Source organism: Perognathus longimembris, chromosome 8 (genome assembly GCF_023159225.1).
Source record: "Perognathus longimembris pacificus isolate PPM17 chromosome 8, ASM2315922v1, whole genome shotgun sequence".
NCBI lineage: Eukaryota > Metazoa > Chordata > Mammalia > Rodentia > Heteromyidae > Perognathus > Perognathus longimembris.
Genome location: NC_063168.1, coordinates 78,008,119 through 78,080,207, shown reverse-complemented (window position 1 = coordinate 78,080,207; position 72,089 = coordinate 78,008,119). Strand labels below are relative to the sequence as shown.

General features: G+C 45.0%; 1 protein-coding gene and 1 long non-coding RNA gene across 2 annotated transcripts; both read right to left on the bottom strand.

The window, feature by feature from the left end:
• Nucleotides 1–16,939: 16,939 nt before the first annotated feature.
• On the bottom strand, nucleotides 16,940–18,766 carry LOC125356023 (humanin-like protein). Its single transcript, XM_048352244.1, has 2 exons — nucleotides 18,751–18,766; nucleotides 16,940–17,040 (listed from the first exon to the last, which is right to left on the bottom strand). The coding sequence occupies exons 1-2, from the start codon at nucleotides 18,764–18,766 to the stop codon at nucleotides 16,940–16,942; spliced, it is 117 nt and encodes a 38-aa protein (XP_048208201.1).
• A 20,638-nt stretch (nucleotides 18,767–39,404) lies between these two features.
• Nucleotides 39,405–62,382, bottom strand: LOC125356770. Its single transcript, XR_007211962.1, has 4 exons — nucleotides 62,210–62,382; nucleotides 59,758–59,761; nucleotides 48,168–48,191; nucleotides 39,405–39,553 (listed from the first exon to the last, which is right to left on the bottom strand). It is a non-coding gene; the product is annotated as an uncharacterized LOC125356770 (long non-coding RNA).
• Nucleotides 62,383–72,089: the final 9,707 nt, after the last annotated feature.

The following is a 72,089-nucleotide window of genomic DNA, read 5'->3' as shown; positions in this document are numbered from 1 at the left end:
GCAGGAGCACACCATCAGAAATAGTAAGTCAAAGATTCTGATCAACAACCCCCCCCAACTCCACAAATGCTGATGGCCATCGGATTGGCCTGACACACATTATGAACCACACGGACTTGGAATCATGAATGCAAACATATACCACAAGCATAAAACGTCTGGAGAAAAGACAGAAGAGAAGGAGCAGAGGGAAGGAAGAGGATAAGGGGTGAGAGGCGGGGAGGAGAAAATACAGTTTCCAAATGAAAAGGGGAATGAAATCACATTCTATTTTATTCTATAGAATAAACATAGAATGTCCGGAGAAAGTAGAAGAGAGGAGGAGGAGACGGAAGCAGGGGCCGTAGAGGCGGGGGCGGGGAGGAGAGGAGAAGGAGAAGAGGGGAGAATACCTTTCAAATGAAAAGGGAAATGAAATCACATTTTCTTGTATTCTACAGCTAAGTCTCTAACTACTAAAACAGAACTTAAAAAGCGCCTTTTCAAGAACTTTTGAATCACAAATTGAGCAAGGTAGGGTGGCAAATTCAGGTAAGCTCCACAGTTGGTAGGCAGGAAGATTGAGAGTACAGAACCCACCTGGGTCTAATGTAGAAATACAATGTCTAGAGGAAAAAGAAAAGAAAGAGAAAAGAGAAAGCTGAGACAATAGGAGGAAGAGGAGGAATGAAGGAGGAAGAGGAGAATTGAGGAGGGAGAGGAGATGGGGAGAAGAAGGGAGGGGAATTGGAGAGCAGGGGAGGGGAGGAGGGAGCAGAGAGGACAGAGGCAGCTTTCAAGTGACAAGGGGAATGATGTGATGTATTGTGATTGATGTAATGATGTGACCTGTGGGATGGTGTGATATTATGTGACAAGATATGATGATGTGATGTGACGATGTGACGTGATATATTGAGACGTGATGAATTGTGACATGATTTGAGGATGTAATAGTATGATGTGAAGATGTGACTTTATATGAAGATGTGATGTGATGTCATATGATGTGAGCGAGTCCTGTTGCTTGTTGACATGATGTGATGGTTTGATGTGTTGTGATGGGACGTGATACGATGATGTGTGGGGATGATGTGGAATGATATGATGTAATGTGAGGGTGTGACATGTGATATGAAAAACAATTATGAGAAATGATGTGTTGAAATGATGGAGGATATAAAATGATGTGATGATTTGACATGATATGAGGATATAATCTAATATTCTGCAGCATGAATAAAAATTGTAATTCACACCCTGAGTATCCTAAACATCACCCAACCTTAACCCTATCCTTAATATCGACAATCCTACACCTGAACCCTAATCTCAATCATACTAAACCTGGAAACAGTAGTCCTAAGAACACACCACACACCTAACAACAAAATTCCTTACACTAAAGCCCAATCCACTCCAATGCTTATTAGTGTTCTGCATCCTGGAGGGAGGTGGCCTTGTTTTGTCAAACATGCTTAAGGGGTGTCCAAGTTTACACACAGACACACAGCACTTGATCCCCCACCCATACCCTCAGATGTGTGTGCAGAGCAGGAGCATGAACACAGTGAAAACAAAGATGACTATTTATTCAAGTCTCCATTATCACCCAAACTTAGGCGCAGCGGGAACACACCATCAGATATTGTAGATCAAGGACTCTGATCAAACAACCTCACAACAGCTGAAGGCCATCGGAGTGGCTTGACACACACTCTAAACCATGAATGGTAACATATAACGCAAACATAAAATGTCTGCAGAAAACAAGACAGAGAAGGAGGGGAGGGGAGGAAGTGGAGGAGGTGGGGGTGAAGGGGGCGGGGGCAGATGAGGGGGTAACGGCAGCAGAGAGGAGAGGAGAGAATAAAGTTTTCAAATGAAATGGGGAATGAAATCCCATTCTATTTCCATCTTCTAGTTAAGGCTTGGTACTAAAACAGGACTAAAAAAGCGCATTTTCAGTACCTTTTAGAGAATAAAATTGAGCCAGGCAAGGTGGCAAATTCAGGTAAGCCCCAGAGTTGGTAGGCTGGGACAAGAACATTGAGGGGCCTAGTCTAATGTAGAAATACAATGTCTAGAGAAAAGAGAAAAGACAGAAAGGAGAAGGATGGGAAGGGAGGGGGAGAAGGAGGAGAAACGGAGGAGAGGGAGGAGAGGGGTAGAGGAAGGGAGGGGAATGGGAGAGCAGGGGAGGTAGGGAAGGAGCTCATAGGAAAGACGGAGTTTTCAAGTGAAAAGGGGAATGTGATGTGTTATGGTGTCACGTGATGTAAGGATGTGTTGTGAAGATGTGACTTGATATGACGTGATGTGATGTCATGATGATGTGATGGAGTCCTGTGACTTGGTGACAAGACTTGATGGTGTGACCTGATCTGGTTATGTGAAGTGATGGTGTGATGTGATAATGTGGTGTGATTATGTGACATGTGTAATTATATGATGTTATAATGTGTTGTGAGGCGATGCGTGTGTGGTGATGTGATGATGTGATGTGAAAATTTAATCTAATTTTCTAAAGCATAGCCAAAAACTGTAATTCCACCGAGTATCCTTAATAACACCCAACCTAAACCCTATCCTTAACATCGACAACCCCATACCTGAACCCTAATCTCAATGATAACAACCCAGAAAACCCCAACCCACTCCATGACTTACTACACAGTGTTCTGTATCCCTGGAGGTAGGTGACCTTCTTCTCTCAAGCATGCTTAAGGAGTGTCCAAGTTTACACACACAGATACAAAGCACTTGATTCCCCCACCCATACCCTAACATGTGTGGGCATAGCAGGTACATGAACACAGTGAAAGCACAGCTAACCATTTACTGAAATCTCCATTGTCAGCCAAAGTTAGGTACAGCGGGAGCACACCATCAAACATGGTAAGTCAAGCACTCTAATCAAACAACCCCACAACAGCTGAAGGCCATTGAAGTGGCCTGACAAACAATGTGAAACATTCTGTTTGTAATCATGAATACTAACATATACCTCAAACATAAAATGTCTGGACAAAACAGAGTAGGAGACGAGAGGGGGAGGGGAGGATAGGAGAAAAGGACAGGAGAAGAGAAGGAAAAGGAGAGAGAATAAAGTTTTCAAATGAAAAGGGGCATGAAATCCCATACTATTTTATTCTATAGGTCTCTTGCAACTAAGAAAGAACTAAAGAACTGCCTTTTCAAGAACTAAATTTTAGATCATAAAATTGAACCAAGTAGGGTAGTACATTTAGGTAAGGTTAACGTGATGTGATGATGTGGCATGATCTGAGGATGTGATGTGATATGAAAATGTTATGTGGTCAGGTGACGGGATGATGTGATCTTTCTGAAGCATAACCAAAAACTTTATTGTAATTCAAACCTCCGTATCCTTAACACCAAACCTTAACCCTATCCTTAATATCAACAACCCTACAACTGATCCCTAATCTCAATCATACCAACCCTGAAAACAGTATGCCTAAGAACTCCAAAACGCTTAAGAGGTTTCCAAGTTTACACACCGATACATAGCACTCAATCCCCCACCCAACCTAAACCCTATCCTTAACATCGACAACCCCATACCTGAACCCTAATCTCAATGATAACAACCCAGAAAACCCCAACCCACTCCATGACTTACTAGACAGTGTTCTGTATCCCTGGAGGTAGGTGACCTTCTTCTCTCAAGCATGCTTAAGGAGTGTCCAAGTTTACACACACAGATACAAACCACTTGATTCCCCCACCCCAACATGTGTGGGCATAGCAGGTACATGAACACAGTGAAAGCACAGCTGACCATTTTTTCAAGTCTACATTGTCACCCAAAGTTAGGCACAGCAGGAGCACACCATCAGGGATGGTACGTCAAAGACTCTGACCAACAACACCCACAAGTCCACAACTGCTGATGGCCATTGGATTGGCCTGACACACATTATGAACCACACGGACTTGGAATCACGAATGCAAACATGTACCACAGCATAAAACATCTGAAGAAAAGAGAGAAGAGAACGAGCAGAGAGGAGGAAGGTGAAAAGGAGTAGAAGGTGGAGAGAATACAGTTTCCAAATGAAACGGGGAATGAAATCACATTCTATTTTATTCTATAAGTTTCTTGCTACTGAAACATAACTAAAAAACTGGCTTTTCAAGAACTTTTAAATCAAAATTTGAGCCAGGTAGGGTGGCAAATTCAGGTAAGCTCCACAGTTGGTAGGCAGAGGCAGGAAGATTAATAATTCAGACCCCACCCCCGGTCTAATGTAGAAATGCATCGCATGGAGGAAAAAGAAAATAAAGAGAGAGGATAGAAAAGGATGGGAGAGGAGGAAGAGGAGGAATGGAGAAGGGGGGAGAGGGGAGGAGGGGGGAAGAGGAGAGAGAGGAGACGGGGAGAGGAAGGGAGTGGAATGGGAGAGCAGGGGAGGGGAGGAGGGAGCAGAGAGCACAGAGGCAGTTTGTTTTGTTTTGTTTTGTTTTGTTTTGTGGTTTTTTTTTGCCAGTCCTGGGCCTTGGACTCAGGGCCTGAGCACCGTCCCTGGCCTCTTCCCCAGCCACACAGAGGCAGTTTTCAAGTGACAAGGGGAATGATGTGATGTATTATGATGATGGAGGATATGATGTGACCTGAAGTGATGGTGTGATGTGAGGTGACAAGATATGATAGTGTGGGCTGGGGATATAGCCTAGTGGCAAGAGTGCCTGCCTCGGATACACGAGGCCCTAGGTTCAGTTCCCCAGCACCACATATACAGAAAACGGCCAGAAGCGGCGCTGTGGCTCAAGTGGCGGAGTGCTCGCCTTGAGCAAAAAGAAGCCAGGGACATTGCTCAGGCCCTGAGTCCAAGGCCCAGGACTGGCCAAAAATATATATATATATATGATAGTATATTATGAAGATGTGACGTATTATACTGTTATGTGATGTGTTGTGACATGATTTGAGGATGTGATGTGATAGTGTGATGTTGAGATGTGACATATGACGATGTTATGTGATGTCATATGATGTGAGGGAGTACTGTGGCTTGGGGATGTGATGTGATGATGTGACTTGATCTATTGAAATGAAGTGATGGTGTGACACGATGTGATCTGAGGTGAAATGATGTGATGAGAGGACATGATATATGATGTAATGTGAGGATGTGACGTGCTGTGATATGAGAAGGTATGATGAGAAGTGATGTGTTGTTGTGATGAGTGGAAGTTGTGAAATGATGTGATGGTGTGACGTGACATATGTAATCTAATTTACAGCAACATGAATAAAAATTGTAATTCACGAGTATCCTTAACAACACGCAACCTTAACACTATCCTTAACATCAACAGCCCTACACCTGAACCCTAATCTCAATCATACCAATCCTGAAAAGAGTAACCCTAAGACCTGAAACCCCTACCTCTAACCCCAGACACCTAACAACCCAATTCCTTACAGAAAACCCCAACCCCAATACACTCCGTGACTTAACAGTGTTCTACATCCTTGTAGGTAGGTGGCCTTCTTTTGTCAAGCATGCTTAAGGTGTGTCAAAATTTACAAATAGAGATAAACAGCACTCGATCCCCCACCCATACCCTCTCGTTTGTAGGCATAGCAGGTGCGTGAACACAGTAAAAGCACAGCTGACAATTTACTCAGGTCTCCATTGTCACCCAAAGTTGTGTACAGCGGGAGCGCAACATCAAACATACTAGGTCAGGCACTCTGATCAAGCAACCCCATAACTGCTGAAGGCCATCGGAGTGGCCTGACACATTCTAAAACATATGGGTTTGGAATCATTCAAACTAACAAGTACCTCAGACATATAATGTATGGAGAAAACAGAAGAGAGAAAACAGAGAAGAGAAGGAAAGGAGAGACGGAGGGGAGGGGAGAGGACAAAAGGAAAGGAGAAGAGAAGGAGAAGAAGAGAGAATACAGTTTTCAAATGAAAAGGGGAATTAAATCCAATTCTGTTTTATTATACAGGTAAGTATGTAGCTACTAAAACAGAACTAAAAAGTGCATTTTCAAGAGCTTTTAGATCATAACACTGAGCCAGGTAGGGTGGCACATTCAGATAAGGCTGCGGTGATGTGATGTGATGTGATAATGTGACATGATGTGATGACTTGATGGGGTGATGTGATATATCTTTTGGCAGCATAACTAAAAACTTAATTGTAATTCACACCCTGAGTATCCTAAACAACACACAACTTAACGCTATCCTTAACATCAACAAACATACACCAAAACCCTAATCTCAATCATAACCCTGAAAACAGTAGCTCTAAGAACTCTTAACCCAAGACACCTAAAAAACAAATACCTTAAGAACACAAAGTTTTCATATGAAAAGGGTACTGAAATCCCATTCGATTTTATTCTTCAGGTGTCTCTAGATACTAAAACAGAACAAAAAAAGTGCTATTTCAAGAACTTTTAGGTCAAAAAATTGAGCCAGGTAGGGTAGCACATTCAGGTAAGGTTGGCCTGATGTGATGTGATGATGTGGCGTGATCTGAGGATGTGATGTGCTCTAAGGATGTGCCATGATGTGGTGATGGGATGGGATGATGTGATCTGTTTTTCTGCAGCATAACCCCTACCTCTAACCACAGACACCTAACAACCCAATTCCTAAAAATAAAGCCCAACCCAACCCACTCCGTGACTTACCAGACAGTGCTCTGCATCCTTGGAGGTAGGTGGCCATCTTTTGTCACGCATGCTTTAGGTGTGTCCAAAGTTACACACAAAGATACACAGGACTCCATCCCCTACCCATATCCTCACATGTGTGGGCATAGCAAGTGCATGAACACAGTGAAAGAACAGCTGACCACTTTTTCAAGTCGCCATTGGCACCCAAAGTTAGACACAGCCAGAGCACACCATCAAGCACGGCAGGGCAAAGACTATGATCAAACAACCACACAACTGAAGACCATCAGAGTGGCCTGGCACACATTCTAAACCACATGCATTTGGAATCATGAATGCTAACATATACCGCAAACATAAAAAAACCTGCAAAAAAGAGAGAAGACAAGGAGCGGAGATGAGGAACTGGAGGAGGCCGGGGTGAAGGAGGCCAGAGTGGAGGAGGTGATGAGGAGAGAGCAAAGTTTTCAAATGAAAAGGGGAATGAAATCAAATTCTATTTTACTCTACAAGTAAATCTCTTGCTACTAAAACAGAACTAAAAAAGCACCTTTTCAGAACCTTTTAGATCATAAAATGGATACAGGTAGGGTGGCAAATTCATGTAAGCCCCACCGTTGATAGGCTGAGGATGGAAGATTGAGGGTTCAAAACTGGCCTGGTCTTATATAGAAATACAATGTCTGGAGGGAAAAAAAAGAAAGAGAAAAAATATAAAAGAAGGATGTGAGGGGAGGAGGAGGAATGGAGGCGGAGGAGGGGGAGGAGAGGGAGAGGAAAGGAAGGAGCGGAGAGGAGAGAGGCAGTTTTCAAGTGAAAAGGGGAATGAGATGATGTGGCATGATGATGTGAAGTGATCTGGTGATGTGGTGTGATCTGGTGATATGATGGGATCTGGTGATGTGAAGTGATGGTATGATGAAGTGATGATGTGATGACGTGAGGTGATTATGTGACGTGTAATTATGTGACATAATTTCGGGATGGAATCCACTTTTCTGCAGCATAACTAAAAATTATAATTCAAACCAAGTATCCTTGACATCGCCTTAACCCTATCCTGAACATCGACAACCCTATACCTGAACCCTACTCTCAATCATACCAATCCTGAAAACAGCCATAAGCCCTGAAACCCCCACCTCTAACCCCAGACACCTAACAACCCAATTCCTTAAAGTAAAGCCCTACCCCAACCCATTCTGTGACTTACCAGACAATGTCCTGCAACCCTGGAGGTAGGTGGCCTTCTATCATCAAGCATGCTAAAGGGGTGTCCAAGTTTACACACAGAGACACACAGCACAGGATCTTCCACCCATACCCTCACATGTGTAGGCAGAGCAGGTACATGCCCAGAGTGAAAGCACAGCTGACCATTTATTCAAGTCTCCATTATCACACAAACTTAGTCACAACAGGAACACACAATCAAGCATGGTAGAGCAAGGACTCTGATCAAACAACCCCACAACTGATGAATGCCATTGGAGTGGCCTGGCACACATTTTAAACACATGGGTTTGGAAACATCAATAGTAACATGTACTGCAAACATGTCTGGAAAAAAGAGAAAAAAAAGAAAAGAGAAGGAGGGGAGGGGGTGGAGGAGGCAGGGACATAAGAGGAGAGGAGGAAAGGAGAGAATAAAGTATTCAAATGAAAAGGGGAATGAAATCCCATTCTATTTTGTCCTACAGGTAAGTCTCTTGTTAGTTAAAATTGAGCCAGGTAAGGTGGCAAATTAATGTAAGCCCAACACATGGTAGGCTGAGGCAGGAAGATTGAGAGTTCAAAACAGGCCTGCTCTAGTGTGGAAATACAATCTGGAGGAAAGAGAAAACATACAAAATAGAAGGATGGGAGGACGTACAAGAGGAGGAGAAGGATGAATGGAGGAGGAGGAGGACGGGGAGGAGAGGGGAGAGGAAGGGAGGAAGAAGAGGGGAAGAGGGGAAAGAGTAGAGGAGGAGAGAGAGGTGGAGAGGCAGAAGGAGAGGGGGAGAGGAAGGGGGAAGTGAGAAAGCAGGAGAGGGGAAGATGGAGCGGAGAGCACAGAGGCAGTTTTCAAGTGACAATGGAATGATGTGATGGGTTGTGATGATATGAAATGACCGAATGTGGTTGTGTGATGTGATGTGATGTAATGTGACAAGTTATGATGGTGTAATGTGATGATATGACGTGATTTGAGGATGTGATGTGATATGATACTGTTATGTGAAGATGTGACTAGATATGTGATGTCATATGATGTGATGGAGTCCTGTGAATTGGTGACATGACGTGATGATGTGACGTGATCTGGTGATATGAAGTGATGGTATGACGTGAAGTGATGGTATGACGTGATATGATGACATGATGTGATGTGATAAGTGACAGTGTGACATGTTGTCATACAACAGGATAAAACATGATGTGTTGATGTGAGGTGATTTGAAGATGAGGTGTGATGTGATGATGTGATGTTATGTGATGTGATGTGATGATGTAATGTAATTTTCTGAAGCGTAACTAAAAATTGTAGTTCACACCCTGAGTATCCTTAAAAACACCCAGCCTTAACCATAACCTTAACATCGACAACCCTATACCTGAACCCTAATCTCAATCATACCAACCCTGAAAACAGTAGCTCTAAGAACTGAAAACACCTACCACTAACCATAGACACCTAACAACCCAATTCCTTAAACTAAAGCTCAACCCCAACACACTCCGTGACTTACCAGACAGTGTTCTGCATCCTTGGACGTAGGTGGCCTTCTTTTGTCATGCATGCTTAAGGGGTGTCCAAGTTTAAACAGAGATACACAGCACTCGGTCCCTGCCCAAACACTCACATGTGTGTGCAGAGGGAGAACATCAGCCATGATGAGGCAAGCACTGATCAAAGAATGCCCACAACAGCTGAAGGCTGTCAGAGACACATTGTAAACCACACAGAGAAGAGAGAAAACAGAGAAGAGGAGAGGAGAGAGAAGACCCAAAAAAAAGGAGAAGGTAAAGAGAGAATGAAGTTTTCAAATAAAAATTACAATGAAATCCCATTGTGTTTTATTCTACACCTAAGTCAATTGCTACTAAAACAGAACTAAAAAAGTGCCACTTCAAGAACTTTTAGGTCATAAAATTGAGCCAGGTAGGGTTGCAAATTCAGTTAAGCCCCACAGTTAGTAGGCTGAGGCAAGAAGATTGAGAGATCAAAACTGGCTGGGTTTAATGTAGAAATACAAATACAATGACTGGAGAAAAAATAAAGTAATGAGAAGACACAGAAAACGAGAATGGCAGGAAGGAGCACAGAGGAGGGGGAAGGAGGAAGAGGAGGAGGAGAAGGGGAGGCAGAAGGTAGGGGGAGGAGGAAAAGGAGAAATGGAGGAGGGGGCGGGGCGGAGGTGGAGAGGAGTAGAGGAGAAGGAAAGTTTTCAAATGAAAAGGGGAATGAGGGACTAGGGATATGGCCTAGTGGCAAGAGTGCTTGCCTTGTATACATGAGGCCCTGGGTTCGATTCCCCAGTACCACATATACAGAAAACGGCCAGAAGTGGCGCTGTGGCTCAAGTGGAAGAGTGCTAGCCTAGAGCAAAAAGAAGCCAAGAACAGTGCTCAGGCCCTGAGTTCAAGGCCCAGGACTGGCCCAAAAAAAATAGGGTGGAGGGAATGAAATCCCATTCTATTTTATTGTTCAGGTAAGTCTGCAGCTATTACAACAGAACTAAAAATGTGCCTTTTTGAGAACTTTTAGACCATAAAATTTAGCCAGGTAGGGTGGCACATTCAGGTGAGGTTGGCGTGATGTGAAGGGATGATATAACATGCTATGATGATGTGATATGGTGTGAGAATATGTCATGATGTGGTGCTGTGATGTGATGATGTGATGTTTTTCTGCATCATAACTAAAAACTTAATTGTAATTCACACCCTGAGTATCCTTAACAAAGCTCAACCTTAACCCTATCCTTAACACTGACAACCCTACACCTGAACCCTAATCTCAATCATACCAGCTAAAGCCTGAAAACCCTCCATCTGACCCCAGACACCTAACAACCCAATTCCTTAAACTAAACCCCAATCCCAACCCACTCTATGACTTACCAGACAGTGTTCTGCATCCCTGGAGGTAGGTGGCCTTCTATCGTCAAGCATGCTTAAGGGGTGACCAAGTTTGCACACAGAGACACACAGCACGGGATCCCCCACCCATACCCTCACATGTGTATGCAGAGCAGGTGCATGAACACAGTGAAAGCACAGCTGACCATTTTTTCAAGTCTCCATTGTCACCCAATGTTAAGACCAAAAGGAGCACACCATCACGTATGGAAGGTCAAGGACTCTGATCAACAACCCACAAAACTGCTGAAGGCCATTGGATTGGCCTGACACACATTCTAAAACACATGGGTTTGTAATCATGAATGCTAACGTACCGCAAACATAAAACGTCTGAAGAGTACAGAAGGAGCAGAGAAGAGGAAGAGGAGGAAGGGTCTGAGGTGGAGAGGAGAGAATACAGTTTGCAAATTAAAAGGGGAATGAAATCCCATTGTATAGGTAAGTCTCTAGCTACTGAAACAGAATTTAAAAAGTGCCTTTTCAAGAACTTTTAGATCATAAAAGGGTAGGGTGGCAAATTCAGGTAAGATTGGTGTGAAGTAATGCTGTGGTGTGATCTGAGGATGTGATGTGATTTGAGCACATGCCATGATGTGGTGATGTGATGGGATAATGTGATCAATTTTTCTGCAACAAAACTAAAAATTTAGTTATAATTCACACCCTGAGTCTTCTTAACACCCAACCTTAAACCTATCCTTAACATTGACAACCCTACACCTGAACCCTAATCTGAATCATACCAATCCTGAAAACAGTAGCCCTAAGAACTCGAACCCTTACCTGTAACCCCAGACACCTAACAACCAAATTCCTTAAACTAAAGCCCAACCCAACCAACTCCGTGACTTATCAGTATTCTGCATCCTTGGAGGTAGGTGGCCGTGTTTTGTCAAACATGCTTAAGGGGTGTCCAACGTTTACACACAGAGGTGCACAGCACTCGATTCCCCACCCATACCCTGACATGTGTGTGCAGAGCAGGTGCATGAACACAGTGAAAGCACAGCTGACCATTTATTAACGTCTCCATTGTCACCCCAAGTTAGGCACAGTGGGAGCAGACCGTCAAGCACGGCAGGGCAAGGACTCTGATCAAACAACCACACAACAGCTGAAGGAAATTGGAGGGGCCTGACAACCCAATTCCTTAAACTGAAGCCTACCCAACCCACTCGGTGACTTACCAGACAGTGCTCTGCATCCTTGGAGGTAAGTGGCTTTCTTTTGTCAAACATGCTTAAGGGGTGTCCAAGTTTACACAGAGATACACAGCACTAGGTCCACGCCCATACCCTGACATGTGTGTGCAACAGGAGCACGCCATCAGGCATGGCAAGGCAAGGACTCTGATCAAACATGCCTAGGACTGATGAAGGACGTAGAAGACACATTCTAAACCACATGGGTTTTTAATCATGAATGCTAACATGTGCCTCAAACATAGAATGTCCGGAGAAAATAGAGGAGAGGAGGAGGAGACGGAAGCAGGGGCCGTAGAGGCGGGGGCGGGGAGGAGAGGAGGAGAAGAGGGGAGAATACCTTTCAAATGAAAAGGGAAATGAAATCACATTTTGTTGTATTCTACAGCTAAGTCTCTAACTACTAAAACAGAACTAAAAAATTGCCATTTTAAGAACTTTTAGATCATAAAATTGAGCCAGGTAGGGTGGAAAATTCAGATAAGCCCCACAGTTGGTAGGCTGATTAGAGTTCAAAACCAGCCGAGTCTAAAGTAGAAATACAAATACAATGTCTGGGGAAAAAAGAAGGAGAAAAGACAGAAAATAGGAAGATGGGAGGGGAAGGAGGAGCAGGGAGGGGAGTGAGGAGAAGAAAGAGGAGGAGCAGGAGAGGAAGAGGCAGGGAGGGGGAGGAGAAGAAATGGAGGAGGGGGTGGGGCAGAGGTGGAGGAGGGGAGGAGAAAAGGAGAGTTACTAAAACAACTATAAAAGTGCCTTCTCAAGAGCTTTCAGATCATAGAATTGCTTATGCTATTCATACAAGGAAATGCTATATCATGTGCTCCAATCATTAATGGCACTAATCAGTTTGCGAACCATCCAATCATAATTGGTATAACTATAAAGAAAATTATAACAAATGTGTGGGCGGTGACAGCTACATTACAGATTTGATCATCCACTAATGGAGCTCCTGGTTGACCAGGTTCAGCTCGGATGAGGATGCATAAACCCGCGCCTACTCTTCCGGCTCATGCTCCGAATATAAAGTATAGGGTTCCAATTTCTTTATTTGTTGAAAATAATTAATGATTAATGAACATAATTATTGATAGAATGGCTGAGTAAGGCATTAGACTGTAAATCTAATTACAGGGGTAGACCACTTTCTATCATAGTACTGAGGTGAAATTTCATATTGAATTGAAAATTCAAAAGAGCAGCTTCAATCCTTCCAGGACTTCTCCTGCCTTTTTTCTTGGCGGGAGAAGTAGATTGAAGCCAGATGATTTAGGGTATTAAGCTGTTAACTAATATTTTATAGGTTTGATACCTATCAATCTAGTGAGGATTTAGCTTAAGCGATTGGTTTGCGTCCAGAAGATGTACTATTTGTTCTGCAGTCCTTAAAGACGGAAATTAAACTTGAGTGTTTACTTAGGGTCTTTGGTTAACCTAAATTTCCAGAATATTGAGTACAATAATGGGGATGGGGGGAGTGAAAATGAGGATAGAAAAAGAAGAGTCGGGATGGGTCATAAGCTTTTGTGATTATTTAGTCCTCATATCAATTTATTATTTGGAAGGGGAATAATGTAGGGGCAGATGAATAGATTAGTCGAAGATAAAAGTAAAGGTTTAGTAGGGCTGATATGGCTATAAATATACTTGCTATAATATTTTTGTTTGACACTATTTCTTGGATAATAAGCCATTTATGTAGAAATCCTGTTAGTGGGGGTAGTCCTCCTAATGATATGTGTGACCAGCATAATTAAAATAATTAATGGGGTAGAATCTCATGCTATGGTTAGAGATGTAGTGTTACTGGCTGATAGAAAGTCTAAGGAGATGAACATGTTAATTGTACGTATGATGTAAGTAAGTTAAGGGTTATTGCAGTGGGATTATAGATTGTTATTGCTGCTATCCATCCTACATGCGCGATGCATGAATATGCTAGGCTTTTTCGTATTTGAGTCTGATTAAGACCTCCTCAGCCCCCAATAAGAATTGCTGATATAGCTATAAATATCATGTTTGTATTTAGGTTATTGGCCATTTGGTATATAATTGAAATTGGGGCGTTTTTGTCACGTTAGTAGGATTATACCACAGAGTAATGGAATGCCTTGAGTAACTTCTAATACTCAAAGGTGGAATGGGGCTAATCCAAGTTTTATGGCTAGGGCAATTGGTAGTATATATAGGTATAGGTTGTCTTTTAAGTCAACTATGTTTCATTGTCCAGATGAATCAAGGTTATTGAGGATATCATATATAAGGATTATTGATGCTGTTGCTTCTGTTAGGAAATATTTTGTGACGGCTTCTGTTGAACGTGGGTTACTGTTGTAAATTATTATAGGAATAATTGCTAGTATGCTAATTTCTACTCCTATTCATATGTATATTGACTGTGAGGTTGTGAGAAATAATATGGATCCTATAAAGATAGTAAATGTAACTAGTGAATATACAACAATATTAATTAGTATGGGAGGGGTTAAAACCAACATTTTCCGAGTATGGGCCCGAGACCTTTAATTAGCTGACCTTAGTAGAATTTAGTGTAATAGGTAGCACGAAGAATTTTGAGTTATTAGGTTGAGTTCAAGTCCTATAATTCTAGAAATAAAAGGAATATAACCTTTACATTTTACTCTATCAAAATAACTTTAGTCAGACATATTTCTATATCAGCGGTGGTATGCTCGTCATACATATAGGTAGTGAAATGTGCCACATACATACAGCAGGGTTAGGGGAAGGAAGTTTTTCATAGAAAATGCATATGTTGGTCATATCGAAAACGATCCATAGAAACGAAGAAATTAAAATTAATACTTTTACAACTATGTTTGAAGTTATCATTTCTGCATTGAGTGTTGAGTAGGTTGGACCAAAAAATAAAATAGTGGTTAATGAATTTATTAGGATAATATTTATATATTCTGCCATAAAGAATAAGGCATTTGGTGCCACCAGCACAACAATGTTCATCGCAGCACAATTTGTCATAGCGAGAATCTGGAACCAACCCAGATGCCCCTCAGTAGACGAATGGATCAGGAAAATGTGGTACATATACACAATGGAATTTTATGCCTCTATCAGAAAGAATGACATTGTCCCATTTGTAAGGAAATGGAAGGACTTGGAAAAAATTATACTAAGTGAAGTGAGCCAGACCCAAAGAAACATGGACTCTATGGTCTCCCTTATTGGGAATAATTAGTACAGGTTTAGGCAAGTCATAGCAGAGCATCACAAGGCCCAATAGCTATACCCTTATGAACACATGAGATGATGCTAAGTGAAATGAACTCCACGTTATGGAGACAATTGTTATATCACAGTTGTAAATACTTTCAACGTCCCATGTGTATCTGTAGCTTCTATTATTGATGATGTTCTCGTATCACCTTCCTGTGGTTGTACCTACACTATCTCTGTAATCTTATCTGAGTATATTGGAAACCGTGTATACTGGTATTGGAAGTAGGAAATTGAAAGGGAATACCAAAATGACAGACACAGGGTAAAAAAAGACAAAAAACTACAAAAGCAATACTTGCAAAACTGTTTGGTGTAAGTGAACTGAACACCTCCGGGGCGGGGGGAAGGGAAAGGGGGATGAGGGAGGGGGGTATGAGGGACAAGGTAACAAACAGTACAAGAAATGTATCCAATGCCTAACATATGAAACTGTAACCTCTCTGTACATGAGCTTGATAATAAAAATTTGAAAAAATAAAACAATAAGATGGTAGGAGGACCAAGGAAGAGAGAGCAATAGATCATGTTAATTTGACTAAATTATAATAAACACATGTATAAATTACAAAAATATATATAATAAAAAAAAGAACAAGGCATTCGGTCCTGTGGCATATTCAACATTGAAGCATGAAACTACTTCAGATTCACCTTCGGTTAGGTCAAAGGGAGCTCAGTTTGTTTCAGCTAGTGTGTAGATAAATCATATTATAGCTAGGGGTCATGCTGGGAGAATTATTCAGATATATTCTTGAGACATTGATAGGGGTAATATTGAGAATGGTCCAGCTAATAGTATTATTGATAAGAGGATGATTGCTAGGCTTCATATGAAATGGTTTGAGCTATAGCTCCGTAATGCTCCAAATATAGCGTATTTTGAATTGGATGCTCAGCCTGATCATAAAATTGAATATACTGATATGCTTGATGCTGCTAAGATGAATAGACAATTAAGGAAGTTTTATAGCATCCGAGAATGGTTGAAAAACACCGTATGGACATACAATGTTAAGACCTTTTCGTAATTGTATATAGCCTAGGATCTTGCATTCCAGTAGGGTTAAGAAGGCTATTGCTAATAAAATTGGAATAATAAATACAAGTAAATTTAAAATAAACAAGCTGTTAGGAAGAGGAGTTGAACCTCTGATAATAAAGTATTAAATCTTATGCAATTGCCGAGCTCTGCCATCTTAACAGTTCCTTATCTTGGAACTTATTTTGGGCATGCTAATTTAATTAAGAAATAAATCATTAATTAAGCATTAAGGCGCTTTGGGAAAATTTGGCCTTATTTCTCTGGTCCTTTCCTACTAGGAGAAATAGTAAATAGATAGAAACCGACATGGATTTCTCCAGTCTGAACTCAGATCACGTAGGACTTTAATCGTTGAACAAACTAACCTTTAATAGCTGCTGCACCTTTTGGATGTCCAGATCCAACATCAAGGTCGTAAACCTCATTATCGATATGGACTCTTTAATGGGATTGCGCTGTTATCCCTAGGTGAACTTGGTACCTTGATCAGAAATTATGCATCAAACATGATGTAGGTTAACTTCGACTTGTAAATCCAGGTCTAGGTCTTTCGGAGGACTATTTTTTCTCTGAGGTCACTCCAACAAAAATTTTCTTTCTAGCTTGTTACTGTATACCTCTGTTAGATTGAGTTTAAGTTTTTAGTAGAAAGTCAATTTAAGCTACATAAGGTCTTCTCGTCTTATTATTTAATTTCTGCCTCTTCACGGAAAGGTCAATTTCATGGATTAAATGTAAGAGACAGTTAAGCCCTCGTTATGCAGTTAATACAAGTCCCTAATAAAGGAACAAGTGATTATGCTACCTTTGCACGGTCAGGATACCACAGCCATTTTACGTTAGTCACTGGGCAGGCGGTACTTCTAATACTTGTAATGCTAGAGGTGATATTTTTGGCAAAAATGTGGGGCTTGTGTTTGCCAAGTTCCTTTTACATTTTTAAATCTTTCCTTGGTGACATACCTGTGTTGGAGTAACATTGATTTGTATGGGTTTAAGATTAATATGGGGTTTTTTTCAATGTTAATTATCAGTGATTTATTCGGGCAGATATACACTTACGTCAGGAGAAATTATTATTACTTATACTAACACTGGTGCATCTAATGTAATTAAATTGGCCCACTGTATTTCTAGGAATTCTAATAGATTTTAGTAATATTTATATTTAACTCGTGTTGAGCTTGAACGCTTTCTTAATCGGTGGCTGCTTTAAGGCAAACTATGATTATTTATTCACTAGAAAAAGTTGAATCCTAATTCTGAAGAGCTGTACCTCTTTAGATTAACATTAAACTTTACATTTAATTTATTAATATTTTAGGTAAATTTTAAGTTGAACTAAAATTCTTTGGCTGGGCAACCAGCTATCATCAGGGTTGGTAGGCTTTTCACCTTTACCTTTAAATTATCTCACTATTTTGGGACATAGACGAGTTGGTTCTGGTTACCTACTTAAAGGTAGCTCATCTGATTTCAGGGTGTTTGGCTAAAACACTTTTTGTCAAATTTATTCTAGTTAGTCCATTATGCAAAAGGTAAAAGGTTTTCTATAGCTCTAGTAATAATTTTTCTATGTCCTATACTACTTTAAGGGTAAATGATTTAATTTATACATTAAGAATAATTTAGTTTATGGAAGGCTAGGCTACCAATAGTTCAAAGCATTCAAGTATTTTGAAGTCTTCTGAGTGTAAGTCAGATGCTTTATTTAAGCTACACTTTGATTAATCCAAGCGCACTTTCCAGTACGCTTACCTTGTTACGGCTTATCTACTCTTAATTCTTGTAGTTAAAAGTTATGTACTCATCTGCATCGAATACTGAGGAGGGTGACGGGCGGTGTGTGTGTGTGTGCTTCACTGCTCTATTCAACTAAACACTCTATTGTTAGTTTACTGCTAAATCCTCATTTATCTTGTCTATTTCAGAAAAGGTTTCGCATGTTTTGGACCAGAAAACGTATCCCATTTCATCCCATTTCATGAGTTACGCCTAGACCTAACTTTTTTATATAATTGGGCTTACTTGTGGGCCTTCTTAGGGTTTGCTGAAGATGGTGGTATATAGACTGAATTAGCAAGAAAGGGTGAGGTATATCGGGGTTTATCAGTTACAGAACAGGCTCCTCTAGATGGATATAAAGCACCACCCAGTCCTTGGAGTTTTAAGCTGTGGCTAGTAATTCTCTGGAGAATAGGCTTGTTTTAAACCTATTTATGTTTACAACTATACATACTGGGGTATCTAATCCCAGTTTGTGTTATAGTTTTAGTGTTTTAAATTAGATAAAATTTCTTTTGACACTGTTTTTCATAAAAGCTTGGACTTTTTACAGCTTAGCTGTACTTTAATTTTACTGAATATTTAATTCAACACTCTTTACACCAAACTTTATTTACTAGGGCCATTCATATGACCGCGGAGGCTGTCACGAAGTTTACCAACCCTATGTGAGTATAACTTACTCGAACTTTCGTTCATAGCTTAATTTTTATCACTGCTGTAGACCGTGGGGGTGTGGTTAAACATGGCGTTATGAGCTTCAATTGTTATATTGAGAGCTTCAAAACTACTCCTTTTATTCTAACTTAAATTTTAGGGTAAAACTCACCGGCGTACGGATATTTGCATGTATAATTTTAGTGGCAGCAAATAAAAAGGCCAGGACCAAACATTTGTGTTTATGGAATTAAACAATTCTAGGCATTTTCAGTCCCTTGCTTTGCTTATAAGCTATATTAACAGGGTGGCCTTAGGAGTTTGAGTGTCAACTAAGTTTTTAGTTCTTTCAGATTAGGGCTATGTTGGTATTTGCATCTATTAATGTTTAGGGAAATGGTTGTTAATAAAGTGCTAATCTCCTAAGGGGGAAAGAATAATGTTTCTGTGTATGCATTAGAGTACTATTTTAGTATAAATTTTTTTATGTCCTCGAGCATTAATATGTAAATGGCTTGATAATTATGGAGTTGGAGAATGTTAGTTAATAAGTCCAGCTACAGATCAATTGACTGCGCCCATGCCTTGACGACTTAGCTGAGTCACAGCATACCAAAAATAAAAAAATACCAGGGTTATGACATAGCAGTTATGTTGGTCATGGGCTGATTAATCACTAATCCATCAAAATGTCTTATTTAAGGGGAACATGTAGATGATCTTAATTTTGTGGCCCTGCGCTAAGAACCAGATGTCAGGTATAGTTTCACAATAGCTACCCACAAGTTTTATGTGCCCTGAGAAGGGTAGGCCAAGTGGGTGGGTTGATGGTTGCACAGAGGATGGTAGATTAAGAGAAAACAAGTAGTAGGGGATATCCATGTGTTCAAGGACTAACGAAATTTAATGGACTAATGTGGGTGTGGTATTATGGTTGACAAACATTAACTTATTATACTGTACAATATTCATATTGTGGAGCATTTAATGTGGATATAACATAGTATGTAAATGTACTTTATGGGGGTTATTACTTGCTTATAAGCATGTATACATTAATTCAATGTGGAATAAGCATTTAGTGGTTTATGAACGATTAATAATAATATGCACGGTAATTTTTTTTGGAGAGTTTAAGATTAAGCCTGATGAAACAGTTTAAATTTATTAAATCTCCCAAGTACAAGGAATAGTTTAATAATTCCAGTTTTGGGGGTTGGAGGTAGGATTGTATTCTTTCCCTGAATGCTTTAAGAAGATAAAAATCTTCGTCTTAGGTTTACAAGACGTATATAATTCTTATATTATTAAACCAGTCTTCATTTAAGTATTTTATTTTCAATTAACCAGGCAATTGGGAGAAAGAGAAGGATAATAGAAAAATAGAGAATGGATGTGACTTGTCCAATAATGATAAAGTGTTGGGGTTCAGCTTTGGCCTTGAGGGGGAAGGGCAATGGAGAGCGCTCCCGAGATGCCGCCCTTCCCCCAGCCCTGGGGGAATGCGGAAGCAGGCCACAATTCTCTGGGTCCAGAACCAGAAGAACTGGCTTTGCGAACAGCACCCCAACTTTCTTGCCAGCCCATGTGCTCCCTGTTCGCGGGCTTTTCACCCCTGGGGTGGCGCTATCCAAGTGACATTAGCTCATGAGGGGGTCCTATGACAAGCTCGCTGGCCTATCGCCAGCTCTCTGGTCGATGACCCCTTTTCTCTTCGCCATCTAGTATATCAGCTGCTAGCCCCTCCCTTATTAAATCAGATTTGCTCTTGAAGCGTCTCCGAGATCCGCGAACGCCTGGCTTTCTTCATGGGTAAGGACGGAGGTAAAGTGATCTCGTACGGCCGCGAGTACCTGAGGTCTTTCCTGAGCCCCCCACTCCACTCTGGCCTTACCTGCGGGTCGGGTGACCAGGGGAGAGGGTGAGAAAGGGAGCTGTTAGAGTAGAGCAGAGCCTGAATACCCGCGCCAGGGGAGGCAACCCGAGCCCGGCAATAAAGGGTGGTTCTACTTGTCCTCCAATTCAGGTTAGAATAAATAAATCTGAGACTAAAATTCTAATAGGTCAGAATATTAATCCACGTTGGTTACATGTATGGAGGAGTGGGAACAGGGCAAGGATTAGGATTGACAGGATCAGGGCACTTACTCCTCCTAGTTTATTTGGAATGGAGCATAGAATAGCGTAGGCAAATAAGAAATATCATTCTGGTTTAATATGAGGTGGTGTATTGAGTGGGTTAGCTGGTATACAAGTATCTGAGTCTCCTAAGGCATATGGGAAGAATAAAACGATCGTAAAGAAAAAGGCTAGCAATGCTATACCTCCTAATAGATCTTTGAACGAGTAGTAAGGATGGAATGGAATTTTATCTGAATCAGATAGGATGCCTAGTGGATTATTAGATCCTGTTTCGTGAAGAAATAAAAGATGAACTATTGCCATTGATGCAATAATGAATGGTAAAATAAAATGGAATGTGAAGAAACGAGTTAAAGTAGCTTTATCAACTGAAAACCCCCCTCAAATTCACTCTACTAGGTCTGAGCCAATATAAGGGAATAATTCCAATATTTCAGGTTTCTTTGTAGAGGTAGGAACCATAATAAATACCTCGTCCGATGTGCAGATAAAGGCAAATGAAGAATAATGATACTCCGTTAGGGTGTATATATCGGATTAATCAACCATAGTTAACATCTCGGCAAATATGGGCAACAGAAAAAAATGCCGTGAGTGTATCAAATGTGTAGTGCACAGATAAGAATAGGCCAGTAGAAATTCGGATAATTAAGCATACTCTCCAAGAAGGGATCCAAAGTTTCATCATCCTGAGATGTTAGAGGGAGTTGGAAGGTCAATTAAAGCGTGGTTTACTATTTTTATGAGAGGATGAGACTTTCATATGATTGTCATTATAAACTGTTTTTATAGTTGAATTAACAATGATTTTTCATGTCACTGGTCGTGGCTTAAGTCCATGTGAAAATTATGACAAATTTACTTTATTTAACTTTAAGATTAATGGTTTTAGGTTTTGCTAGGGTGGCTGTTAAAACTTCACCTATTTCCGCGGGTGTAGGATTGTTAGTGGGGATGTTGGATGTGGTCTAATAATTCTAAATGATAGCTCTTATATTGGTATGATTGTATTTTTTATTTATTTAGGATGGATGTTAGTAGTATTTGGTTATACAACTGCTATATCATCTGATAAATATCTTGAAACTTGAGGCTCAAATTTATGACTGATTATTACTATTATCAGGAATCTTACTAGAAGTCGTTTTAGTAATTACTGTTCTGCATTTTGAGGAGTTAGAAGGTGTAGGTGGATTATATAATTCATATGACATTTTAGCATTTGGTGAAGATGATGTATTAAAAGGTCGAGAAGATTCACTTGGGGTGGCGGCTATTTACAGTTATGGGAGTTGAATTATAGTACTTGATGGTTGAACTCTATAGCTGTTTACCTTATTATTGAAATTACTTATGGCGTTTAGTTAATAATTAGTGGAAGTAGGGTGGATAAGATGAATGATGAAAAATAAAGTTTTAATAGGCCTTTATGATTTGACACAGAGCTAGAAGCAGATGTATTAATGGTAGCTAGGGTTTTAGGTATAATTTCTTCAGTTCATGTATACTCTATAGTTGATGTTGCTAATTTTTGGCTAAATGTGAGACCCATATTAGGAATGAGTCGATGTACGATGGTTGGAAAAAATCCTAGCAGGTCAGAGAAGTAGAATGAATACAATTTTGGATATAATTTTAAATAAGATGATATAATGTTTATTTCTATTGCAGTAATAAACCCTATGATAGTTACTGTTAGAGTTGTTCATTTGATTATAATAGGCATAGTTATAGTTTCGGTGTTGGTAGGATTAATAAGGTGGGAAAAGAGGAAACCAACGAAGATGCTTCCTATTAGAAGGCTTTTGATCCGATTAATTAGGCTTGGATTATTTTCATTGATGGAATTAATTGGTAAAATTTGTGGATGTCCTATTAAAGGAAAGAAAATAATTTGTGAGCTGTAGATAGCTGTAAAAGATGTTGCAATTAGGGTGATTAGGGCCCAAGAATCACTATATGACAGATTTATTGCTTCAATGATTAGGTCTTTTGAGTAAAATCATGTAAGGAGGGGTGTACCAGTTAAAACTAGGCTACCTATAATTAGAGCAGATGTTGTAAATGGTAGACATGGGGCGATTCCTCCTCTTTTTCGAATATCTTGTTTATCGCTTAAGTTGTGAATACTTGAGCCAGAATATATAAATAAGATAGCTTTGAAGGATGCATGTGTTCAGATGTGAAGAAATGATAAGTAAGGCCTATTAATGCCTAGAGTTACTATTATCAGATCTAGTTGGCTTGACATACAGAATGAAATAATTTTTTTAATATCGTTTTGGGTCAGTGCACAAATTGCTGTGAATAAGGTTGTAATGGCCCCAATACAGTAATATAATATTTGGGTGATTGGCTATAAGGGGATAAAAACTAATTCGCAGAAACATTCCTACTACTACTATATTACTTGAGTGTAGTAGAGCAGATACAGGTGTAGGACCTTCTATGGCACATGGAAGCCATGGGTGTACGCCGAATTGAGTTGATTTACCAGTAGCTGCTAGAATTAAACCCAGTAAGGGTAAGGCAGTTTCATTACTTATTAAAAAAAATTGTTGAAGTTCTCATGAATTACAATTATTATAAAATCATGCTATAGATAAAATAAAGCCAATGTCTCCAATGCGGTTATAGATAATAGCTTGTAGAGCTGCACTGTTAGCATCTGTTCAACCATACCATCATCCGATTAATAGAATATAATTCCTACACCCTCCCACCAGATTAAGAGTTGGAACATATTATTTAGCTGTGACTAGGATGATCATAGTGATGAGAAATGTAAGGAGGTAGGTCATAAATCGGTTTAGGTTTGGATCTGAATGTATATATCATGTAGAACATTCTATGATGGACCAAGTGACGAATAGGGCTGTAGATAAAAAAAATCATAAAGATCTAACTCAAAGCTTATGTATAATTCCATGGAGTGAATAGTTATTCAGTGATAATTAGAGATGACTGTCTCTTTATTTATATAGATGAATAAGAGTAGTGGAATCAGACTAATAATGAAGGCTCATTTTATAGATTTACTAATTTGATCAGGATACGTTACTGTTGGTTGACCCCATTAAAACTTTTGCTAGGGGTTTTAGAAGAATAGCTAATATGAATATAAATGATAGGGTAAGAATTATAGGTACCTTTATCTTGGATTTGCACCACATTTTTGGCTCCCAAGGCCACTGGATTACTTTTATCCTAAAAAAGTTAATTTAAGAAGCCATACTTTTATGTATGGGTGGAGGAGTTAGCAGCTCCTCTTTACTTTTTTGGGTAATTAAAAGAACTACAATTCTTTGTTTCTAGATTCACAGTCTAATGTTTTGTTTAAACTATAGTTACAGCATGTAGGGCCAAGAATAGGGCTTGGGTGAATTGTAAGAAGAATGATTGGCATTAAGTGAAGAAAAATTGAGGTATGTTCTCGTGTTAGAGATGGAGTGGAGGGGGAAGAAGGTGGAGGCAGAAACAGAGGAGGCGGGGACACAGGAGATAAGAAGAGGAAAATAATGTTTTCAAATGAAAAGGGGAATGAAATCACATTCTATTTTATTCTACAGGTAAATCTGTTATTAAAACAAAACTAAAAGAGTGCCTTGGAGGGGGGTGGGCAGTCTTGGGGCTGGACTCAGGGCTAGAGCACTGTCCCTGGGTTTTTTTGCTCAAGACTAGCACACTACCACTTAAGCCACAGCACCACCACTGACCCTTTCTATATATGTGGTGCTGAGGAATCGAACACAGGGCTTCATGTATAAGAGGCAAACACTCTTGCCACTAGGCCATAACCCCAGCCCCTAAAAGAGTCCCTGTTCAGGAACTTTTAAATCATAAAATTGAGCCAGGTAGGGTGGCAAATTCAGATAACCCCACAGTTGGTAGGATGAGGCAGGAAGATTGACAGTTCAAAATCAGCTTGTTCTAATGTAGAAATTCAATGTATGGAAGAAAGAGAAAAGAAAAGAGGAGGGGGAGAGGTGGAAGGAGGAGGGAGGAGGGAGGGGGAGAAGGAATGGAGGAGGAGGAGAGGAAACAATAATATTGAGCCAGGTAGGGTGGTAAATACAGGTAACAGCAGTTGGGAGGCTGAGGCAAGAAGACAAGTTCGAGACCCGCCTAGTCTAATGCAGCAATACAATGTCTAGAGAAAGAAAAAAGAGGAGAGGAGGGGAGGAGGGGAGGAGGGGAGGAGACAAGGAGAGAAAAGAGGGAAAGGGGAGAGGAGAGAGCCACTTAAGTGAGCCATTAGGTGGCACAAGTGTAGTTTTCTTCAGTGTACTAATTCGTAAAAGCTGCTGGTCTAGAAGAATCCAACATCAACTGTATTTTCATGTTAACAATCCAACACTTAGTCAAATAAAGCAAATCCTGGAAATAATGAACCACCAAAAATGTCCCTAGGAATCACCATCAAAACAAGGGATTTGCACATAGGAATCAGAAAAAGAATGAACAGTCACGTGTGCCACTGTTGAAAAATCAATCGTACAATTTATGGAGATTCAACAGTTACTTGCATCTCCTTCCATGTTCACGTTTGGACCATGTGTCTCTAGGGTCATTCAGTGGGTCTGTTCTTTTGTTTTTGTCAGTCGTGGGCTGTCCTTGAACCGGTGCCACTTCTGGTTTTCTGCTTTTAATTGGAGATAAGGGTCTCAAGCACGTTCCTGCCTGGGCTGGCTTTGAGCCATGAACCTAAGATCTCAGCCTCCTGAGTAACGAGGATTACTGGTGTGAGCCACTGGTGCCTGGCTCTCTTGATTTATTGACACTCAGTACTTAGGAATTAATGGGTGCTTTGTCTGACGAGTTTTGCAGCTTATGTTTGGAATCGTAGGTTTGTACTGATTTCCTTTAAAGGATTTAAATTTCTTAGACTTTCCTGTAATGGTTTGTGGATTTTCTGTCACCCATGAGAGCACCTACTAATCTCCAGGCTTCAGCATAATCCAGCCCAAGCATCATGGTGGCCTTTCCATCCTGAGTCTACAGTGCTCAGTGCATGTCTGGGACACCCCACTCTCTACCATCACACAACCCTCATGTTGATCAAGTGAAGCCCATGCTTGTGTTGCTTCAAAGGCAACAATGTCTGATCTTCAGATGTGCCTAAAGTGTCACCTCAAAACCCAAGACTGGGACTGAGAATGTGGCTTAGTGGTAGAGTGCTTGCCTAGCATGCATGAAGCTTTGAGTTCCACTCCTCAGTACCACATAAACAGCAAAGCCCAGAAGTGGTGCTGTGCTTAAGAGTGGTAGAGTGCTAGCATTAAGCAAAAAGAAACTCAGGGACAGCTCCCAGGCCAAGTTCAAGTACCAAGAGTAAACAGCCAGTCCACATGGCATCCTTTATGGCTAAAATGTGTGTTTTGCCAAGTCTCATTGTGCATCCTTTCTCATAACAGCAATTGAGGCCCCAAGTATCAGTGTGGCTACTTAGGTGGAATGCCTGTCTGAAAATATACACTAATGAGCATAATGGATAGCTCCCAGGGTTTGAAGAGGCCATTTGCCTAGTGACACCATGGCACTACTTCAGCATAGCTTTCAAGTCCCTCCATCGCCTAGTACTACCTTGGAGCATGGCCAGCCAGGGTCTGGGTGCTTCAGTCCCAGCCACACTGATTGCTAAGCTCCTAAACTAAACCGAGTGGCCATCTTTTCATACCAAGTCCTTCTCAGCTTCTCCCTGATGCCTCCTATGATTGTGTTTCAATGATTAGAGGGTCTTAGAATCTTGACCTACAGTGATGCCAACCTCAGAATTTTTTTGAATGGGTGTCACTTCTTCAGGGGAGGGGGTGTCATTCAAGCCACTTTTCTACATTGGGCGATACTTACAGATACTACACTCAAAATTCCAAGTGTATGTACTCCATATTTTCTTGTAATACTAGACACAGTTTGCCCTCAAAGTACTTACAGTCAGAAGAAATCAACAGGCAACAAAGAATGGGCATTCCACAGGGAATGCGGGATCCTATAAAGGCGACAGGGGAAGAACAAAACAGAAACTCACACAGAAGCTCATTACTAGAAAACTGGAATGACACCAGTCTAAAGGAACTGATTGGGTTATATTAAATGGGTGAGGTTCAGTGTTGACTTACTTGCCTAGGTTGTGGGAGGCCCAAAACAATAAATTTTAAATTCACCAAAATGAAATTTAAATGCCTTGATATGCTGAAAAAAATGTAAGACCTATGTAATAAAAATAAATTATTTTCCACACAGCCACACAGTCCCTAACTCACAATTACAGAGCAGGACATATCCAAAAGCAGAACTAAATGCATAGCAAAGACTCAGATGCTTGGGCAGGGGCCTAGGGTCACTGAAGTTGTTCTCATCAGCACCAACATATGAAGCAGGAAAAGATAGGCTGCCCTTCCTCACACATGCCTTCCCCTCCTTCTCCAGGCCACAGGATGGATATAAATGAAAACTTGATGCAGACTTAAACAGAGGCCAGAGGCCTGGGCAAGGCATGAGTTCACTAGAGCAGGTTCTAATGGGGGCCATCCACACTGTTCTACCTTGTGCTATAGAGCCAGAACCTCTATTCATGAATCCAAGCTTCCAGGCTTTACACAGTTTATTCTAACACTCGGTGCATTTTCTCTTCAAAATGCTTTAAAGGCTGGAAATCATGAAATCCAAAGGCAGCATAAAAAGAAACAGGGCTAAGAGATGAGATACTTGCCTAGCTTGTGGAAGGCCCTGGAACACAATACCACTGGAACTCACAAAAAAAAAAAGTGAAATGTGACTCACTACTGTCATCCTACCTACTCAGGAGGCTGAGACAAGAGGATCCAGGATCAAAGCCAGCTCAGGCAGGAAAGCTCATAAGACTGTTATCTCCAATGACCCACTGGATCTTGAAGTCAGGGTATAGGCACTGTCCCTGAGTTTCTTTTGCTCAAGGGTAGTACTCTACCACTTGAGCCACAACACCACTTCCTGCTTTTTCCGTGTATGTGGTACTGAGGAATCAAACACAGAGTTTCATGAATGCTAGGCAAGCACCCTGCCACTAAGCCACATTCCCACCCCCAAAAATCCTTTTGTGCAGGTCCTAGGGCTTGAACTCAGGCATGAGCACTCTACCATTTCAAACGCGGTTGTGCTTCTACTAGAAGATTTGTTGTTGTTGATTGGTGATAAAGAGCCTCATGGACTTTCCTACCAGGGCTGGATTCAAACTGCAATCAACAGATTTTGGCCTCTTATGTAGGTAGGATTACAGGCATCTGGAAAAAAACATTTTCCACACATCTCCTCCACCCTAACCTCCGTACCCTATGCAAGACCTGGAATGGGGTCTATATTCTCCTAACCAAGATTTGTTGGGGGCCACTGAGACCATCCAACATTGGACTGGACACCTAGATCAACCATGTACCATTCCAATGCTCAGCACTTAGGACTCTCCTCTGACAGAAGGAAAGACAGTAATTTGCCATCCTGCCTTCTGCTACCTCCATCCAGCTCCTAATGAGACAGATCTCACACCAGGCCTTGGGGCAGTGATGGTCCACTGAGACCACCAGGGGACACGACTCAGTATAAAGGTCCTGGCCTGGTTGGCAAGGCATGATCCAAAACTAAACAAAATACCTTGGTATGCCAAGTAAAATGTGCAATAAACAAGAGAGCAGGCCAAACTTCTCCACACACTTTCACAAATACCCCCTCACCCATGCCCTGTGCCTGCCTAGACTGAAAGCACCATCTAAAGTCTCTGCAGTGACTGGGAGCTGGATCCAGAAGCCTGGTTTGGGCCTGTTATAATGTAAATTATCAGAGAAACCATTTTGAAGGATCCAGTCTTGCAGTCTTTATTAGAATACTAGCAGTCTATGGGCAGCCAATTGTTACAAAGGCCTGCTGCCCCCAAATATACTTATCACTGTTAGGAAAAAGGCCAGAAAGGGAAAAAAAAAAAAATACTAACAAACCAATTCAGCCCCAAGAGCTGATTTGGGACACCATGATGACCAGAGATAGGACACAGGATGCAAACACGGAGATGTGTAGCTTGGTGTAAAGGCACCGGTGTTTGGGCCTAAATAAGGTAAAGTCAGGGGGCAGGGAAATAGGAAGCTCCTATTCCTAAGCACTGGACTGAGAGGTTCAGTAACCTATAAGGGAGGTACTCATACCTGTCTCCAGGAATTTAGGCACAACCATCAACAGGGGGTCAGAATTGCCTCCCTCCATCATGAAGAAGAGATGCCAGACACTACAAGACGACCGTATTTCTCCACACTGTCCCTCACCTGTATCCATACCCTTGGCCTGCCTAGACTAAAAGTGCCAGGTATAAGCCAGCTCTGGAAGCCTGGTTTGGGGACAAGCCTCACCAAAGCTATTTCAGGAAGGACACAAACCAACACAGAGAGGCAGGCAGGCAGGCAATAAAAACCAACAGCAATACCATGGGCTTGCCACGACTGCACTGACTGGGAGCCAGCTCCAGAAAACTGGTTTGAGGCATAGCCTCACCGAAGCCAACACAAGGAGGCAGGCTGCGCTCCTCCACACACTTTCACAAACACCCCTCAACCATGGCCTGGACCTGACAAGACTAAAAGCCCGCTAAATGCTCAGCACTGACTGGAAGCTGGCTCTGGAGGCCTGGTTTGAGGCGTAGCCTCACCGAAGCCAGTTGAGGAAGGGCCCAAAGGAGCAAACAGGAGAGACAGGCCATGCTTCTCCACACACATTCACAAGCACCCCACACCCATGCCCTGGGGCCCACCTGCCAGGAAGCTTGGCTTAGCTGTGCTTGTCTTCTGGAGTTGCCTCAAGGTCAGCTCGGTGCACCTGGGTCCAGCATTCTCCACACACAAGCGGCATCTGCACACGCAGTCCTCCAGGCTTCCCCACACAGAAAAGCGGCTGCTGCCTGATGAGATGGGTATACGAAAGCCCAGGCCCACCACCAAACCACAGTGAGCCTGACTAGCTTTGTAGGCCAAACACAACTAGAGGACCCTCAGAGCAAAGAGCTGCTTCCTAGCTTCATGGCAAGTCAGTTTGTTCCAGGCAGAACCAACCTAAACCAGTCCAGTGCCCAACCCACACCCCCTTGGCCTCTCAATTCCTCCCCTTGCCCCTGCCCTCTTGTTCTGTGTCACCCCATAAGCCCTGTCCCTACACCTCTCACTTTGTCTCTTGCTCCACCTCTTTCTTGTTGATGCTCCATAAGCCCCGCCCCCACAGCTCTCACTTCTACCCCCTAGCCCCTCCCCTCTCTTGCTGTGATGCCCCATAAGCACAGCCCCTGTACCTCTAGCTTACAGGCTCTTGCCCCGCCTATCTTATGCTGTGATGCCCATCAAGCCCCACCCATGCATCTCAGGCCCCACTCCTCCCCACACTAACACAGCCCACCACAACAGTACCCTGGGCCTGCCAAGACTGAAAGCATCAGATAAAAGCTCTGCAGTGACTGGAAGCCGGCTCGAGGCCTGATTTGAGGCCTTAGGCTCACAGATGCCACTTCAGGAAGGGCACAAATGAGCAAAAAGGGGAGGTAGCCTGTGCTTCTCCACACACTTTCACAAACACCCCACAGCCGTGGCCTGGACCTGCCAAGACTGAAGCCCCAGCTAAATGCTCTGCACTGACCGGAAGCCGGACCCAGAGGCCTAGTTTGAGGCCTAGCCTCACCAGACCCACTTCAGGAAAGGCACAAACGAGCAAACAGGAGAGGTAGGCCGTGCTTCACCACACACTTTCACAAACACCCCATAACCGTGCCCAGGGTCCCACCTGCCAGGAAGCTTGGCTTAGCTCTGCTTATCTTCCGGAATTGCCTCAAGATAAGCTCAGTGCACCTGGGTCCAGCCTTCTCCACACACAAGCCACATCTGCGCATGGTCAGCATTCCTCCAGGCTTCCCCACACAGAAAGGCTGCTGGTGCCAGATGGGATGGGAGTACAGAAGCCCAGCCCCACCACCAAACCACAGTAAGCCTGACCAGCTTTGAAGGTGTAAGGGCTGACCTAAAAACTGGAGTAACTAAATATGTTTTAGTGTTAAAATTATAACAGCTTCTGGGCTGGGGATATGGACTAGTGGCAAGAATGCTTGCCTCGTATACATGAGGCCCTGGGTTCAATTCCCCAGCACCACATATACAGAAAATGGCCAGAAGTGGCGCTGTGGCTCAAGTGGCAGAGTGCTAGCCTTGAGCAAAAAGAAGCCAGGGACAGTGCTCAGGCCCTGAGTCCAAGCCCCAGGACTGGCCAAAAAAAAATTATAACAGCTTCTAAACTCTGGTGATGACTCCATGATAGAGGGCTGCACCCCAACCTGTGAGACTAGTTTCTTATAGTTTGACATTTAAAAATGTAGGGAGCACTTGTTCCCCTCTGTACCTGGGTAACAACCATGGTAACAAACAGTAAAAAATGATCATAGTCATAGACTACAGAAATAACCATAATAGTAGTAAAAATGCAATGGTAACTGTTGGTTTGGTTTACTCATGATTGAGTACTGGATTGTTTTAGCCCACTCAAGCTTGCTTACTGTATCCATACCCTGGGTCTGCCTAGACTGAATGTGCCAGGTATAAGCCAGCTCCGGAAGCCTGGTTTGGGGACAGGCCTCACGAAAGCCACTTCAGGAAGGACACAAACCAACACAGAGAGGCAGGCAGGCAATACAAACCGACACCCATACCATAGGCCTGCCAAGACTGAAAGCACGGGCTACAAGCTCTGCAATGACTGAGAGCCCACTCCAGAAGACTGGTTTGAGGCCTAGCCTCATGGAAGCCACTTCAGGAAGGGCACAAACGAGCAAACATGAGAGGCAGGCGCACTCCTCCACATACTTTCACAAACACCCCACAACCATGGCCTGGGCTTGCCAAAACTGAAAGCCCACTAAATGCTCAGCACTGACTGGAAGTGGGCTCTGGAGGCCTGGTTTGAGGCACCGGCCTCACCAAAGCCACTTCAGGAAGGGCCCAAATGAACAAACAGGAGAGGCAGGCCGTGCTACTCCACACACATTCACAAGCACCCCACACCCATGCCCTGGGCCACACCTGCCAGGAGGCTTGGCTTAGCTCTGCTTGTCTTCCGGAGTTGCCTAAAGGTCAGCTCTGTGCACCTGGGTCCAGCCTCCTCCACAAAAAGGCTGCATCTGAGCATGGTCAGCGTTCCTCCAGGCTTCCCCACACAGACAAGCGGCTGCTGCCTGATGGGATGGGTATACGAAAGCCCAGGCCCACCACCAAACCACAGTGAGTCTGACCAGCTTTGTAGGCCCGAACACAACTAGGGGACGCTCAGAGAAAGGAGCTGCTTCCTAGCCTAATGGCAAGGCTGCTTGTTTCAGGCAGCACCACCCTAAACCAGTCCAGCGCCCAAGCCACACCCCTTGACCTCTCACTTCCTCCCCTTGCCCTTCCCCACTCCTTCTGTGATGCCCCATAAGCCCTGCCCTTCACCTTTCACTTCCTGTCTCTTGCTCCACCTCTTTCATGCTGATGACGCATAAGCCCTGCCTCTGCAGCTCTCACTCCCACCCCCTTGCCCCTCCCCTCTCGTGCTGTGATGCTGCAAAAGTCCCACCCCTGCATCTCAGGCCCCACTCCTCCACACACTTTCACAGCCACCCTACAACTGTGGCCCAGCCCTGCCAAGACTGAAAGCACCAGATAAAAGCTATGCACTGACTGGAAGCAAGCTCTGGAGGCCTGGTTTGAGACCTAGCCTCACAAAAGCCACTTCAGGAAGGTACAAATGAGCAAACAGGGGAGGCAGGCTGCGCTTCTCTACACACTTTCACAAGCACCCCACACCCATGCCGTGGACCCCACCTGCCAGGAAGCTCGGCTTAGCTCTGCTGGTCTTCCAGAGTTGCCTCAAGGTAAGCTCGGTGCACCTGGGTCCGGCCTTCTCCACAAACAAGCTGCATCTGCGCACGATCCTCCAGGCTTCCCCACACAGAAAAGTGGCTGGTGTATGGAAGCACAGGCCCACCACCAAACCACAGTGAATCTGACCAGCTTTGTAGGCCCGAACAGAACTAGAGGACCCTCAAAGAAAGAGCTCTTCCAAGCTACCTGACAGTCTGCTTGTTCAAGGCAGAACCGACCTAAACCAGTCCAGGGCCCAAGCCACACCCCTTGACCTCTCATTTCCCCTCCCCTCTTGTTCTGTGTCGCCCCATAAACTCCGCCCCTTCACCTCTCACATCCTAGACCTTGGCCCTCCCCTCTCATGTTGTGATGCCCCATAAGCCCTGCCCCTGCACCTCTAGCTTCCAGGCTCTTGCTCCACCTCTCCCCCCAACCCCCCCACCACCCACCACCCCCACAGTCCGCTCTGATGCTCCTTCCACCCCTGCACCTCTCACTTCCTCACCCTTACCCCTCCCCTTTCCGGCTGTGATGCACCACAAGCCCCACCCCTGCACCTCAGGCCCCACTCCTCCACACACTTTCACAGCCAACCACAACCATTGCCTGCCCCTGCCAAGGCTGAAAGCACCAGCTAAAGGCTCCAAAGGCCTGGTTTGAGGCCCAGCCTCACCAAAGCCACTTCAAGAAGAGCACAAACAAGCAAACACAAGAGGCAGGCGGTGCTCCTCCACACATTCACACCCACCCCACAACCATGGCCTGGGCCTGCCAAGACTAAAAGCAGCAGCTAAAAGGTCTGCACTGACTTGAAGCCAGCTCCAGAGGCCTGGTTAGAGGCCTAGCCTAACCAAAGCCATATCAGGAAGGGCACAAACAAGCAAACGAGAGAGGCAGGCCACACTCCACCACACACTTTCAGCCACCCCACACCCAAGCCCTGGGCCCCACCTGCCAGGAAGCTCGGCTTAGCTCTGCTTGTCTTCCAGAGTTGCCTCAAAGTCAGCTTGGTACACCTGGGTCCAGCCTTCTTCACACACAAGCCGCATCTGCGCATGGTCAGCATTCCTCCAGGCTTCCCTACACAGAAAAGGGGATGGTACCAGATGGGACAGGTGTACGGGAGCCCAGACCCACCACCAAACCACACTAAGCCTAACCAGCAATGTAGGCCCAAACCCAAAGATGGGGGCTACTGGCAGGTCTGCCAGTCCCAGGCAGAACCGACCTAAACCAGTCCAGTGCCAGGGCCACGCCCCTTGACTTCTCACTTCCTCCAGCTTTCCCCACCCCTATCCTGCTGTGATGCCCAATAGCCCTGCCACTGCACACTAGCTTCCAGCCTCTTGGCCTTCCGGTCCTGGGCCACCCCATAAGCCCCGCCCCTGAACCTCTCACTTCCTGGCCCTTGCCTCCGCCCACTCCTGCAGTGAAGCCCAATGAGCAGCGCACATTCACCTCTACTTTCCTTGCTTTTGCCCCACCTGTCTCCTGCTGTGACGCCCCATTAGCTCAACACCATAAGCCTCCCCACAACCATGGCCTGGACCTGCCAAGACTGAAAGCACCACCTAACAGCTCTACACTGACTGGAAGCCGGCTTTGGAGGCGTGGTTTGAGGCCTAGCATCACCTAAGCCACTTCAGGAAGGACACAAACAAGCAAACCAGAGGGGCAGGCCCTGCTCTCCACACACTCTCACACCCACCCAACAACCACGGCCTGGGCATGCCAAGACTAAAAGCACCAGCTAAAAGCTCTGCACTGACTCGAAGCCAGCTCCAGAGGCCTGGTTAGAGGCCTAGCCTCACCAAAGCCACATCAGGAAGAGCACAAACAAGCAAACAAGAGAGGCAGGCCGCACTCCTCCACACACTTTCACAAACATCCCACACTCATGCCCTGGGCCCCACCTGCCAGGAAGCAGGTGGTGCCTGATGGGACGGGTGTTCGGAAGCCCAGACCCACCACAAAACCACAGTGAGCCTGACCAGCTTTTGAGGCCAAACCCAAACATGGGGGCTACTGGCAGGACTGCCAGTCCCAGGCAGAACCGACCTAAACCAGTCCAGTGCCAGGGCCACGCCCCTTGACTTCTCACTTCCTCCCGCTCTCTCTGCCACTCTTGTGCTGTAAGGCCCCATAAGTCCCGCACCTGCACCTCTACATTCCTTGCCCTTGTCCCTCCCTCTACAGCTGTGGCCCCTGCACCTCTACCTTCCTGAAGCCCCACCTGCGGACCTGCTGCCCTGCCTGCCTAGCAGAAGGCCTTTGCTCCAACCCAGGGCCTGGTGCAGGACAGTCGACAAGCCTTCAGGGTCTCTCCTGCCCCTAGAACTATCGACCCTATGGCACAAGCAGGCTTAAGGGGACACCTGCTAGGGACAGCGGCTAGAGACATAACATGGCCACTTCCACACATCCCAGATTACTGACACAATCAGACTTGGCAGATTGAGGGGGCAAGGGGAGGAAGAACAGAGAGGAGGACAGACCAGACCAGAGTGCAAAACTAAACAAGAATAAGCAGGCTGGTTGTTTACTGATGTTTATTCATTACTCCATTTTCCAGGTAGAAGGGACAAATAACTTTATCACATGGGTCTCTATTAGACCTTTACAACAATCTACTTGGTGAAGGATGAATTTAAATTAAAACATTCAATCTTCTCCTGACTTCATCAACCAGTATTTCTTTCAAAGATTTAAAACAGGGAGAGAGGCAAACAGCCATGGAAAACAATGGCCAGGAATTCATAGGCAACAAGTGCTATCTTCACAAAAAGCTTCCATCCAAGATTAGTTTATTTGGAGCTTTGTGCTCCCTCATAAACTACAGAAACGAATGAAAAACCTGTACTCTCCCTCTCCCTCCCTGCCTTGTTTCCCTCACTCTGACCTCATCCCTGCTTGCCCAAATAATACTCTAGAAACAGAGTAAGGAGATCTTTAAAGATCAAATTCATGCTGGGAAACACGGAGACAAAATAAACACACACACACACACACACACACACACACACACACACACACACACACGACAAAATGAAGCCAGAAGATGGGCTGTGACTCAAGCAGTGCAGCACAATCTTAAGTAGAAAAGCTAAAGAACAGCACCCAAGTCCTAAATCCAAACCCTATTAACAGCACACACACGCAGAATTAAGGGGGGAAAAAAACCACTGTTTCACACATTTACATGTCACACCTGTCATTTCCCAAGTAAGCAGCAGAGGGCACCCTAGCACTTGGGACAGTGGTATACAGCCTCACTCTGACTCTGTATGGACAATTTCCACAGGTTCCTACTGATATTTTCTTGGGTTCCTTCTCATTGATGCACTGAGGGAGTAACTGAGCACAGGGCAGAGTCCAATTATTGTAGAAATACCTAAAGGTAGAACAAATGGATCACAGCATAAGATATGTTTTAATTCTACAATGGCTTCCCAAATTTTATACTGAGAATGTGGAAAGGAACTAAATGTAAAAGTCATTCAAGAACACTTGGCTAGCACATGTGAGTGGCCAGGATTCAATAGCCAACCCTAAAATGTACTTTAGCATGTAGAAATGGTAGATGTAACTCAGAACTACTGTGCACTTTCCTTACTAATACCTAAAATACACTACGGAGCAACAATCAGTTACATTTCTTTCCTTGTTCACATCTTTGGATTCTGTGTCTCTCAGGTCATTCAGTGGTTTATTATAAGTTTATTGAATCTCCGTTCTTAGGATTTAAAGATGCTTTGTCTCTGGAGAGTTTGGTAGCCTATCTTGGGTGCTTTGGAAAATTTGGCAGCTTGTCTTGGAAATGTTAGGAGGTTTGTACTGATTTCCTTTGAAGCAGTTCAACTTATCGGACTTTTCTACTTTGCTAGTGGATTTTCTGTCACCCACCTACTAATCTCCAGGCTTCAGCTTTGTCCAGCCCAAACATCACAGTGGCCTTTCCTGACCTCTTCTGTTTAGCCTCTGAAGCTTCAGTGCTCAGTGGATACCGGTAGAGGCTAGCCATGCATGGATGCCCTTGTGCAGGTGTGCTCCAGATGGACAACACCTCCTTACAGCCAGATACTGTGAGCCTGCACCTACATTGGACATGGCAAGCCTCTCTGCACAGATTCAGTCACCCTCCAACACCAGTGGCTTCACACATGCCTTCATATACCCTAGCAACCCCAAAGGTGAGCAGGACTCCAAAATCAAGTTGCCCCATGCTCTGTTGGTTGATTGCAGCCATCTGGTGTGCCATGAAGATCATAAGTTCAAGGTCACACAGTGAAAACCTATCCCACAAAAACCAAAAGAAAAAACTTGCTCAACATCATTACCCATGAGGGAAATAAGAATCAAAACCACAAGACATCACTTCAGAAACAGAAAAAACATGTAAAAATGATCAAGGATTGGTGACAACAAAGAAGTAGATATTGATCATAGAAATGTGAAATTGTGCAGCAGCTGCGTTAAACAGTTTGGCACATGTGAAACAAAAGCTAACACTTGAATTTCCATAGGATCCAAAATTTCTATTCATACATATACTGACACAAGTGAAAACATTCACAGAGAAATGTGTGAATAGATAAATGTTTAGCAGCATTATGGACAACAGTAATTCGATGGAAACAAGCCAAGTACCTAGGACAAATAGACACACAACATGGGCAGTGTGCACCACTAAAGTGTTCAAGTCCTTCTGTATCATGTGAACTAATGGAGAGTTTATACTTCAGCCAGAAAATAAGGAAAATCTGTGGGAAAAACAGATCCCCATTTCTCATCTAAGAGATGGAGTCCTTTTAAGAATAAGATAAAAAGAGACATTTTAACTGAGTAGGATCATTCATAACCTTTTCTCAGGAAATGAGTAGTAAACAGCCAGTCCACATGGCATCCTTTATGGCTAGAATGGGTGTTGACACATCTCCTTCTGCATCCTGCCTCATGGGAGCAAAGGAGGCTACAGGTGTTTGTGTGGCTGCCTAGGTGGGGATCTTGTCTGAAACAGAGCACTGGCTAACACATGATAACTCCTGGAAGTTAAGAAGTCATTTGCCTGGTGACACCATGGTTCCTCCTCAGCATAGCTTAAAAGTCCCTCCACAGCCCAGTGCTACCTGGAGCATGGCCAGCCAGAGTCTGCATTTTTGTGTCCCGGACACCTTGTTTACTCAGCTCCTAACAAACCCAGTGACTATCTTTTCATACCAGGTCCTTGTCACCTTCTCCCTGATGCCTCCTCAGATGACTGTGATTAGGGCTCAGTATCCCTGACCTACAGTGACGCCAACTTCAGAATCGTTTCTGATGGTTGTCATCTCTCAACATATAGAAATCAGTGTTCTGTGAGCACAAACCATGGGCAAGTATCCTGCTCCAAAAAACAAAAACCTCACAACAACCTGCTATGTGTGTTTAATCCCACGTGTAGAAGGGAAGATGAAGTCCAGGTGAACTGACCCCCTGATCCTGCAATTGCATAGGCTCTTAAAAGGTAGAAACTGGGGCTAGGAGTATGGTCTAGTGGCAAGAGTGCTTGCCTCATATACATCAAGCCCTGGGTTCGATTCCCCAGCAACACATATATAGAAAATGGCCAGAAGGTGCACTGTGGCTCAAGTGGCAGAGTGCTAGCCTTGAGCAAAAAAAAAAAAAGCCAGGGACAGTGCTCAGGCCCTCAGTCTAAGGCCCAGGACTGGCAAAAAAGAAAAAAAAAGTGGAAACTGGGGCTGGTAGTATGGCCTAGTGGCAAGGCTTGCCCTCATATACATGAAGCCCTGAGTTCGATTCCTCACCACCATATATATAGAAAACAGCCAGAAGTGGTGCTGTGGCTCAAGTGGCAGCATGCTAGCCTTGAGCAAAAAGAAGCCAGGGACAGTGCTCAGGCTCTGAGTTCAAGGCATAAAACTGGAAAAAAACAGGTGGAAACTCAGTCACATAAATACACACAGAGGAATTACTCTAGAAACTACACTATTCTCTCACAGGTTTAGAAACCACGACAAGACATGGAACACACCATGCCCTTGCACCTCACAAGGGATTGTGGCCTATAATACAAGCATGCTTCCACACTGGTAGACTTCAGAACCGTGAAAGATCTCCCAGAGCTTCAGAGCTCCCAGTGTGCAGTGCCTTGTCATAGCAGCCCTTGGGAAATAACACAGAAATATCCTGTTCTTTCTATACTCTCTCCAGACCATGGGTGCCTCCCTCTAGATCACCCAATATGGTTTTGTGGGAAGCAGGGCCCTTCACAGGCCATGGCTAGCGCCAGGGGGTCGTTTCAGTCTGTCTGCCATCCCTGGTCACAGCTCTCAATCTCAGAGGCAGTGGGAAAATTAAGACAAGAGGTATAACTTTCTGAATTTGGTGAGCCTCTACCCTGATGATGCTGCGTCAGCAGGACCCAGAGCTTGATAATCTATGGTTTGGAAAAGCCAAGACATCACTTGTAAATTCAGTTGGGAATGTGACTAAGGAAGATGCATGACAAGGGTGTTCCACCTGGTCATGGCATCTCACCTATTTTCACAGAGCCTGGGCTGGGCCTTTAAAGGGGGGAACATAAAACAGGATGTGTATCCACAGTCTTCTCAGAGAGGCCTGGGGTAAAATCAGAAGGGAGAAAGGGAGGAAAGAGGCTGGGTGTCAGGATGTTAGGGGTAGGGACCCGTCCCCACAGAACTGAGGATTGATGAGGGGCTCCTACTCCATCAACAAAAGGGGTTCTGTGCAGTGTGCAAGTGATCCTTCTCAGAAGGCCCAGGCCCACCAACACCTCAATGTGGACATGAAGCAGCTGGCCAGGTCAAAGTAATGGAACTTGCAGGAGAACCTGCTGCCTTCCCAGAATGGGAGAGAGAAAATGCCCTTTGAGTCCTCAAGCAGTCTGCACCTCTGACTGTGGCCAGCTTCCTCACAGTAGCCCTTTGCTGGGTGTCTGGGCTATGCTGGATATAGGAAAGACCACAGGCCTGGAATGGGCCTGGAGTTCTCCATGTGGAACACAGACAGATAGAACTCACTGCAGCAACCTACAAATGCAGTAGTCACTGCTGCATCCCTGACTCTGTAGGAGCCAGCCTGGTGGGAGAAAGTGATCTAGTCCTCCTGGGGCAGGCAGACAGAGATCTTCCCACCTCCCCTGCACCACCCCCCACACCCATACCTGCCCTCTGCTGCCAACACATCATCCTCGGAGCTCAGGAACCCTGGGTGGGCAGGCCCAGTGCCTTCCTCCTCATCCAGGCCAGAGGACTGCCAGGGGTGCACTGGCTATAGGTAAGCAGTGTGATGCCTCCCAGGTTCCTGGCCAGGTGTGCCTGGCTCTATCAACCCCTGCCTAGGCCTGAAGCAGATGACAGGGTGCAGGTAAGGATTTGGGCAGCATGCTGAGACCCATTCTGACAACAGCAGCTTCTCTAGGAAGCTCTTTCATTCCGCTACTCAAGTGTCACCAATACTCACAAGACTCTCGATCCCTCACAAGATGTCAGCCTGGTCTCAGTCCAGGAACTGGAGTCCCTTCAAGTCTCTCTCTGCTACTCAGCCCTAGCTCAGTAGTCTGTACCTGGGTGCAGATGTTTATAGGTGCCAAAGACAAGGAAGACACTAGATGGAGAGCTGCCCACAGCCTTGTAGAAGCAGCAACAGACAGTGGATACCTATGCCAGTATACACACAGGACAGGAAACAAAGTCGGGATCCTTCTGTGGGGGCACATAAGGCCCTGCCACAAAAAGGAAACTGGTCCCTCGGGGTACCAGCAACTCCACCAAATATTCTACACAGACCTAACCCTCCATCACTGCACTGCTCCTGAGAGGTGAACCATAGAGAACCAGACCACCCAAGGGTCTGGGTCACCCTAGCAGGTGCCATATTACCACAGGGAAGAGTACAGGGCCTTTAAACAGGATGACACAGTCCAGGGAAACCACAACCTATACTCACAGCTTCATCCACACTATCTAGGTTCTTCAAAGGTATTTCTGAGAGTACAGATTGGCTTTACTCAAAGCTAGGACCCTTGTCTTAAGCTTTAAATTGTATGCTGACACAAAAGTCCTCAAAAGTAGGCCTTCCAGTGAGAGGAAATGGACTTTTTTGCATAGTAAGTGGGAGACACAAGATGAAGACAAATACAGGGGGAAGACAAACCCTGGGAAACCAGAAAGGAGTGCATGGGAAAAAGCAGGGCTAGTAAACCAAGACCCTGGGGAGGATCTTGAGGCCACTCACAGACTCTAACCCCTACCCTATCTCCTGCCACATACCAAAACACATGTCCTAACCATAACCCTACACGTACATGTACCCTAACTGTAATACAGCTTCAACCCAACCATAACCCTACCCCTACCCCATACCCTAACATGGATCCCCATCATGCACACTAACTCTAGCCAGTACTCACACCCAAACCTTAAGCTACTCACCAACCCTATGCCTCACCCTAAACCATTCACTAACCAAAATCCATACAATTGTGTACCTAACAAAATCATACTGAACACATTGCCTAACTCTTCCCCTAGCCCCTTCCTTAACACGTTCTTAATCCTTACCTGTTCCATAACTTGTTTTGTAAACCACTCCATAACACATCTCATAACTCAAACTCATTCCACAAAGTTAATTCTCACCCACTCCCTAACCCTCAACCCTTCCTAAACCCTGATCCTAAAACCTTCCATAACAGGCTGCCTAACCTCATCCTTTGTCTACCACATTCCCTAACCCACTCCCTAAGCCTGACCCATTCCTTAACCATCATTTACTATCTTTCTGTAATAGTAATCCTAACCCTAACTTAGTCCCTAACACTAACCTGCTTTGTAAGGTTAATGGAAAACCCAACACCTGCCTAATCTATTTCCAAGCCATAACTACATCTTAATGCTAACTCCAACTCTGAGTAGCCATACAACCACCAGTCCTTAGTGACATCAACAACCGACCCCTAACCCCAGTCATCCTGTTAGATATGTGTAAATTAGCTGAGAAGCCACATATTGAGGGATCGATTATTGGAGTGCTTGTCAGAACATTAGCAGTCTGCAAGCAGCCATCTAGCTGTTACAAAGGCATGCAGCACACACAGACCCTCAACACTGTCGGGAAACAGGCAAGAGAGGGAGGAAAGAACAAAAACCATACCAGCAAACCAATTTTCTCTCCCAGCTTTGAGGACTGGGTTAGGGTTGCTGTGTTAGGCATAGTTACTGTGTGGGTTTAGTTATTGAAAAGTCTCAAGTAAGGCATAGGATTCCTGAGTGGCTTAGGGTACATATTAGGACATGGTGACCATAATCAAATTTTAATCCTACCATTAACACCGAGCCCTACGCCTGAAGCATAACCCAAATATCGCCTATCTTGCCAAAGTTCATTTTCAACAGCATGTGGTTCTAGGCAGCGTGTTGACTCACACCAAAAGCAGACGTCCAAGTTCGCCCCCTTTCCATCTCATTCTCCCTCAGAGCACACTGAGGGCCCGAGGGCCCTGAGTCCTTCAGGCGCCTCTGCTCCTCCCCAGCGCGGGGAGTGGTTCAGCGGCGCTGCCTTGGGGCAGCCGGGACACCCCACCCCCACCCCCCCTCGCCAGGGCCAGGGCCACCTGCTGTGCGGGCCGAAGGGAGAAGAGCTGCAGCAGTCCCTGGAGGCTGAGGAGCACTGGAGGCTGAGGAGTGCGTCTCCAGGCTGCGTCGGCCCAGGGCTCGGCTCCGGGAGAGCCTCTCGGGGTGGAAGAGGCGCGCGTGCCTGCGGGGCCCAGGGCAGGGAGGGGCGGCGCCCGGCACCCAGAGGCCTCCAGTCTCGGGTCGGTGCACCCTCGCCCTGGCGCCGCCCGTCCCAGAGCGGCCGTCGGGTGGGCAGGGCCAGCACCCCGAGCCTGCCCCCAGGAACCGGGAGGACCAGGACTCAGTGCGGCACACGCTGTCCCACAGGTCAGTGCCGGCAGCTCGGGGCCGCGCGGCCGCTGGGAGCGGGGGCTGGAAGAACGGCGAGAGGAGGGCAGAACTCCCCAGGTCCGGGTGGCGATGGGGGTGGGGGTCGCCCCTTCCAGACACGAGTCCCGCCCGGCGGCGCCAGCAATGCAAAAGCGAGTCATAAAGATGAAACCAGGCCAGCGAGGCTGCCAGTGAACACCCGTGGACAACGCGGGAAGCTGCGGCGGCTCCGTGTGGACTTCCCACCTGGAGCTCAGAGCCTAAGTTTACTCCACCTCCCCCAGACACCAACCACCGAAAGTTCAAGAACCCTCTAAGGAGGATGAGGCCCTTCCATCCCCGCGCATTCGTTACCTGATGGCTGCTGAAGGAGGACTCCACGCCGTCTCAGGCAGGGGAGGAGAGCTCGTTCCACCGGCCGGCGCCCACGCTCGCTCCAGGTGCACACGGGAGGCGGGACAGAAGAGCAAGTCGCCCCCGGGGGAGGCCTTCTGTAGGGCGGGAATGCAGAGGTGGGGCCCGGATGTGACCTCGGGGGCGGGGAGGCAACCGCCCCCACGTGTGCGGGTCACCTAGGTAACCGGGCGGAGACAGTCAGGAGGGGCTTCCATCAGCTCGTGGCCCTCTGGGAGAGGCCCTTACAGCGGTGAACTGTGTATTGATTACCACACAGTACCTTTGTCCTACCTTTTATGCAAAACAGGTGAAAACAAATATTAATACCCGTGGTAAAGAAGATGGGTTTGTAACAGAGAAAGAAATAAGAATCCCCATGGAGAGCAAAGTCTCTCCATTTTCAGTGCAGCCGAAAAAGCAAAGTGTCAGGCAGGCATTGCTCTTCCAACTATAGGAAGGGTTGGCCTTCAAACGACATTTCTAGTTCACAAACATATCCACAGCACCTCTCCATACTGTTCAGTATATTTGTGGTGGGAAATCTTAGGGGGAAGTGTGTTAGTTCACGAATCTGTTAATGGTTTCAAATGATCTTTTCGGGTCTTTCCCCAAAACCATCTGAGCTGTAGAAATCCTTTTCATTGCTAATGTGTATAACAAGGAAAGACAATTAGGTCACCTCTGTTTAAGAGCTGTCAGCTGAACTTTGCAATTTTCTACAGTTTTTGTTTTGTTTTACAGTTGTTTACCCAACTACATACCCTTCAAGACAGCCGCTACCACATAAAATAACATATCACCAGGCACACAACATTCCCAAGGACAATCCCCTGCACTGAGAGATTGTTTCAGGAAATTTCCAAGAAGCAGTACTAGAAATTCATTCACAGAACAACTGTGGTAAAGCTGGGAAGACCCTGCTGCAACAATTTATTCATGTTTTACCTGTCCAATGCCAAAAAAATTCAAAGTTGATTAGCAATACAAAGTTTCAGAACCAAAACACAAACCTATCTGAATAAACCAGAGCAAAAGAATGCTTACACAGAGAGGATACTTAGTATTACAATGAAAAGCTACAAATAACTGCTCCTGTATACTATACGCACCAATGGAAACTATTTTTAATTGTTATTATAAAAGTGATGTGTACAGGGGTTACATTTGCATAAGTCAGGTAAAGAGTACATTAACTGATTACTTTTTAACAGTACACACAAATCTTTTTGTTTGGGCATTGCATTGTTTTGTGTTACTAACTGTATTGTTTAATATTTTCACAAACACTTCTTTAAAACGTGACTCGGCTATTAGGAGACTCTTATCTCCAAGTAACTACTAGAAAACCAGAAGTAGTGATGTGGCTCATGTAGTAGAACACTAGCATTGACTGAAAAAGTTCACGGACAGTGCCCAGGCCCTGAGTTCAAGACCCATGACCACCACCAACAACAATAAAAAGTGATGTTTGTCTCTCTGAACCTGACTTACTTCACTTACCATAATTTTTCTAGGTCTATGTGTTTCGCTGCAAATGATATAACATTTTTCTTTCTAGCAGATGAGTAAAATTTGTATCTATCTATCTGTATCCAAATATCTTATTTTCTTGACTCATAGATCCATTGTAGGGCAGCTGGTCTAGTGTCATGCCTTGGCTTTCATGAATAGTGCCATAAGGAGTATGCATGTTCAAGTGTCTTTACTATATCCTGACTTGCAATGTTCTAGGTAGATGCCCCAAAGTGCTAACCATAAGGTCATAGGGAAGTTCTATATTGAGTGTTTTGAGGAATCTTCAAAGTGCCTTCCAGTATGGTTGCACTAGTTTATGTCCCTTCCAACAGTGTACCAGGGTTCCTTTTCCCCCCAGAATCCACACCAAGATTTTTTAGTGCTCGTTTTCTGTATGCTGCCCAATGTAAGTGGGGTAAGATGAACTCTAAATATTTTTTATTTAATTAATTTTTATTATAAAGGTGATGTACAGGGGCTGGGAATATGGCCTACTGGCAAGAGTGCTTGCCTCATGTACATGAAGCCCTGGGTTCAATTCCTCAGCACCACATATATAGAAAATGGCCAGAAGTGGCACTGTGGCACAAGTGGCAGAGTGCTAGCCTTGAGCAAAAAGAAGCCAGGGACAGTGCTCAGGCCCTAAGTCCAAGTCCCAGGACTGGCACCAATAAATAAATAAATAAAAATTTTAAAAAACGTGATGTACAGAGGGGTTACAGTTACATAAGGTAATGATTACATTTCTTTTCATACAGTGTTATTCCCTCTTCATTTTTTTCCCAATAGATAGTTTTGATTTGCATTTTCTTTATGGATAGGGATGTTGAACATTTTCTCATGTATTAAGAGGCCATTCTTACTTTTCCTTCTGATAAGTCTCTATTTAGCCCTTTTTCCCATTATTCTTGGGAAATTAATGGGGGGGGGCTAACTCCTTGTATATTCTCTATATTAGGCTCTTATCAAAAGGTAAAGATCTCCCATGCTGTAGGCTGCCTTTTTAGGTTAGTAACTATGTCTTTTGCTGCACAGAAACTTTTTAGTTTGATGCAATCTCATTTTCATGTTTCATTGCCAATTTGTTGGGCCCCCAAAACTCTGCCAAGAAAGTTCCTGTCATGTGTGTGTGTGTTGTGTGCCAGTCCTGAGGCTTATACTCAGGTCCTAGGCACTGTCTCTGAGCTTCTCTGCTCAAGGCTAGCACTCTACCACTTGAGCCACAGCTCCCTCCCCACCTTTTTGGTGATGAATTGGAGCTAAGATTCTCACTGGCTTTCCTGCTGTGGCTGGCTTTGAACCACAATCCTCAGATACCAGTCTCCTGAGTAGCTAGGATTAAAGGCTCCTCCTCAGGGCACCAGCTCTGTCATGGCTTACCTTTAAAATTATTTTTCCAACACTTTCATGCTTTCCTTGTAAAACATACCTTGCAAGTTATCCACAAATTTTTAGCAATTGCATTAAAGAGACCAATGGCCTTGGACTATAGAAAATTAATAGAAAAAATGAGAATTCTATTTTATTTTTACGTTTTTAAAGGGTAACTTTTCTGGATATCCATTCTTAATTACTTATATATATTCTTTGTTGCAAATATGTTTTTTTAACTTTGTAAAGCATTAAATTTCTGTACTTTTGAAAGAGATCATTCAGTCAAATGAAGTTGATGTACAGTTACAAATATTTCTGTACACACATTTTAACTTTAAAATGTTAATACTAAAATGAAACTTTATCAGCAAAGGCAAAAAATAGACAAAAATTTGCTGAGGTCTGTTTCAGTCCAAAATTTCCATATTGTATGTCTAAGTTACTTGTTCTTAAAAAAAGTCCAGGTGAAGTGACCCCTGATCCTGTAATTGCATAGCCTCTTAGTGCTTAACACTCAGATTCCCACCCAGGGTAAGAACCCCAAGAACTACTCAGGGCATCTAACAGTCCAGTGAACATAAGCCCAGTCCACACGGGGTGGGTGGGGGCACTCCAGAACTGGGGGCGGGGGGGGTCACAGGTGTCTGGCACTGAAGTGGCACAGATTCTATGTGAAGCATCGGGAGCCTCACTAGCCAGAGGCTACCAGAGGCTGAGCCCAGGAAGTGGATCCACACTGGTGTTTTACACTTGGTTACACATGAGGATGCCTGCTCCTCTCTTCTGCCCATACCTCTCCCACTCCAGATGCTAAAGACGTATTTATACCTTGCTCCCACTGACCAGGATCTGGCCACTGAGGTTCACCAGGAAACTCTATCATCTCTGCAGATCACAATAGCAATGCATACCTTATCTAGGAAAGGCTTTGGCCTTAGGGAGCCTGTAGCTGCAACTACTTTCTGCCCAGGTCACAGGGAAACTTCAAGCCCCAAGGAAGTATCCCAATGTCTCAGTGCCCAGAGACAGACGAGGCTCTGTCTGATCCTGCTCCAAACCTTAGTGCCCCTTAAAAAGTGGAAACGGGCTGGGAGTATGGCCTAGTGGCAAGAGTGATTGACTCACATGCATGAAACCCTGAGTTCGATTCCTCAGCAACACATATATAGAAAACGGCCAGAAGTGACACTGTGGATCAAGTGGCAGAGTGCTAGCCTTGAACAAAAAGAAGCCAGGGACAGTGCTCAGGCTCTGAGTTCAAGGCAGAAGACTGGAAAAAAACAAAAACGGTGGAAACTCAGTCACAGAAATGCACACAGGGGAGTTACTCTACAAACTATGCTATTCCCTCACAGGTTTAGAAACCAGGACAACACCTGGAACACACCATGCCCTTGCACCTATCAAGGGAATGTGGCCTATAATACACCTTGCTTTCACTGTTGGACCTTGTTCTACATGTTAGACTTCAGAGCTGTGAAAGAAGATCTCCATAGCTCCCAGTGCGCAGTGCCTTGTCATAGCAACCCTAGGGAAATAACACAAAAATCTTCTGTTCTGTCTACACTCTCTCCAGACCATGGGTACCTCCCTCAAGGTCACCCAATATGGTATTATAGGAGGCAGGGCCCTTCACAGGCCATGGCTACTGCCAGGGGGTCGTTTCAGTCTGTCTGCCATCCGTGGCCTCAGCTCTCAATCTCAGGGGCAGTGGGAAAATTAAGACAAATAAGAGGTATAACTTTCAGAATCTGGTGAGCCTCTACCCTGATGATGCTGTGTCAGCAGGACACAGCGCTTGGTCATCTACACTTTGGAAGGAGAGCCAAGACATCCCTTGTAAACTCGGTTTGGAATGTGACATGAAAAGGCTGTTCCACCTGGTCATGGCATCTCACCTGTGTCCACAGAGTCGTGGTTGGGCCTTTAAAAGGGGAGCATAGAGCAGGATGTGTATCCACACCCTTCTCAGAGAGGCCTGGAGCCTCTGGAGGCCTGGAGGGGAAAGGGAGGAAAGAGGCTGGGTGTCAGGATGTTAAGGGTAGGGACCCTACCACACAGAACTGAGGATTGATGAAGGGCCCCTGTTCCATCAACATAAGGGCTTCTGAAAAGTGTGCAAGTGACCCTTCTCAGGAGGCCCAGGCCCATCAACACTCTGCAACAGGGGCATTAATCCACCTTCTTCAATGAAGCAGCTGGCCAGGTAAGAGAGAACCTGCTGCCTGTCCAGAATGGGAGAGAGCATAATGCCCTTTGAGTCTTCAAGCAGTCTGCATTTCTGACTGTGTGCAGCTTCCTCACAAGTAGCACTTTGCTGGGTATCTGGGTTCTGCTGTATATAGGAAAGACCACAGGCCTGGAATGGGCCTGGGTTTCATATGTTTCTGAGGAACACAGACAGATAGAACTCACCACAGCAGCTAAAATGCAGTAGTCACTGCTGCCTCCCTCTGACTCTGGAGAAGCCAACATGGTGGGAGAAAGGATCCAGTCCTCCTGGGGCAGGCAGAGAGCTTCCCACCTCCCCTGTTCCCCCCCCATACCTGCCCTCTGCTGCCAACACATCATCCTTGAAGCTCAGGAACCCCTGGGTGGGCAAGCCCAGTGCCTTCCTCTGCATCCAGGCCTAAGGACTTCCAGGGATGCACTGGCTATAGGTAAGCAGTGTGCTGGCCTCCCAGGTTCCTGGCCAGGAGTTCCTGGCAGGCTGTAGAGAGGCTCTATCACCCCCTTCCCAGGCCTGAAGCAGATGACAGGGTACGGGTAAGGATTCAGGCAGCATGCTGGGACCCACTCTAACAACAGCAGCCTCCTCTTCTCTAGAAAGCCCCATGTCCAATTCCACTGCTTAAATGTCACCAATACCCACAAGACTCTATATCCCTCACAAGATGTCAGCCTGGTCTCAGTCAAGGAACTGGAGTCCCTTCAAGTCCCTCTCTGATCCTCAGCCCTAGCTCAGTAGTCTGTACCTAGGTACAAACGTTTACAGGAGCCAAAGACAAGGAAGAACCCGGATGAAAAGCATCCCTCAGACTTCTAGAAGCAACAGAAAGTGGATACCTATCCCAGTATACACACAGGACAGGAAACAGTCAGGATACTTCTGTGGAGGCACATGAGGCCCTGCCATTGTAAGGGCTAATCTGAGAACCTGAGTGACTAAATATAAGTTTTAGTGTTGAAATTATAACAGCTTGTAAACCCTGGTGATGATTCCATGCTAAAGGGCTGGACCCCCCACCCATGAGACTAGTTTTTTGTAGTTCGTCATTTAAAAATATAGGGAGCCCTTGTTCCCCTCTGTACCTACGTAGCACCAATGGTAATGGACAGTAAAAAATGATCATGGTCCCCTACTTCATTGTGGGTGGGAATGTAAACTGGTTCAGCCACTCTGGCAAGCAGTTTGGAGATTCCTCAGAAGGCTCAATATAGAACTCCCCTATGACCCAGCAGCCCCACTTTTGGGTATCTATCCAAAAGACCACAAACAAAATCACAGTAATGCCACCAGCACAACAATGTTCATCGCAGCACAATTTGTCATAGCGAGAATCTGGAACCAACCCAGATGCCCCTCAGTAGACGAATGGATCAGGAAAATGTGGTACATATACACAATGGAATTTTATGCCTCTATCAGAAAGAATGACATTGCCCCATTTGTAAGGAAATGGAAGGACTTGGAAAAAATACTAAGTGAAGTGAGCCAAACCCAAAGAAACATGGACTCTATGGTCTCCCTTATTGGGAATAATTAGCACAGGTTTAGGCAAGTCACAGCAGAGGATCACAAGAGCCCAATAGCTATACCCTTATGATCACATAAGATGATGCTAAGTGAAATGAACTCCACGTTATGGAAACAATTGTTACATCACAGTTGTAACTACTTTCAACGTCCTATGTGTATCTGTACCTTCTATTATTGATGATGTTCTTGTATCACCTTCCTGTGGTTGTACCTACACTATCTCTGTAATCTTATCTGAGTATATTGGAAACCGTGTTTACTGGTATTGGAAGTAGGAAATTCAAAGGGAATACCAAATTTGAGAGACACAGGGTAAAAAAAGAGAAACAACTACAAAAGCAATACTTGCAAAACTGTTTGGTGTAAGTGAACTGAACACCTGGGGGGGGAGGGTAAGGGGGGGGAGGGAGGAGGGTATGAGGGACAAGGTAACAAACAGGACAAGAAATGTATCCAATGCCTAACATATGAAACTGTAACCTCTCTGTACATCAGTTTGATAATAAAAATTTGAATTAAAAAAAATGATCATAGTCATAGACTACAGAAATAACCATAATAGAAGTAGAAATACCATGGTAACTGTTGGGTTAGTTTACTTATGATTGAGTACTGGATTGTTTTAGCCCACTCAAGCTTGCTTAGTGGTAATGGGAAAACACGGCCCCTTGAAGTACCAGCAACTCCACCAAACGTTCTCCACAGACCAAACCCTCCATCACTGTACTGCTCCTGAGAGGTGAACCAGCACAAAACATGGGCAAGTATGCTGCTCAAAAAAATAAAAACCTCACAACAACCTGCTATATGTGTTTAATCCCACATGTAGAAGGGAAGATGAAATCCAGGTGAATTGACCCTTGATCCTGTAATTGCATAGCCTCTTAAAAGGTGAAAACTGGGACTGGGAGTATGGCCTAGTGGCAAGAGTGCTTGCCTCATATACATGAAGCCATGGGTTCAATTCCCAAGCAACAAACCACAACCTATCCTCACAGCTTCATCCTCACCGATCTAGGTTCTTCCGAGGTATTTCTGAAAGTACAGATGGGCTTTGCTCAAAGCTAGGACCCTTGTCTTAAGCTTTACATTGTACACTAACACAAAAGTCCTCAAAAGTAGGCCTTCCAGTGAGAGGAAATGGGCTTTTTTGCATAATAAGTGGGAGACACAAGATGAAGACAAGTACAGATAAGTGGAAGACAAACCCTGGGACACCAGAAAGGAGGGCATGGGAAAGAGCAGGGCTAGTAAACCAAGACCCTAGGGAAGATGAGAATCTTGAGGCCACTCACACTCTAAGCCCTACCGTATCTCCTACCCCATACCAAGACACATGTCCTAACCATAACCACAACCCTATACACACACGTACCATAATTGTGATACAGCTTCAACCCAACCCTAACCATACCCCTACCCCATACTCTAACATGGATCCCCATCGTGCACACAAGTGACTCTAGCCAGTACTCACACCCTAGCGTGCTGCAACCCAAACCCACACCTTAAGCTACTCACCAACCTTATGCCTCACCCTAAGCCATTCACTAACCAAAATCCATACAACTGTGTGCCTAACACATTCATATTGAACACATTGCCTAACTCTTACCCTAGCCCCTTCCTTACCACGTTCTTAATCCTTACCTGTTCCATAACTTGTTTTGTAAACCACTCTATAACACATCTCATAACTCAAACTCATTCCACAAAGTTAATTCTCACCCACTCCCTAACCCTCAACCCTTCCTAAACCCTGATCCTAAAACCTTCCATAACAGGCTGCCTAACCTCATCCTTTGTCTACCACATTCCCTAACCCACTCCCTAAGCCTGACCCATTCCTTAACCATCATTTACTATCTTTCTGTAATAGTAATCCTAACCCTAACTTAGTCCCTAACACTAACCTGCTTTGTAAGGTTAATGGAAAACCCAACACCTGCCTAATCTATTTCCAAACCATAACTAAATCTTAATGCTAACGCCCACTCTGAGTAGCCCTACAACCACCAGTCCTTAGTGACATCAACAACCAACCACTAATACAATCATACTGTTAGATACGTGTATATTATCTGAGAAGCCACATACTGAAAGATGTAATCTTTGTTTATCAGAGCATTAGCAGTCTGCAGGCACAGTTGTTACAAAGGCCTGCAGCCCACACATACCCTCAACACTGTCAGGAAACAGGCCAAAGAGGGAGGAAAGAACAAGAAACATACCAGCAAACCAGTTCTCTCTCCCAGCTTTGAGGACTGGATTAGGGTTGCTGTGTTGGGCACAGTTATTGTGTGGGTTTAGTTAATGAAAAGTCTCAAGTAAGGCATAGGATTCCTGAGTGGCTTAGGGTACATATTAGGGCATGGTTACCATAATCAAACTTTAATCCTACCATTGACACCGAGCCCTACACCTGAAGTGTAACCCAAATATCGCCTATCTTGCAAAAGTTCATGTTCAACAGCATGTGGTTCTAGGCAGCGTGTTGACTCACACCAAAATCAGACGTCCAGTTCACCCCCTTTCCGTCTCATTCTCCATCTTCAGAGCACACTGCCTCCGCTCCTCCACGGTGCGGTGTGTGGTTCAGCCTGCCTTCCGGGCGGCGCCAGGACCCCCGGCGCCAGGCCAGGGAAGCCTGCTGTGTGGTCAGAAAGGAGAAGAGCTACAGTGTCACTCTGGGCAGCACCGGCCCTAGGCTCAGCTCTGGGACAGCTGGGCCACAGAGCCCAGAGCAGGGAGGGGCGGCGCCCAGCACCCAGAGGCCTCCAGCCCCGGGGCAGTGCGCCCTCGGCCCAGTGTCCCCGAGCTGGCGTTTGGGGGGGCAGGGCTAGCACCCCTAAGCCTGCGCCCCGGAACCGGGAGGACCCAGACTCGGTGTGGCGCGCGCCTTTCCACAGGTCAGTGCCGGCGGCTCAGGGACGCGCGGCCGCCAGGAGCCAGGAGTGAGGGGCTGGAAGCATGGCCAGGGGATGGCGGATCTCTCCAGGTCCAGGAGTCGATGGGGGCGGGGTTTGCCCCTTCCAGAGCCGGGTCCCCGCGCCCCGCCCGGCGGCGCCCCCAGTGCAAATGCGGGCCACGGGAGTGGCCTGACACACATTCTAAACCATATAGGTTTGGAATCATGAATACTAACATGTACCGCAAACAAAATGTCTGGATAAAACAGAGAAGAGAGAAAACAGAGAAGAGGAGGAGAGGAGAGGCAGAGGGGAGGGGAGAGGAGAGGACAAAAGGACAGGAGAGAAGGAGAAGAGAATAAAGTTTTCAAATGAAAAATGAAATGAAATCCCATTCTATTTTATTATTCAGATAAGTCTGTAGCTACTAAAGAAATGCATTTTCAAGAACTTTTAGATCATAAAATTGAGCCAGGTAGGGTGGCACATTCAGGTAAGGTTGGCATGATGTGATTTGAGGATGTGCCGTGATTGGGTGATATGATGGGATGATGTGACGTTTTTCTGCAGCATAACTAAAAACTTAATTGTAATTCACACCCTGAGTATCCTTAATACCAACCTTAACTCTATTCTTAACATTGACAACCCTATACCTGAACCCTAATCTCAATCATACCAACCCTGAAAACAGTAGCCCTAAGACCTGAAACCCCTACCTTTAACCCCAGACACCTAACACATACCCTCACATGTGTGTGCAACGGGAACACACCATCAGGCATGGCAGGGCAAGGACTCTGATCAAACAACGCCCACAGACACATTCTAAACTACACGGTTTTTGAATCATGGATGCTAGCATGTGCCTCAAACACAGAATGTCTGGAGAAAACAGGAAAGGAGAAGGGAGCAAAAGTGGAAGTGGAGGTGGTAGAGGCAGGGCAGGGCGGTAGAGGTGAGGCAAAGGCGGGGGGGGCAGTGATGAGAAGGAGAAGAGGGGAGAATAAAGTTTTCAAGTGAAAAGGGGAATTAAATCACATTCTATTTTATTGTACAGCTAAGTCACTTGTTAATAAAACAGAACTAAAAAAGTGCCTTTTCAGGACGTTGCAGATCACAAAATTGAGCCAGTTAGGGTGGCAAATTCAGGTAAGCCCCACAGTTAGTAGGCTGAGGCAGGAAGACCCTATCCTTAACATCGACAACCCTACACCTGAACCCTAATCTCAATCATACCATCCCTGAAAACAGTAGCCCTAAGACCAGAAAACCCTACCTCTAAACAGACACCTAACAACGCAATTCCTTAAACCAATGCCAAACCCCAACCCAATCCGTGACTTACTAGACAGTGTTCTGCATCCCTGGAGGTAGGTGGCCTTCTTTTATCAAGCATGCTTAAGGGGGTGTCCAAGTTTACACAGAGATACACAGCACTCGATCCCCCACCCATACCCTCACATATGTATGCAGAGCAGGTGCATGAACACAGTGAAAGCACAGCTGACCATTTATTCAAGTCTCCATTGTCACTCCAAGTTAGGCGCAGCGGGGACACACCATCAGGCATGGTAGGGAAGGACTCTGATTGAGCAACCCCAACAACTGCAGAAGGACATCACAGTGGCCTGACACATATTCTAAACCACACGGGTTTGGAAGCATGAATGCTAACATGTACCACAAACATAAAATCTCTGGAGAAAAGAGAGAATTGAGAATAGGAGGGGAGGGGAGGGGAGGGGAGGGGAGGGGAGGGGAGGGGAGGGGAGGGGAGGGGAGGGGAGGGGAGGGGAGGGGAGGGGAGGGGAGGGGAGGGGAGGGGAGGGGCGGGTAAAGTTTTCAGATGAAAAGGGGAATGAAATCCCATTCCATCTTATTCTACAAGTAAGTCTCTTGTTATTAAAAAAGAACAAAAAGAGTGACTTGTGTGTGTGTCTTTTTTGGCCAGTCCTGGGGCTTGAACTTGGGGCCTGAGCACTGTCACTGGGTTTTTTGGTGTGGTTTTTTTTTTTTTTTTGCTCAAGGCTAGCATTCTACCACTTGAGCCACAGCATCCACTCTGGCCATTTCAATATATAAGGTGCTGAGGAATAGAACCCAGGGCTTCATGTATACAAGGCAAGCACTCTTGCCACTAGGCCATATTCCCATCTCCTAAAAGAGTGACTTTTCAGGAACTTTTAAGATCATAAAATTGAGCCTGGTAGGGTAGTAAATGCAGTTAACCCCAACAGTTGGGAAGCTGAGGCCGAAGACTACAAGTTCGAGACTGGCCTGGTCTAATGCAGCAATACAACGTCTGTAGAAAGAAAAAAGAGGAGGGGAGGAGAGGAGAGAAGAGACGGAAAGGGGAAAGGAGAGAACCACTTAAACGAGCCACTAGGTGGCACAAGTGCAGTTTTCTTCAGCATACTAATTCATAAAAGCTGCTGGTCTAGAAGAATCCAACATCAACTGTATTCAGCATGGTAACATTCCAACACTTACTCAAATAAAGCCAATCCTAGAAATAATGAACTACCAAAAAGGTCCCTAAGAATAACCATCAACACAAGGGATTTGCACATAGGAATCAGAAAAAGAATGAACAATCACGTGTGCCACTGTTGAAAAATCAATGACATACAATTTATGGAGATTCAACAGTTAGTTGCATCTCCTTCCATGTTCACATGTTTGGACCATGTGTCTCTCAGGTTATTCAGTAGTCTGTTCTTTTGTTGTTGTCCATCAAGGGCTGTCATTGAGCCAGTGCCACTTCTGGTTTTCTGGCATTAAATTGGAGATAAGGGTCTCAAGGACGTTCCTACCTAGGCTGGCTTTGAGCCATGATCCTCAGATCTCAGCCTCCTGAGTAGCGAGGATTACTGGTATGAGCCACTGGCACCTGGCTCTCTTCTTGATTTACTGACACTCTTTACTTAGGAATTAATTTTGGATTCTTAGGAGGTTGATACTGATTTCCTTTAAAGGATTTCAATTTATCAGACTTCTCTTTTAATGGCTTATGGATTTTCTGTCACCCATGATAACAACTACTAATATCCAGGCTTCAGTCTTTCCAGCCCAACCATCATGGTGGCCTTTCCATCCTGAGTCTACAGTGCTCAGTGCATGCCTGGGACACCCTACTCTCTACCATCACACAACCCTCATGTTGATCAAGTGAAGCCCATGCTTCTGTTACTTCAAAGGGAACAGTGTCTGATCCTCAGATGTGCCTCAAGTGTCATCTCAAAACCCAAGACTGGGGCTGAGAATGTGGCTTAGTGGTAGAGTGCTTGCCTAGCATGCATGAAGCCTTGAGTTTGACTCCTCAGTACCACATAAACAGAAAAGCCCGGAAATGGTGCTGTGGTTAAAGTGGTAGAGTGCTAGCATGAAGCAAAAAGAAGCTCAGGGACAGCTCTCAGGCAGAGTTCAAGTACCAGGAGTAAACAGCCAGTCCACATGGCATCCTTTATGGCTAAAATGTGTGTTTTGCCAAGTATCATTCTGCACACTGCCTCATAGGAGCAATTGAGGCCCCAAGTATCAGTGTGGCTACTTAGGTGGAATTCCTGTCTGAAACTGCACACTAATGAGCATAAGGGATAGCTCCCAGGGTTTGTGAGGCCATTTGCCTTGTGACACTATGGCACTACTTCAGGATAGTTTTCAAATCCCTCCATCGCCCAGTACTACCTTGGAGCATGGCCAGCCAGGGTCTGGGTGCTCCAGTCCCAGCCACACTGATTGCTCAGCTCCTAAATTAAACCCAGTGGCCATCATTTCATAACAGGTCCTTGTCACCTTCTCCCTGATGCCTCCTCATATGATTGTGATTCAATGATTAGAGGGTCTTAGAACCTTGACCTACAGTGAAACCAACTTCAGAATGTTTTTGAATGGGTGTCACTTCTTCAAGGGAGGGGGTGTCATTCAAGCCACTTTTCTAAATTGGGCCATACTTGCAGATACTACACTCAAATTTCCAAGTGTATGTACTCCATGTTTTCTTCTGATACTATGCTAGACACATTTTACCATCAAAGTACTTACAGTCAGAAGAAATAAACAGGCAACAAAGGATGGGCATGCTGGAACTACTCCACAGGGAAGCAGGATCCTATATCAGCGACAGAGGAAGAACAAAACAGAAAAGTCACACAAAAGCTCCTTACTAGAAAACTTGAAAAAACCAGTCTTAAGGAACTGACTGGGTTATATTAAAGGGGTGAGGTTCAGAGTTGGGTTGCTTGCCTAGGTTGTGGGAAGCCCTGAAACAATAAATTTTAAATTCACCAAAATGAAATTTAAATGCCTTGGTATGCTGAACAAAATGTGTGGAAGACCTATGTAATAAAAATAAAATATTTTCCACACACTAACCCACAATCAGAGAGCAGGACATGACCAAAAGCAGAACTGAATGCATAGCAAAGACTCAGAGGCTTGGGCAGGGGACTAGGGTCACCTAAGTTGTTCTGATCAGCACCAACTTACCAAGCAGGAAAAGATAGGCTGCCCTTCCTCACACATGCCTTCACCTCCTTCTCCAGGCCCCAGGATGGATATGAAAGTATAAATGAAAACTTGATGCAGACTTGAACAGAGGCCAGGGGCCTGGGCAAGGCACGAGTTCTCCAGAGAAGGTTCTAATGGGGGCCATCCACACTGTTCTACCTTGGGCTATAGAGCCAGAACCTCTATTCAGGATTCCAAGCTTCCAGGCTCTACAGTTTTTATTCTGACACTTGGTGCATTTTCTCTTCAAAATGCCTACAAAGGCTGGAAATCATGAAAACCAAAGGCGGCATAAACACAACCAGGGCTAAGAGCTGAGGTATTTGCCTAGCTTGTGGAAGGCTCTGGAACATAATACCACTGGAACTCACAAAAAAGAAAGTGAAATACTTTTGTATGCCTAATAAAGTGTGGCTCACTCCTGTCATCCTAGCTACTCAGGAGGCTGAGACCAGAGGATCCAGGTTCAAAGCCAGCTCAGGCAGAAAAGTTCATAAGACTGTTATCTCCAATGACCCACTAGAAAACCAGAAGTGGTGCTGTGACTCAGGTGGTAGAGCACTAGTCTTCAGCTGAAGACCTTCAGTACAGAACCCAGGCACAGAGTTCACACCCCACATTCGACAAAGAAAAAAATTTTAAATAAATAAAAGTTTAAAAATAAATGTGTAGGGGCTAGGGATATGGCCTAGTGGCAAGAGTGCCTGCCTCATATACATGAGGCCCTGGGTTCAATTCCCCAGCACCACATATACAGAAAATGGCCAGAAGTGGCGCTGTGGCTCAAGTGGCAGAGTGCTAGCCTTGAGCAAAAAGAAACCAGGGACAGTGCTCAGTCCAAGCCCCAGGACTGGCCAAAAAAAAAGAAAAATAAATGTGTAGGCAACAGCGACCACACAGGAAGATAGCGGTACAGAATCCCAAATCCATACTATTTTTGTATCTAGGTAACATTTGCTGGTCACCCATCATAGAAGCAGTTTTCAGAAAACTTGTAGCTGACCAAAATGTTTCAGATAATTGGGCCATTGACAGCGGTGCTATTTCCGACTGGAACGTGGGTCATGCCCCAGATCAAAGAGGTATGAGCTGCCTAAGAAATCATGACATTAGCACAGCCCGTAACAAGACAGGTCACCAAAGGAGACTTTGCTACATTTGACTACATGCTGTCTATGGATGAAAGCAATCTGAGATTTGAATACAATAAGTAATCAAGTTAAAAACTGCTAAGCTCAAATTGAACTACTTGGGAGCTATGATCCACAAAAATAACTCATTATTGAACATCCCTATTATGGAAACGACTCCGACTTCGAGCTGGTGTATCAGCAGTGCCTCCAGTGTTGCAAGGCCTTCCTAGAGAAGGCCACTAGGTTAGAACTGCCCACAGCCAAGCCAACAACTTGCCCACTAGTCCTCTGCCTAAGTGTAGAAGCTTTCCTTAGCCCCAGCCCTGTTGTTTCTTCAGCTGACTTCTCTTAAACATAATTGTAGGTGACAAATTAGTTTTATTTACCAAAGAAATTAATTGACTTCTCATTTTCTCCTGATTACAAAACAGTGGAACAAGGAAATAGGGAAGAACAAAATACAACCCTGTGAAGTAATAATGACCTGAGCTCAGGAAGACCTGGACAGTGTGGTCTACCTAGCATGTTGTATGCCTAGCACTGCCCAGTGCTACTGCTTACCTTGTACCTTGCTGACCTGGGCTCTTATAGAGTCACAATAGCTCTACTGATAGCAGCTCCTCTGCTCTCAGGAATGTTTTAACTCAGTTTACTCATACAGCACATTTGTATGCTTAAGATAGAAGCAAGGATGGTGGTGCCTGTAAATCCAGCACTAGGGAGGCTGAGGCAGGAGGATCTTAAGTTCAAGGCCAGCCTGAGTTATAACATGCCTCAAAATACAAAATAACAACACAAAATAAGAGGAAGACTGGTGGCTCACTCCTGTCATCCTAGCTACTCAGGAGGCTGAGACAAGAGGATCCAGGTTCAAAACCAGCTCAGGCAGGAAAGTTCATAAGACTGTTATCTCCAATGACCCACTAGAAAACCAGAAGTGGCACTGTGACTCAAGTGGTAGAGCACTAGCGTTCAGCCGAGGAGCTCAAGGACAGCACCCAGGCCCAGAGTTCAAGCCCCACAGCCAGCAAGAAAAATATTTTAAATAAATAAAAATAAATGTGTATAAGACCTATAAATATGATGATAAAATGAAAATCTTTTTGTTGTTGTTGTTTTTGCCAGTCGTGGAGCTTGAACCCAGGGTCTGGGTACTGTTCCTGAGCTTCTTTTGCTGAAGGCTAGCTAATACTCTTACCGCTAGAGCCACAGCCCTACTTCCTGCTTTTTCTGTGTATGTGGTACTGAGGAATAAAACAGGGTTTCATGAATGCTAGGCGAGCACCCTACCACTAAGCCACATTCTCAGCCCCATAAAATCTTTTGGGGCTGGTCCTGGGGCTTGCATGGGTACTCTACCACTTGAGCCACAGCTCTGCTTCTACTGAAGGTTTCTTTGTGGTTGTTGATTGTCAATAAAGACCCTCATGGACTTTCCTACCAAGGCTGGATTCGACTGCAATCAATAGATCTTGGCCTCCTGAGTACATAGGATTACAGGCATCTGGAAAAAACATTTTCCACACATTCCTTCCCCCTTAAACTCCATGCCCTATGCAAGACCTGGGTTGAGGTCTATGTTCTCCAAACCAAGATTTGTTGGGGTCCACTGAGCCCATGCTACATTGGACTGGACACCTAGATCCAACACCTACCATTCCAATGCTCAGCACTTAGGCCTCTCCGCTGTTGGGTGGGATCAGGAGCATGGCTAATGGGAGAAAAAAGAAAAAGCCATTTAGACCATACTTTCTGCTCCTGCCTTCTGCTACCTACATCCAGCTCCTAATGAGACAGATCTCATGCCAGGCCTGGGGCAGTGATGGCCCACTGAGACTACCAGGGGACACGACTCAGTATAAAGATGCTTGCCTGGCTGGCAAAGCATGCTCCAAAAACCAGACAAAATACCCTGGTATGCCAAGTCAAATATGCAATAAACAAGAGAAAGGCAGGCCGAACTTCTCCACACACTTTAACAAATACCCCCACACCCATGCCCTGAGCCTGCCTAGATTGGAAGCACCATCTAAAGTCTCTGCAGTGACTGGGCACTAGATCCAGAAGCCAGGTTTGAGCCTGTAAATTATCAGAGAAACCACATTTTGAAGGATCAAATCTTGGAGTCTTTATTACAATGCTAGCAGTCTATGGGCAGCCAATTGTTACAAAGGCCTGCTGCCCCCAAATATATTTATCACTGTTTGGATAACAGGCCAGAGAGGAAAGAAAAAACAAAAACTATACTAACAAACCAATTGAGCTCCAAGAGCTGATTTGGGACACCATGTTGACCAGAGATAAGCAAGGAGACAGGACACAGTATGCAACACGGAGATGTGTGGCATGGTGTATGTAATGGCACAGGTGCTTGTTTGGGCCTAAATAAGGTAAAGTCAGGGTACAGGGTAATAGGAAGCTCCTATTCCCAAGTATTGGACTGACAGGTTCAGTCACCTATAAGGGATGTGCTCACACCTGTCTCCAAGAATTCAGGCACAACCATCACCTGGGGGTCAGAATTCCCTCCCTCTTAACATGAAGAAGAGATGCCAGACCCTACAATTCAATATGTAGCCAAGATGGCACCAGAGAGACCTGACCTCCTTACTGCGGGGCTTTGCCACCCTGAAGCCACTACACCAAGGGCACAAATGAAAAAACAAGAGGGGAAGGCCGCACTTCACACACAAGCACAAACACCACGCACCGATGTTCTGGGCCTGCACAGATTGAAAGTGCCAGCTAAAAGCTTGACAATGACTGGAGCTGGCTCCAGAGGCCTGGTTTGGGGACTGGCCTCACCCAAGCCACTTCAGGAGAAGCAGGCCTTATTTCTCTACACTGTCCCTCACCTGTATCCATGCACTGGGCCTGCCTAGACTGAAAGTGCCAACTAAAAGCCAGCTCCAGAAGCCTGGTTTGGGGACTAGCCTCACCAAAGCCACTTCAGGAAGGACACAAAGAAGCCAGGGACAGTGCTCAGGCTCTGAGTTCAAGGCCTAGGACTGGAAAAACACAGGTGGAAACTCAGTTACAGAAATACACGAAGAGGAATTACTCTAGAAACTACACTATTCTCTCACAGGTTTAGAAACCAGGACAAGACCTGGAACACACCATGCCCTTGCACCTCTCAAGGGATTGTGGCCTATAATACAACCTTGCTTCCACACTGGTGGACTTCAGAGCTTTAAAAATCTCCCAGAGCTCCAGAGCTCCCAGTGTGCACTGCCTTGTCATAGCAGCCCTAGGGAATTAACACAGAAATATCCTGTTCTTTCTATACTCTCTCCAGAACATGGGTGCCTCCCTCTAGATCACCTAATATGGTTTTGTGGAAAGCAGGGCCCTTCACAGGCCATGACTACTGCCAGGGGGTCATTTCAGTTTGTCTGCCATCCCTGGCCACAGCTCTCAATCTCAGGGGCAGTGGGAAAATTAAGACAAGTAAGAGGTATGACTTTCTGAATCTGGTGAGCCTATACCCTGATGATGCTGCGTCAGCAGGACCCAGCGCTTGATCATCTATAGTTTGGAAGAGCCAAGACATCCCTTGTAAACTCAGTTGGGAATGTGACTCACGAAGATGCATGAAGAGGCTGTTTCACCTGGTCATGGCATCTAAACTGTGTCCACTGAGCCCAGGCTGGGCCTTTAAAGGAGGGAGCATAGAACAGGATGTGTATCCACACCATTCTCAGAAAGGCCTGGGGCAAAACCATAAGGGGAAAAGGGAGGAAAGAGGCTGGGTGTCAGGATGTTAGGGGTAGGGACCCTTCCCCAGGGAACTGAGGATTGATGAGGGGCTCCTACTCCATCAACATAAGTGCTTCTGTACAGTGTGCAAGTGATCCTTCTCAGGAGGCTCAGGCCCACCAACACCTCAATGTGGACAGGAAGCAGCTGGCAAGGTCAGAGTTCTGGAACTTTCAGGAGAGCCTGCTGCCTGCCCAGAATGGGAGAGAGCAAATGCCCTTTGAGTCCTCAAGCAGTCTGCACCTCTGACTGTGGCCAGCTTCCTCACAAGTAGTCCTTTGCTGGGTATCTGGGCTCTGCTGGATATGGGAAAGACCACAGGCCAGGAATGGGCCTGGAGTTCTCCATGTGGAACACAGACAGATAGAACTCACTGCAGCAACCTACAAATGCTGTAGTCACTGCTGCATCCCTGACTCTGTAGGAGCCAGCCTGGTGGGAGAAAGGGATCTAGTCCTCCTGGGGCAGGCAGACAGAGATCTTCCCACCTCCCGTGCGCCCCACCCCACACACCCATACCTGCCCTCTGCTGCAAACAACACATCATCCTTGGAGCTCAGGAACCCCTGGGTGAGCAGGCCCAGTACCTTCCTCCTCATCCAGGCCAGAGGACTGCCAGGGGTGCACTGGCTATAGGTAAGCAGTGTGATGGCCTCCAAGGTTCCTGGCCAGGTGTTCCTGGAAGGCTGTAGAGAGGCTCTATCTGCCCCTGCCCAGGCCTGAAGCAGATGACAGGGTGCAGATAGGATTTGGGCAGCATGCTGGGACCCATTCTGACAACAGTCTGCTCTTCTCTAGGAAGCTCTTTTCATGTCGGACCAAATCCACTACAAGTGTCACCAATACCCCCAAGACTCTATATCCCTCAAAAGATGTCAGTCTGGTCTCAGTCGAGGAACTGGAGTCCCTTCAAGTCCCACTCTGCTCCCCAGCCCTAGCTCAGTAGTCTGTACCTGGGTGCAGACGTTTACAGGTGCCAAAGACAAGGAAGACACCAGATGGAGAGCTGCCCACAGCCTTGTAGAAGCAGAAACAGACCGTGGATACCTATGCCAGTATACACACAGGACAGGAAACAAAGTCGGGATCCTTCTGTGGGGGCACATAAGGCTCTGCCATAAAAAGGAAACTGGTCCCTCGGGGTACCAGCAACTCCACCAAATATTCTCCACAGACCTAACCCTCCATCACTGCACTGCTCCTGAGAGGTGAACCATAGAGAACCAGACCACCCAAGGGTCTGGGTCACCCTAGCAGGTGCCATATTACCACAGGGAAGAGTACAGGGCCTTTAAACAGGATGACACCGTCCAGGGAAACCACAACCTAGCCTCACAGCTTCATCCTCACCTATCTAGGTTCTTCCCAGGTATTTCTCAGAGTATAGATGGGCTTTGCTCAAAGCTAGGACCCTTGTCTTAAGCTTTAAATTGTACACTTACACTAAAGTTCTCAAAAGTAGGCCTTCCAGTGAGAGGAAATGGACTTTTTTGCATAATAAGTGGGAGACACAAGATGAAGACAAATACAGGGGGAAGACAAACCCTGGGACACCTGAAAGGAGTGCATGGGAAAGAGCAGGGCTAGTAAACCAAGACCCTGGGGAGGATCTTGAGGCCACTCACAGACTCAAACCCCTACCCTATCTCCTACCCAATGCCAAAACACATGTCCTATAACCATAACCATAACCCTACACTTACATGTACTCTAACTGTAATACAGCTTCAACCCAACCCTAACCATACCCCTACCCCATACTCTAACATGGATCCCCATCATGCACACTAACTCTAGCCAGTACTCACACCCTAGTGTGCTGCAACCCAAACCCACACCTTAAGCTACCCACAAACCTTATGCCTCACCCTAAGCCATTCACTAACCAAAATCCATACAATTGTGTGCCTAACACATTCATATTGAACACATGGCCTCTTACCCTAGCCCCTTCCTTAACACGTTCTTAATCCTTACCTGTTCCATAACTTGTTTTGTAAACCACTCTATAACACATCTCATAACTCAAACTCATTCCACAAAGTTAATTCTCACCCACTCCCTAACCCTCAACCCTTCCTAAACCCTGATCCTAAAATCTTCCCTAACAGGCTCCCCAACCTCATCCTTTGTCTACCACATTCCCCAACCTACTCCCTAAGCCTGACCCATTCCTTAACCATCACTTACTATCTTTCTGTAATAGTGAGCTTAGCCCTAACTTAGTCCCTAACTCTAACCTGCTCTGTAAGGTTAATGGAAAACCCAACACTTGCCTAATCTATTTCCAAACAATAATTAAATCTTTACGCTAATGCCCACTCTGAGTAGCCCTACTACCACCAGTCCTTATTGACATCAACAACCAAACCCTAACTCCAGTCATACTGTCAGATATGTGCAAATTATCTGAGAAGCCACATACTGAAGGACAGAATCTTGGAGTGTTCATCATAGCATTAGCAGTCTGCATGCAGCCAGGTAGCTGTTACAAAGGCCCGCAGCCCACACATACCCTCAACACTCTCAGGAAACAGGCCAGAGAGGGAGGAAAGAACAAAAACCGTACCAGCAAACCAGTTCTCTCTCCCAGCTTTGAGGCCTGGGTTAGGGTTGCTGTGTTAGGCAGTTATTGTGTGGGTTTAGTTAATGAAAAGTCTCAAGTAAGGCATAGGATTCCTGAGTCGCTTAGGGTATGGATTAGGGTTTGGTTACCCTAATCAAATTTTACTCTGACCATTGACACCGAGCCCTACGCCTGAAGCGTACACCAAATATTGCCTATCTTGCCAAAGTTAATTTTTCAGCAGTATGTGGTTTTAGGTAGCATGTTGACTCACACCTAAAGCAGACGTCCAGTTCACCCCCTTTCCATCTCATTCTCCATCTTCAGAGCACACTGAGGGCCGGGAGTCCTTCGGGCGCCTCTGCTCCTCCCCAGCGCGGCGCGTGGTTAGGCGGTGCTGCCACCTGGGCGGCGCCGGGACCCCCGCGCCAGGCCAGGGCCGCCTGCTGTGCAGGCAGAAGGGAGAAGCTCGGCGGCTGGCGCTGGAGGCGGAGGAGCGGGACTCCGGGCGGCACTCGCCCTGGGCTCGGCCCCGGGAGAGCCGGGCGGGGTGGAGGAAGCGCGCGCGCACACCTGCCAGGCCCAGGCGGGGACGGGCGGCGCCCAGCGCCCGGAGGCCTCCAGTCCCGGGGGCGGTACGCCCTCGGCCCGGCACTGCCCACCGTCGGCTCCCGCGTCTGCCCGACTCTCAGGCGGGCGTTTCGGGCGGCCAGGGCCAGCATCCCCGAGCCTGCGCCCCGGAACCGGGAGGACCCGCACTCGGTGCGGCGCGCGCCTTTCCACAGGTCAGCGCCGGCGGCTCGGGGCCGCGCGACCGCTGGGAGCGGGGAGCCGGGAGCGGGGGATGGAAGCACGGCGAGGGGAAGGCAGGTCTCCCCGGGTCCGGGTGGCGATGGGGGCGGGGGTCGCCCCTTCCAGACCCGGATCCCTGCGCCCCGCCCGGCGGCGCCCGCAGTGCAAATGAGGGTCATAAAGAAGAAACCAGGCTGGCGAAGCTACCGGTGAACACCCGTGGACTCCGCGGGAGAAGCCGCGGCGGCTCCGTGTGGACTTCCCACCTGGAGCTCAGAGCCTCGGTTAAACTGCTCCAAGTTCACTCCAGCGCCACAGACCCGAACCGCCCGAAAGTTCAAGAACCCTCTAAGGAGGATGAGAACCTCCGCCTTCCGTCAGGGCGCACTCCTTACCTGATGGCTGCTGGGTGTGAAGAGCAGGGAGCCGGGAAAGGAGGACACCACGCGGTCTGGGGCAGGAGAGGAGAGCTCCTTCCGCTGACCGGCGCCCATGCTCACGGCGCAGGGGGCGGGACAGAGAGCAGCCGCCCCCGGGCGAGGCCTTCTGTAGGGCGGGGATGCAGAGGTGGGGCCCGGATGTGACCTCGGGGGCGGGGAGGCAACCGCCCCCACGTGTGCGGGTCACCTAGGTAACCGGGCGGAGACAGTCAGGAGGGGCTTCCATCAGCTCCTGGCCCTCTGGGAGAGGCCCTTACAGCTGTGAACTGTGGATTGATTACCCCACAGTACCTTTGTCCTACCTTTTATGCAAAACAGGTGAAAACAAATATTAATATCGTGGTAAAGAAGATGGGTTTGTAACAGAGAAAGAAATAAGAATCCCCATGGAGAGCCAAGTCTCTTTCCATTTTCAGTGCAGCCAAGAAAGCAGTGTCAGGCAGGCATTGCTCTACCAACTACAGGAAGGATTGGCATTCAGAAGACATTTCAAGTTCACAAACATATCCACAGCATCTCTCCATGCTGCTCAGTACATTTGTGGTGAGAAATCTTAGGGGAAGGTGTGCGTGTTCTGAACTGTTAATGGTTTCAAATGATCTTTTCAAGTCTTTCCACAAAACCATCTGAGCTGTAGAAATCCTTTTTCGTTAGTAATGTGTATAAAAAGGAAAGACAATTAGGTTACTTCTGTTTGAGAACTGTCATATGAAGCTTGCAGTTTTCTACAGTTGGTTTTGTTTCGTTTTGTTTTACAGTTGTTTACCCAACTCCAGACCCTTCAAGACAGCCACTACCACATAAAATAACATATCACCAGGCACACAACTACATTCCCAAGGACAATCCCCTTCACTGAGAGATTGTTTCAGAACAACTGTGGTAAAGCTGGAAAGGATCTTTCCTTTAAATTATCAAGACCCAGCTGCAACAATTTATTCATATTTTTCAGGTTTTAAATGTCTAATGTCAAAAATATTCCAACTTGATGAGCAGTACAAGGTTTCAGAACCAAAACACAAACCTACCTAAATAAACCAGAGCAAAAGAATACTTACTTACACTGAGAGGATACTTAGTATTACAATGAAAAGCTACAAATAACTGCTCCCTTATGCACCAATGGAAACTATATTTTTATTGTTATTATAAAAGTGATGTGTAGAGGGGTTACATTTGCATAAGTCAGGTAAAGAGTATATGAACTGATTTCTTTTTAACAGTACACACAAATCTTTTTGTTTGGGCATTGCATTGTTTTGCATTACTGACTTTATTGTTTAATATTTTCACAAACACTTCTTTAAAACTTGACTCGGCTTTTATGAGACTCTTATCTCCAATTACCTATTCGAAAACCAGAAGTAGTAATGTGGCTCATGTGGTAGAACACTAGCCTTGAGTGAAAAAGCTCAGGGACAGTGCCCAGGCCCTGAGTTCAAGACCCATGACCACCAACAACAACAATAAAAAGTGGTGTTTGTCTCTCTGAACCTGACTTACTTCACTTACCATAATTTTTCTAGGTCTGTTTCCCTGCAAATGATATAACATTTTTCTTTCTAGCAGGTGAATAAAATTTGTTTCTATCTATCTGTATCTAAATATCTTATTTTCTTGCCTCATTGATCCATTGTAGGGCATCTGGCCTAGTTTCATGCCTTGGCTGTCATGAATAGTGCCATAAGCAGTATGCATGTTCAAGTGTCTTTACCATATCCTGACTTGCAATGTTCTAGGTAGATGCCCCAAAGTGCTATCATTAAGTCATAGGGAGTTCTATATTTAGTGTTTTGAGGAATCTTCAAAGTGCCTTCCAGTGTGGTTTCACTAGTTTATATCCCCTCCAACAGTGCACCAGTGTTCCTTTTCCCCCCAGAATCCCCACCAAGATTTTTTAGTGCTTGTTTTCTCTATGCTGCCCCATCTATGTAGGGTGAGATGCAATCTAAATATAGTTTATTTATTTAAATGTTATTGTCAAGGTGATGTACAGAGGGGTTACAGTTATATAAGGTAATGATTACATTTCTTGTCGAACAGTGTTACACCCACTTCATTTTTTCCCACTAAATACAAATTTGATTCGCATTTTTTAATGGATAGGGATGTTGAATACTTTCTCATGTGTAAAGAGGCCATTCTTACTTTTTCTTCTGATAAGTCTCTATTTAGCCCTTTTTCCCATTATTCATGGGTAATTAATGGGGGGGCTAGCTCCTAGTATATTCTGGATATTAGGCTCTTAACAAAAGGTAAAGATCCCCCATGCTGTAGGCTGCCTTTTTAGCTTAGTAACTATGTCTTTTGCTGCGCAGAAACTTTTTAGTTTGAAGCAATCTCATTTTCATGTTTCATTGCCAATTTGTTGAGCCCCAAAACTCTGCCCAGAAAGTTCCTGTCCTGTGTGTGTGTGTGTGTGCCAGTCCAGAGGCTTATACTCAGGTCCTAGGCACTGTCTCTGAGCTTCTCTCCTCAAGGCTAGCACTCTACCACTTGAGCCACAGCTCCCTCCCCATCTTTTGGTGATTAATTGGAGCTAAGATGTTCATGGCTTTCCTTCTGGGGCAGGCTTTGAACCACAATCCTCAGATACCAGTCTCCTGAGTAGCTAGGATTAAAGGCCCCTCCTCAGGGCACCAGCTCTGTCCTGGCTTACTTTTAAAATTATTTTTCCAAAACTTTCATGCTTTCATTGTAAAACATGCCTTCTAAGTTATCCACAAATTTTTGGCAATTGCATTAAAGAGACCAGTGGCCTTAGATTATAGAAAATAGAAAAAAAATGAGAATTCCATTTTATTTTTACATTTTTAAAGGGTAACTTTTCTGGATATCCATTGAGGTGCCAGACTTTGAAGTCAGGCCCCACCACGTGAACCCCATTTTAGAATCGAACCCTGAGCCAATCAGATTTGTACCTGTGTTCTAATCTTGCTTGCACAGCTGATTGTTGTAACCTTGTTCTTTGCCTTTATAAGCCCTGTGTAATCACAGCTCGGGGCTTCCTCCTAACCTCCGCTGTGTTGGTGGGTAGGACGAGGCCCGAGTTGGCAGCTCGTTAAATAAAGCCTTGCCTTGCTTTTGCATTTCGGAGTGTCTGAATCTCGGTGGTCTTCTTGGGGGTGGTCTTGCAACTTGGCACAACATCCATTCTTAATTACTTATATATATTCTTTGTTGCAAATATGTTTTTAACTTTGTAAAGCATTAAATTTCTGTACTTTTGAAAGAGATCATCCTGTCAAAATGAAGTTGATGTACAGTTACAAATATTTCTCTACATACATCTTAAACTTTAAAATGTTAATATTAAAATGGCACTTTATCAGCAAAAGCAAAAAACAGACAAAAATTTGCTGAGGTTTGTTTCTGGCCAAAATTTCCGTATTGCATTTCTAAGTTACTTTTTCTTAAAGAAATTAACACTTTGTGTCATTTTAATTAAAAAAAGTAATCATTATAGCAAAAAATATCTTAAAACCTGATGCACGCTGTTACTGCAATGTCACCCTTCCCTCTGAATCTTGTTTATGTAGTACATAACTCTTATGACTCAGAAACATTTTTAACTTCTGTACATTTTCCTGTTCTTTTTCTATATGATAATACATATCTTGCACAGTAGGAGTTCCAGTGTTTGATGACATAGAAGTGTTTTTATAAGACTACAGTTTTGTTAACTATAAGTGATTATGTTAACTATCCTGTACTAAAACTACATACACTATGATAGTGAGCCTAAGAGATGCTGAGAAGACTCAGTTGAGTGGCATTGTTGAAGGCCTGCTGGCTAATAAAAAGCCCTGGTCTGGGACAAAGTACTAATTATTTTTTGACAACTACATTTAATTCCAGTCTGCTAGAAGTAATTCCCTGAAAATGTTTGAGGATATAAATTTCATAGTCTTCCCCACAGTAAAATTTAACATATTACAGTATTTCAAATATTATCTAGAACTTTCAATAGCAAAAGTATACCTGATTAAGTAACAACATGATTAATGGGAAAATAAAATAGCTCTTTAAACTCTAAAAGTAAAAATAAATAACAACAAAACCAAAACATGTTGATAATATGGCATGAAGTGTACACTGGTCCGCCCCCACCCCCACCCCAGCCCAGGTCCTTAGGCTTTGTTTTTTGTTGGTTGTGGGGCTCAAACTCAGGGCCTGGTCACAGTCCCTGAGCCTCTTTGTGCTCAAGGCTAGCCTTCTACACTTGAGCCACATCACCACTTAGGGATTTTTCTGAGTAGTTTACGGGAGATAAGAATATCAGGGGCTATTCTTCACCAAGCTGGCTTCTAACCAAGATCCTCACATCTCAGCCTATTAAGTAGCCAGATTACAGGCATGAGCAACCAGCACTAGACTTACACTGTAAGTACAGTATAAGGCACTAGATACAAGAGTAATTGAGTAATTGCATTTGAATTTAGCAGCCCTGCAGAGTGAGCAGAGACATTATTATTTCTGTTTACAGCTGAGGAAACTAGCTTACTGTTTAACTAGACCTTAGTCACTCTGATCCTCTTTCTGGGGGAATTCATTGCTCTTAAGGATAATCAAGCACTGTGACTATTATTGTCAAATTATTATTTGATTTGACAATGATTCCAATTTTTCTTTTTCTTTTTTCTTTTTTTTTGGGGGGGGGGGGCACTGCACTTGAACTCTGGCCTTGGGTGCTGTCTCTAAACTATTCAGCTCAAGGCTAGTGCTCTACCACTTAAGCCACAGTGACACTTCCAGCTTTCTGGTGGTTATTTGGAGATAAGAGTCTCCAGGACTTTCCTGCCAGAGCTGGCTTTGAACTGTGGTCCTCAGATCTCAGCTTCCTTAGTAGCTAAGATTACAGGCAGGACCCACTAGCCACAGCTCCAGTTTTTCTTAATTCTTTTGTTTGCACTTTGTTCCCCTCCCCCTCCTTCTCCTCCTCCTCCTCCTCCAAGCCTGTCCTTTGGCTTGAACTCAAGGCTTGGATTCTGTGGCTGAGCTTCTTTTGCTCAAGGCTACCGACCACTTGAGCCACAGCTCCACATCTGGCTTTTTGTGAGTAGTTTATTGGAGAAGAGTCTCATGGGCTTTCCTGCCCTGACTGGATTCAAACCACAGTCCTCGGATCTCATTTTCCTGAGTATCAAGATTACAGAGGAGTCACCAGCCCCCCAGCCTCTACTTGCCTCTTTATTAGCAGAGTATGAGCCATCAACAACAGTTTGAGGTTGTTGTTGTTATGGGGTTGGAAGGAGGAGATTCCAGTCTCCCCAAGAGTTTCCCTAATGAAGATGGAGTTAGCTGCTCCCTACAACAGTAATCTCTTGCTTTAAGGGAATATCTTTCCTCCCAACAACTAATGTCAGTAGAACGAGTCACTGAATTTGTTATAATATGAAAATGAAGAACTACAATGAAAACTTTGGGCAATCTACTTTACTTACATGTGTGCCCATTTCTGGATCTTCATCTGTAGTCCACTACTATTCAAATGTAGATTTCATGGTGTTTTAATAGTTAAGTGCCCTACATTTTAACAAGTGATTCAATATTTGTACACAAAATTTAGAATTTTAGGTCACAATTTAACTATATAAATTTATGACAATCTTAAATTAGAAACAAATCTATATTATAAAGTTATAGGTTTGGGGCTGGCAATATGGCCTAGTGACAAGAGTGCTTGCCTCAAATACATGAAGCCCTGAGCTCCATTCCTCAGCACCACATTTATAGAAAATGGCCAGAAATGGTGCTGTGGATCAAGAGGCAGAGAACTAGCCTTGAGCAAAAAGAAGCCCGGGACAGTGCTCAGGCCCTGCGTCAAAGGCCCAGGTCTGGCAATAAATAAATAAATATAAAGTTGAAGGGTGTGTGTGTGTGTGTGTGTGTGTGTGTGTGTGTGTGTGTGTATGTGTGTGTTACAAGTTCTGGGACTTGATCCCAGGCACCGATCAACTATCCTTGACCTTTTGTGCTCAAGGCTAGCACTCTATCACCTGAATCACAGCTCTACATCCAGCTTTTTGTAGTTTATTAGAGATAAAAGTCTCATGGACTTTCCTGTTCTGGCTGACTTTGAACCAGGATACTTAGATCTCAGCTTCATAGAAAGGTAGGATTACAGGCTTGAGGCACTGGCACCTGGCTTAAAATTGTAGTTTTAAAATGATATTTTGCTGTTTTACAAAGTCATTTATTCACAATT